Genomic DNA, 72089 nt, shown 5'->3' with positions numbered 1-72089 from the left:
CAGAGGACAAAATTAAAAAAATCTGATAATAGTCCTTATACGAGGGTATTTCGGAAAGTAAAGATACACCGTACGGCAGAGGAACAGAAGAGTTTTGGCGAGCAAGTTGGCAACACTGGTGTTAACCTTGAACCGTTAGCTTTCTCCTCGCAGCCGATTGGCAGTTGAACGTTGCTTCTGGTTGGAGTAGGTCGTGTTTAAAATGGCTGCGCCGATTCAGAATCCCGCCAAATGTGAAGTGAGCTCCGTCATACATTTTCTTCATGCAAAACGTCAGCGACCAGCGGATATTCACAAAGAAATTGTTTCTGTTTATGGGAACATTATGAATCGACAAAATGTAACGAAATGGTGTCGTCATTTCTCTGAAGGTAGGACTGATGTTCATGAGGAACAAAGAACAGGACGGCCATCTGTGATCTCTGATGCCCTTCTTCGGAGAACGGAGGAAGCAATTCGTACAAATAGACGTCTCACATTGAAAGAATTCCTTCAGATCGTACCGGACGTGTCAATGACAACTCTTTATGACGTTGTGACTGTCAAGTTAGGGTACAGGAAATTGTGTGCGCGCTGGGTTCCAAAACTGTTAACGGAAGAACACAAAACGAAGAGGATGGGCTTTGCATTCGACTTCCTCACACGCAATGCTGAAGCAGGTGATGAGTTCCTTGATCACACTGTGACAGGTGACGAGACGTGGATTTATCACCATACACCTGAATCCAAGCAACAATCAATGCAATGGCGCCATTCGAATTCACCAAAAGCCAAGAAATGCAAAACGTCGATTTCAGCGAAGAAAATCATGGCTTCTGTTTTTTGGGACAGACAAGGCATTCCTCTGTTGGAATTTATGCCTCATGGAACGACAATTAATGCTGCTGCATATTGTCAGACTTTGAAACGTCTTCAAAGGGCAGTTCAAAACGAACGCAGGGGAATGCTGACAAGTGGAGTCCGCTTGCTTCATGACAACGCTCTGCCTCACACAGCGCTCATAACCAAAGCACTATTCAAACAATTCAAATGGGACGTATTGGACCTTTCGCCATACAACCCGGACCTTGCGCCCACCGACTTCCATGTCTTCCGTTACCTGAAGTCACATCTTGGAGGAAAATCATTTCACGACGATGAAGAGATCAAAGATGAAGTTGAAATGTAGTTCTGACTACAGGTGGTAACCTTCTATGACTGTGGGATACAAAAGCTTGTGCACAGACTTAACAAATGTTTGGATAACGGGGGTGATTATGTCGAAAAATATCAAATAATCCAGCTAATAAGATGTAACTGACGTGTTCTAAAAGAATGTCCTATTTAAGGACTGCGAGACATTGTATCTTTACTTTTCAAAATGCCCTCGTATTAATGGCAGGTACTGTTCAACAGGTTGCACAAGCTTTGAAAACTTGCGAACCGAAGCTGTTCCAGAGGAAGTTCGTTGGGTCTAAGAGAGCACATCCAGAAGATACGCCCCCACTGCCATCCAGGCACGACACTGGCCTGCTGTTTTGTGCACAAGGACCTCCGCTCGTGCTCTCATGTGATGCTACATAGTGATGGCATCAAACCGGCTCTCCGACCGCCCAACAGCAGTCCACACCAGGTTGTGGAGACCGCACATTGGACATTCTCCCGAACGGGAAATGTACCACTGTCACTATCGACAGAGTCAGGCTGGCTGGCCTACATTTTCCACAAGCCGCCCCCAGCGAACAGACAACTACTGCCTCACTCACTGCCTGTTCCATCGCTGACCCGAGCAACAGAAACGACTCGGTCACCCGCACCAACTATGACAGCAGCTCCTACAACACAACCCGGTGCACAGAGTAGCTGTTTTTCTAAAGGCATGGCAGAGTCACAGGACCTTATTCATTTACACTGCAGATAAAGTGGTGGTGACACTCACGTGATCTGAACACGCAACCTTCTGATCTGGAGTCAGAGTCTCTCTCGCGTCGGCAGCGTCTCTACACTGGACTATGTGACACACACAAACACACACACACACACACACACACACACACACACACAGCCGGCCGAAGAGGCCGTGCGGTTAAAGGCGCTGCAGTCTGGAACCGCAAGACCGCTACGGTCGCAGGTTCGAATCCTGCCTCGGGCATGGATGTTTGTGATGTCCTTAGGTTAGTTAGGTTTAACTAGTTCTAAGTTCTAGGGGACTAATAACCTCAGCAGTTGAGTCCCATAGTGCTCAGAGCCATTTGAACCATTTTTGAACACACACACACGGTAGGCGCCGAGGGGCTGATGTAGCGACCCGCAGGTGCCTACCGTGTGTGTGTGTGTGTGTGTGTGAGAGAGAGAGAGAGAGAGAGAGATAGAGAGAGAGTACTCGAGTGTCACACAGTCCGGTGTAGAGACGCTGCCATTGCGAGAGAGACTCACGTTGGCACCACCACTTTAGCTGCAGTGTAAATGAATTAGGTCCTGCAACATGCCGTTAGTAAAACAGCTACACTGTGCGGCAAAAGATTACCGTTCTCCCATCAGCCGACAGCTCATCTGCCGACAGCAGTTTGGCGAGCAGTGTAGCTGTTTTATTGATAAAAAATCAGTATCATTACTTTGCTCAAACACCGTGCATGAAATTCGAAAAATATTTCATTCACTCTCGACCATTACTTCTCATCTACCGTTTCTCATTTTCCACCAGTGTATTAGTATTGGACATCGACTGGAGCATGATACACTACGCAGTCCAGACGTTGCCGGGGATAGGTTGGTACAGCAGAAACGCTTACGTCGCACAACACCTCTCAGAAATGGAAGGCTGTGGAGAAGCATTAGAATTCACTAATAATCGAATAGCTTTCACAATATCTCCGCTGGCAATTTATATGAAATCATTTCTTCTGAATGTTTGTGAAAAGAAGGTGGGCTGCAGAAAGCAATTTCTTTATTCTCTCGTCAGAACGCGACAAATAACCTTCCATTGTATTTTTTCGGCCTTCGCGATCTGAGAAGCCTTTTCAGTGCTCATCTGTAAATGAGGCCTGCGTAATTGCGGGGGAAGGTGCGGTGAAAAGGCGAGGCAGGCGAAAGGGTCGGCGTATATAAGAGGGCGCGAGGCAGTGGCGACCCACACGACGACAGCTCTGCAACCAGGCCGCTGTTTCGCCTTCTGTTGCAACCGGCTCCCCAATAAAAAAGGTGAGCTATCTGCATGTTTACACAGCGCTTTCAATGTGTACAATGAAATGATTTCATCATTTTTCATGTAGTGTGCCACAGTGCGCCAAGTGTGCCAACATTCAGACATAGAAGGCGTCCCAAACGTTTGGTCAAAATTGTAGTGACGGCAGATGATTATGAAGGTGACGATGTTGAACCTAGGACGTACAATAACACGGTTATCGGCGCTCTTACTGGATACCAACATACACTTCTCGCAGACTGAACGGTATCTGTTCCCACAGGCGAAATTGTTGCGATGATTCCCAAGGAACACAAGTTACCAGTTTTCTTCATGCATTAAAATCTGCCAGCCACCTGGAAAAAGTCCTTATGACACACACTAAACTATGAATCCTAAAACATTCAGCTCACTGTTTCCACGGTGGGCAGTTAATTAGCATCTGCACTCACAATGGCGTATTTTTTAATTGAAGAATGCTGTAGTAATTCTGACTTAAGTTGCTACTCAATGGAAGAATCAGCTGAATAAAACTGCTAAAACTGCCTGTTATATGTGGACGGCTGATCACAAGCGCCAAGCCGACTCGGAACTCATTGACTTCCTCTCCGCGACACTTTAGGTGGGAGTCCCGATATTTAAAAACGATTTAGGAATGCGTGATACACTGTTGCCTTTATCGCTAAGGTGGTGGACATACATCCAAGGAAACTGAGGGTTGCTCTTGTGTAAGCATACAAAAGTGGCCGGCCGCTGTGGCCGAGCGGTTCTAGGCACTTAAGTCCGGAACCGCGCTGCTGCTACGCTCGCAGGTTCGAATCCTGCCTCGGACATGGATGTGTTTGGTGTCCTTAGGTTAGTTAGGTTTCAGTAGTTCTATCCAAGTCTAGAGGACTGATGACCTCAGATGTTAAGCCCCTTAGTGCTTAAAGCCATTTGAACCATACAAAAGTGGACGACAGTTCTAAGCCACGTCCGGCCATCCTAATTTAGATCTTCCATGATTTCCCTAAATCGCTTCAGGGAAAAGTCGGGATGGTCCCTTCGAAAGGGCACGGCCGACTTCCTCTCCCATCCTTTCCTGATCCACTGGAACCGATGACCTATCTGTTTGGTCCGCTCCCCCAAATTAACAAACAAACCAACCAATCACCGAATACAAAAATGGTTATTCCACAACCTTCGCGTACTGCTGTATGATCCGGACGAAGAGGAAACAGTATGTCAGTGTACAGGGTCCCCTTCTTAACCTAGTGATCATTTACGTTATATCATAGGCGTGATGTTCACCACGCCTGGACACTTAATTTGACTCGCTGAAGTTTGTTTAACCGTTTCCAACCACTCATCTCCCCACAGGGGCGTGATCCTTTTGTCCGACAATGAGATGACACCGTGGCACACTGAAACACAGTGCCTCCTCTGTACACTTCTTTGACTACTTTGTCAGCTGCATGGTTCCCCATATCCCGACGTGTCCCAGTACCTGGCGGAATGGCACGGCTTTGCCTTGGTTTTTATGTCTACTGTAAGTCCTCTTGGTCAATATCAATAATTTTTCTGCTCGCTACATTTGTTGTGAGGGGCACTGAGAGAGTCAGAGCATATGAGGAACTTCCTAAAAACTGACTTTTTGGGAAACATTCAACATCTTGTGGTTGGGACTGACGGTAGTAACCGTTACTGTATTGTATCTTTTGTTTTTGAATTAACATGAAGGATCACACTTTAGTAAGTACTTGTTTGTGTGCGGTCAAATGTGTCTTAAAATGGGATACCAATAAAATTATGTTCTTTATAAAACTTGGTATTAGGGTTTTGGAAGAATAAATCTACCCGCTTACCGTAGATAACACAAGCACTTCATTGACCAGCAATGATAACCAAGAACTCTAGAAGCCCTCTGCGAACCATGTGTGTGCAAAAGCAAGAAGGAGACATACTGAACATTTTTTCTGCATTTATGACTTGAAAGCTTCACAAAACGTACTTCCAGTAGTAAGTAAACATCAAGAATTTTCGAAAATCCGTTAATGTAGACTTTTTCCTGTTTTGGTGCGTGGAATTCCCCCTCCAAAATTAATAGACGTATTTCTGATGTAACCTACATACAGTGTAAGAAAGTACTACTGCTAGAGACAAACTGATAGACATATAAAAGCAATCGCTCTACTTCTGCCTCGAACGATAATGTCAACCACTTCCACCATAATCTATGTTAAGCCAAAGAAATTACCAAAATTATTACTCCTCCACCCTTTGCACAAATGTGATACGTAATTTTTAGCTAATATCTGTCATCAAATTGCTACTCACCATATAGAGCAGATGCTAAGTCGCAACGATCTTTTCTTTTCATAATAGTGCCGTTATTCCATTCTGGATTTTCCATTGTTTGATTTTACACGATACTTATTCTGACGTAGGAGTATGACCCAAGATATTACGGCAGCCTGTTTAATAGAGTATTGGTCCGAATTTGGTATGCAGTACAGCAGTGATTCTGCCTGGCATGGATTTGACAAGTATATTTTTGGAGGTATGAGGCACCAGACGTCTACGTACAGGTCACGGAATTCCCATAATTTAAAGGCTGGTGGATCGTGGGCGCAAAGCTGGCCGTGCATTAGCACCGTTGATGTGTTCCATCGGATTCATAGCAGGCGAATTTGGTAACTAAGACATCAACGTGAGTCTGCTATAACGCTCATCAAACTACTGTGGTACAATTATGATTTTGTGTCACAGAAATTTGACTTACTAGAAGACGCCAACGCCGTTCGGCAGGACACCAAGCATGAAGGGATGTAGGTGGTGTGCCAGAAAGTTCGCCTACTCCACAGCACGATGGTAGCCCAGAAATGCCCCCAACAGTGTGCGTGCACGGCGCACTGCATGTTTCAAGCAACTGCTCGCCGGGATGAGGGCGTATACGGACACGACCACCGACCTGGTGTGACAGGGAACGTGGTTCATCCTACCAGGAGACTGTTTCCTCTAATCCACGATCTAATCTCAATAATCCCATGCCTATTGCAGTCGTAATTGACGATGCCGCTGGGTCAACATGGGATCACGTAGGGGTCGTCTGTTGCAAAGCCCCATTTTCAACAACGTGCTTCCTCCAAAACACTTGTGCCTTCACCAACACTGTACTCTGTCGTTAGATCTAGCACAGGTCACCACCTGTTCTGCTTTACACAGTGAATGAGCCACTGACCTTCACATTCTGTAATGAGGCGTGGACGTCCAACTCCTAGTCACCTTCTTGTTGTTCACCATCCTTCAATCACTTTCCACAGATGTTCAGGAACGTAGCATGCGAACAGCCGACCATATTCGCCGTATCAGAGATGCTCCTTTTCAGGAACCAGGCAATAACAATCTGATCTTCGTCAAAATCCCTTGTTGTTGTTGTTGTTGTGGTCTTTAGTCCTGAGACTGGTTTGATGCAGCTCTCCCTGTGCAAGTTTCTTCATCTCCCAGTACTTACTGCAACCTACATCTTTCTGAATCTGCTTAGTGTATTCATGTCTTGGTCTCCCTCTACGATTTTTACCCTCCACACTGCCCTCCAATACTAAATTGGTGATCCCTTGATGCCTCAGAACATGTCCTACCGACCGATCCCTTCTTCTAGTCAAGGTGTGCCACAAATTTCTCTTCTCCCTAATTCTATTCAATACCTCCTCATTAGTTATGTGATCTACCCATCTAATCTTCACCATTCTTCTGTAGCACCACATTTTGAAAGCTCCTATTCTCTTCTTGTCCAAACTATTTATTGCTACGTTTCACTTCAATACATGGCTACACTCCATACAAATACTTTCAGAAACGACTTCCTGAAATTCAAATCTATACTCGATGTTAACAAATTTCTCTTCTTCAGAAACACTTTCCTTGCTATTGCCAGTCTACATTTTATATCCTCTATACTTTCACCATCATCAGTTATTTTGCTCCCCAAATAGCAAAACTCATCTACTACTTTAAGTGTCTCATTTCCTAATCTAATTCCCTCAGCATCACCCGATTTAATTCGACTACATTCCATTATCCTCGTTTTGCTTTTGTTGATGTTCATCTTATATCCTCCTTTCAAGACACTGTCCATTACGTTCAGCTACTCTTCCAGGTTCTTTGCTGCCTGTGACAGAATTACAATGTCATCGGCGAACCTCAAAGTTTTTATTTCTTCTCCATGGATCTTAATTCCTACTCCGAATTTTTGTTTTGTTTCCTTTACTGCTTGCTCGACATACAGATTGAATGACATCGCGGATAGGCTACAACTTTGTCTCAGTCCCTTCCCAACCACCGCTTCCCTTTCATACCCCTCGACTCTTGTAACTGCCATCTGGCTTCTGTACAAATTTTAAATAGCCCTTCGTTCCCTGTATTTTACCCCTGCCACCTTCAGAATTTGAAAGAGAGTATTCCAGTCAACATTGTCAAAAGCTTTTTCTAAGTCTACAAATGCTAGAAACATTAATTTATCTTCTAAGATAAGTCGTAGGGTCAGTATTGCCTCACATGTTCCAACATTTCTATGGGATCCAAACTGATCTTCCCCGAGCTCGGCTTCTACCAGCTTTTCTATTCGTCTGTAAAGAATTCGTGTTAGTATTTTGCAGCCGTGACTTATTAAACTGATAGTTCGGTAATTTTCACATCTGTCAACAACTGCTTTCTTTAGGATTGGAATTATTATATTCTTCTTGAAGTCTGAGGGTATTTCGCGTGTCTCATACATCTTACTCACCAGATGGTAGAGTTTTGTCAGGGCTGTCTCTCCCAAGGCCATCAGTAGTTCTAATGGAATGTCGTCTATTCCCGGGGCCTTGTTTCGGCTTAGGTCTTTCAGTGCTCTGTCAAACTCTTCACACAGTATCATATCTCCCATTTCGTCTTCATCTGCATCATCTTCCATTTCCATAATATTGTCCTCAAGTACATCACCCTTGTACAGACCCCTGATATACTCCTTTCCACCTTGCTGCTTTCTCTTCTTTGCTTAGAACTGGGTTTCCATCTGAGCTCTTGATATTCATACAAGTGGTTCTCTTTTCTCCAAAAATTCTCTTTAATTGTCCTGTAGGCAGTATCTATCTTACCCATAGTGAGATATGCCTCTACATCCTCACTTTTGTCCTCTAGCCATCCCTGCTTAGCCATTTTGTACTTCCTTATGTGAGTGAATTCCTAAATTATGTCCCTTATCGCTGTCGGAATGGTTCCCCATTCGTCTTCGCCTGCAAAGCCAGCTGGAGGCAGTCAATATCGCGGCCGACAGTGATCGCGATGGTTTGTCTTATCAGTATATCTTGTTACAGTTCAGCACAAGTGCTCGTAAGTGGACTCGTGGAACCAGCAGCTGTCCCTGTTAATCATCAGGGTTGTCACTTGATCTCCCTGATGCGATACATAAAGTCTTTGCTGTTAACAAAAAGTATCGAATTCCTCGATGTCATCTGCCATGGGCTGTTTTCAAAGAGGCACATTATGTACAATTTTATCCCTGTTCCTTATGATTTCAATTTGTTCTGACCTGCAGTACGCACCGACCGCACTGGTATCCAGAAGCACAGCGTAATTCTTGAAATAAACATTGAACTAAATGATTGCATGCATCAAAAACATATGAGCATAATATGTTTATCTGGATGACCATTTTCTTCACTATTTCCTCCTAATAGTAAAATTTGCAGTGAACACAAGACGTAAATAAATAAAAATTGATGAATAGCAGGGAAAAGCCAAATGACGGAAAACAAATTTCTACTTTTACTGGAGTACTGCGTCCGCCGCCCTGTCTATAATCTGTTCTGCATATTCCAATCCCACTTTCTTTCAAAGCAGTTATCCTCTACCGCTCGTTTCATTACTGCATTAGGTCACAGTGGGAGCATTAGTACATCTTCCAAAAAATTGTTCCATCTGGTTCTGAAAGTTTCCAAGAAGTTCCGCCCGATTACAGAACAAGCATATTTCAGTCTTCCATTTTCCATTTCCTCACTCTTTCCTGTACTGCACTGCCCTCCGCATATACAGTATAAACCCCTTAATTAATTTTACATTCGAGGTAAAAACAGTGACGTTTGGTTTCTTGAATTGTGTGTGTTCTTTCTCGTTGCTATTACTCTATTTGAGCGATTGTGACAGGATAGGAAAAAAGCTAAATACGAAATTTTCCTACTAATTTGTGGCAAGTCCAGTCGAAGAAAAGAACTAATGGCAGTGACAAACTGACAAGAGGTAATAGTAAAGCAGCATCGAATAAACAGAGGCTAAAAATAAATTAAAATGACGCATTCATTCTCTCTCAACACATTTGACCACACACGCTATGTGTCTGATATAGAGTAATCGTAGTCGTCTTAATAATAGTAACTTCATTAATTCTGCTGTCCAACTTTACCGCAGTGCGCCAAACGATGGTGGAAATTATTAATTTATATATTGTGGTAGAAAATTAAGGTGTATAAATGGAAGAATTGCGAGCCATAGGCATGCCAGAATTATTATAGTCCGCTGCTCAGTTACACAACACAATGATCCGATGCATGTTAGCATCAAGCAAGGTTAGGACTGCGATACAACGATAAGGCACACACTCATTTTGAAAATCAATTAAAATTCTGTTTCATTTTTCGTGACTCTAAATGAGGTTGCAGTTATATACGTGACGTGATCAGGGCGTTTCTGGAAAGGTGGCAGCGCTGCAGCATAGGGATGGGCAAATTCCTAAAAACATTGATATTTATTATATCGATATTCATGAAATATGTCGATGTTACTGGGATGAAATATCGATATTTCGGTCAACATTTTCAGTATTTACAGGAATTAAATAAAACTGACCAAAGTCACAGAAATGATTAACAAACTTTAAAAATTGACACAGATTATCAGCGAAAATAGTCTTCATGTCATTGTTTTCATCACTGAGAAACCTCGGACCTCCGTTCAAATATACTGTTTAATCTTGCCATGAGACAGCCATCCTACTTCAGTATGAAGAAGCAAACTTTTAAATTTACCTCCAAAACATTCATCCATACATTCAAACAATGCTGTAAATAGCTGTGAATTTAGAGCCCATCCTTAGCTTGTGACATTTATGAGCTTTATAGAACCTATCAAAACAATACTAAGAGTTTTGCACATAATCTTAGAATTCAATGCTTCTCGGTGTATTATAAAGCCAAATATTCTAAATGATGGACCCATTGTCAGAATTTCGTATTTATTCAGATACAAATCCAAATGAACAAGCTTTACATCAATGAAAAGAAGAAGTTTCGAAGTTTTTTCATAATGTTTGATATCAATTTAACAGTTTGTAATAATTTATAATTAATTAGTTTTTAATAATTATTTAATAATTTGAAATGTGATAACTGTTATAAATGTTCAATGTGGCCACCGTTGGCTGCACAGCAAACATTGACGCGGTACCCAGACTTGTCCCACACACAAGAAAGTGTATCTGCTGTTACTGAGTGTACGGCAGCAGCTGGCAGAGTGGTTGGTATAGGCAGTACATAAACAGCTTCCTTTGCATAATCCCATAAGAAATAGTTGCAGTGAGTGAGGTCAGGAAATCCCAGTGGCCAGAAGTGCAGACCAGATCCTCAAGTCCCCTGCTACCGATCGAGCGCTGAGGAAGGGAGTCATTCAAAACGCCTCATATATCACGGTGTCAATGGGGCGGAGCTCCATCCTGTTGAAAAATGAATTCCTGGGAAACTTCCATAACTTGAGAGAACAGCCACTGTTACAACATGTCCAGATACGTGATTCTCGTTACAGTTCTTTCCGCAAAGAAAAAGGGTCCATAAACCTTTGAATGGCTCAGAACACTTTGATCTTTGGTGAGTCTCTTTCGTGCTGCAATGGTGAATGTGGATTTTCCAAACCCCATATGCAAACGTTGTGTCTGTTGACTTTCCCACTAAGGTGTAAAGTCACTTCATCGCTAAAAACTGCACGCTGTAGAAATGCGTGATCCTCCATCTTTGCTAGCACATAACCACAAAATGAGAGACGCTTCCATTTGTCATTGGGGTTGAGAGCCTGCACGAGATGTAATCGGTATGGCTTGTACAGCAAACGCAGTCTCAGAACTTCCCATACAGTTGATTTGAGTATTCCAAGTTGTTTCTTGAATCTGTCGGACATCATCCTCTGACACACACGGTCGACCTGTGCTTTTTCCTTTGCACACACTCTCAGTCTGTTTAAATTGCTTAAACCAACGGCTAATGCTTCTGCGAGTTGGTAGTTGAATACCGAATTTGGTACGAAATACCTGCTGCTCTGCAATTTGCGACTCACTTGTTGCGAACTCAAGAACGCAGAAAACGTTTTGCTCCACAATCGCTATCTCACTCACAACTGACACTGAAATGGAGTGACGACTCCATCACCGCGCGAATTCTACCGGCCGCTTCTGAAACTATAACGCCCGCCCGCCGCCGCCGCCGCCCGCCAAAAACTTTGAAACTTCCTCTTTTCATTGGTACAAAGCTTCTTCATTTTGGATTTGTACTTGAATACATACGATTTGGAAAATGGGTCCATCATTTAGAACAACCCTGTACAGCGGGTCTTTTGACAACCAGGTGCAATATTCCTCACTTTTGCTGTCACGCCTGTTACATTGCCCCGGCCCCGTGTGTACAGATATATCTACTCGACTATTCTGCAAATCACACGTAAGTCCCAGGCAGAGGCAACACTTTTTTGCCACAGAATACCTACTTTTAACCAATAAAGGTAGATTATATTGAAATTATTTTCTGTTGTAGTATCTGGCTCAAGCGGTTTGCAAAACAAAAATTCTTCTCTTATGTCTTCATTATAGTAAAAGCTTACCAAAACTGCGCCATGTTTGTGACATATATACTCTCATCTGTTTGAAGAGCGAAATAGTGCACTCTTGCAGTTGTAACAACATTTCTTCAGTTCTCCTTTTTACCGTATTGTTGGATAACGGATTTTTTTTTGGCCGCCTTTTTGCCAAAAACTGCTTGGACCATGTCTCTAGCTGTGCGATTAAGAGAGACTCACCAACTGCGTGAGGTTTTCCTTCTTATGCCAGTCTAAACATACCAGGTGTGAGGCTTTTATCAAATTAGTATCAGTGTTAATAAAATTTACCATGCATTTGGATTCTTTTTTACAAAACGCAATTTTCTTTGAAAAAAGTCAAAAGGTTTTAAAAAGTCTATGACTTTTTAATAAAGAAGACTTCATGCTTTGATTTGAAAGCGATTATACACATACAACACACTGGGGAATTGGGTTATCACTGGTTTCTGTACCGGCCTTTACTGAAAAGCCCAACTGCAATTAGCTTACATCATACTTGCGGTTAGGTGTTGGTACTGCATCCTTGGAGGTACAAGGAGCTTCCGGGCTTCAAAATCGCTCCATAGCCAACGTAAAACACGTATATGTCACACAAGTAAGTTTAAGTCTACACTTCAATTAGACAAGAATCAGCTCGTCGTAATACGCACACTCTAGACTAAAGCTTTCTTTCGTATCGCGACGCAATTTAATGTAACGTCCAAGAAGCGGCAATAGCAACAATAAAACGTTCACTGCGTAATGACTATTGCAGCACACCGCATAAGATGGTAGCAGTTGGGAAGAGGTACGAAAACTTTCGAATAACCACCGACAAGACACGATCAGAATATCACCAACGTCAAAACAAGTCGAATCATTCCCGGCCAAGACAACTACGACTAATGAAAGGAGGGGTGGGGAGGCTACAGTCCGGAACAGGCATTCTGCATAAATACATTTTCTTTAACGTTATACAGATGCTACTTTTATCAATCGCTTTCCGTATCATCACTTTACTTTAAAAATTAAGTAACGTAAGAGACTAATTTTACTTATATCAGTATATGGTTTGTATATGAACTGTCCTTGCGTATCACCGGCGATGTTATGTATCACCGTCTGGGAACTCCTGCTCAAGGCTGTATCTTATCACGAGGACTCGGACAAAGAACTTTCCTTAGTCTATCTTTTCTTAATTTGCCTGGCATGTTCTTTGTCCCACCACACTTTCAGTTATTTGACAATCACGATTATTTCTTCAAATAATTTAAGAATAAATTTTTCCAAGAAATTTTTAACGTTAATGCTCAATAAAAAGGTCAGTGTTTACAAATTCAAGAAATTAACCTTTTGAACTGCTTGGCAAATTGCAATTATGTGCCTGACTTACTGAATGTAACATGGAACTTCGTCTTCTAAAGGTACAAATGTTACTTAGTATGTGTTCATAACTCACGTCACTGTCCGTCACAAAGGTTCACACTATCAATATCTCTCATCAACGTGTGCACTCAAACGCAAATATCCACATTGTGCTAACTACGATTACATGGCACATGTTGCGACATAAGTAGATAGGCGATGGTAAAGCTACTGGTTCATACCTTTTCCGGTGAATAGATTGTTCCTATCTTACATGCGAATTTCGCTTCATAAAAAGCTTCCAAAGGACCTGACAGGAGGTCCGTTATGGTAATCAAAATTGACAATTCAATAGTGAAACTTCTTCCTCTCTATTACAGATTACACGGACCTTATCGACACAAGAAGCAGTTAAGAGCATCGGAATAATACTAGGCAACGACGCTTCGGCTAATATTGCGTTGTTAACGAGCGCTCCCTGGAATCTACATAACTGCTCGTACACTACACATCAACGACAATAACTGTAGACTACACTATACTGCGTTACTGATCGTCTGATACAGCCGTTCTATAAATATTACTGTTTAGAACAATTAAAGAAATAGGAAACCGCACATCATTGTGTAAGGACATTATTACATGGAGTTTTGAAGGCTCTGTTCAAAAACAAAAATGTGTATAAACAGATATGACAATATCTTACACATTACATGACGGAATGCCCGCATCTCGTGGTCGTGCGGTAGCGTTCTCGCTTCCCAAGCCCGGGTTCCCGGGTTCGATTCCCGGCGGGGTCAGGGATTTTCTCTGCCTCGTGATGGCTGGGTGTTGTGTGCTGTCCTTAGGTTAGTTAGGTTTAAGTAGTTCTAATTTCTAGGGGACTTATGACCACAGCAGTTGAGTCCCATAGTGCTCAGAGTCATTTGAACCATTTTTGAACATGACGGAATGGTTTTCTTTATTAGAAATAGATGTACTTAGGAGCTTTTACAGAGAGATGTTCGGAAATCTGTGTAAGAAATGTGTTAGACAAAACATTAAATACTGATAATAATTACCCTTGTTAGAAAGCGTAGCATGGAATAGGATTGCAGTAGCTATGGTCATTGGGAAGGGAAATATATTCGTGTACTGTCTGATACCAATTTTTTATAACACACTACTTGACAAAGTGTATCAGCAATGCAGCCCGTATACTGTCACATCACCGCTGACAAAGCTGGACTGTATACTCGTATATCTAGGACCTATCGTACATAGAGGTGTGTGTCCCGTAACTCGGCACGTGATTACTACCCACGAGGTAACAGCAACCGTCGCTGTTGCGCACCGCGTTAGTATTTGAGACAACTACACACATCAAAAAAAGTTTTGCGTCACCTCGATTCCGAGAGTTCTGGGACCTGTACAGGAAACTGGAACAGAGATCAGCATAAACATCACTTCGACCCTTTTTACTGCTCATGAAAGCCACACATTGCATGCTGTACCACCATACAGCGAGACCTTCAGAGATGGTGATCCAGATTGCTGTACACACCCATACCTCTAATACCTAGTAGCACGCCCTCTTGCAGTTATGCATGCCTGTATTTGTTGTGGCGCACTATCCACAAGTTCATCAAGGCACTGTCGCTCCAGATTGTTCCACTGCTCAACGGCGATTCGGCGGAGATCCCTCAGAGTGGCTGGTGGGTTACGTCGTCCGCCGGCCGCGGTGGTCTAGCGGTTCTAGGCGCTCAGTCAGGAACCGCGCGACTGCTACGGTCGCAGGTTCGAATCCTGCCTCGGGCATGGATGTGTGTGATGTCCTTAGGTTAGTTAGGTTTAAGTAGTTCTAAGTTCTAGGGGACTTATGACCACAGCTGTTGAGTCCCATAGTGCTCAGAGCCATTTGAACCATTTTTACGTCGTCCATAAACAGCCCTTTTCAATCTATCCCAGGCTTGTTCGATAGGGTTCATGCCTGGAGAACAAGCTGGCCACTCTACTCGAGCGATGTCGTTATCCTGAAGGAAGTCATTCACAAGATGTGCACGATGGGGGCGCAAATTGTCGTCCATGAAGACGAATGCATCGCCAATATGCTGCCGATATGGTTGCACTGTCGATTGGAGGATGGCATTCACGTATTGTACAGCCATCACGGCGCTTTCCATGACCACCAGCAGCGTAGTCGGCCCCACATAACGCCACCCCAAAACAGCAGGGGACCTCCATCTTGCTGTACTCGCTGGGCAGTGTGTCTAAGACGTTCAGCCTGACCGGGTTGCCTCCAAACACGTCTTCGACGATTTTCCGGTTGAAGGCATATGCGGCACTCTTCGGTGAAGAGAACGTTATGCCAATCCTGAACGGTCCATTCGGCATGTTGTTGGGCCCATCTGTACCGCACTGCATGGCGTCGTGGTTGCAAAGATGGACCTCGCCATGGACGTCGGTAGTGGTTGTACATCATGCAGCCTATTGCGCACAGTTTGAGTCGTAACACGATGTCCTGTGACTGCACGAAAAGTCATGGTGGCGTTGCTGTTAGGGTTCCTCCGAGCAATAATCTGTAGGTAGCGGTCACCCGCTGCAGTAGTAGCCCTTGGGTGGCCTAAGCGAGGCATGCCATGGGAGTTCCTGCCTCTCTGTATCTCTTCCATGTCCGAACAACATTGCTTTGGTTCACTCCGAGATGCCCAGACACATCCTTGTTGAGAGCCCTTCCTGGCACAAAGTAACAATGCGGACACGATTTAACTGCGGTATTGACCGTCTAGGCATGGTTGAACTACAACACGAGCCGTGTACCTCCTTTCTGGTGGAATGACTGGAACGGATCAGCTGTCGGACCCCCACCGTCTAATAGACGCTGCTCGTGCACCGTTGTTTACATCTTTGGACGGGTTTAGTGACAGCTCTGAACAGTCAAAGGGACTGTGTCAATGATACAATATCCACAGTCAATGTCTGTCATCAGGAGTTCTGGGAACCGGGGTGATGAAAAACTTTTATTGATGTGTGTATAATGCTTCAAAGCTGCCAGTTTAAATAGACTTACGCCTTCGATAACATGTGACAAAATTTACGACTTTATTTGGTATCATTTCACTAACTTACTGGTTTCCCGCCTGGCCCCAGACATAGCCTAGCGTTCACAGCTTACATTGGGCAAGGGACTAGTGTGACGTCAGAAGTTCATTGCGGGGACCGCATGCCCAGTTGGCCCCAGAATGCCTTGAGCAGAGTGCTTACACACCACTCTATGACCAGGAATAAACACAGATGACAAAACAAACACTCGCTGTAGTGAAACTGTGATCCCCGTTTAGTTATCTACCGCCACCTCAAGGAATATCTAAGAGTCTGTCAGAAACCCTTGCCAGCTGTAGTGTCGCGGAACAGTAAAGAGTTGGAAACGTGCAATATTGTCAAAGTTTCGTTGCCTATGCCGAAAGCCAGAGGCAGTAGGTTAGCCAAGAGGTAGGAGGATTGCACATATATCGGAATGTGTCGTCACACAACAGGCGAGAGAGAATTGCTTAGCACGCGGGTTTGTGTTAGATGGAGACTTTCGTAGAGTGCAAGACAGAGGTATAGCGTCAGCTGTACTGCATTTCACAACTTCGCGTAAATCTTCCGTAACAACACGTAACTCTGTCGCAAGAACACCTAAGGGGCGAGTACGACAGATGAATCAGCAGTATAAGTGGAACGAATGCATTCGTTACAAACGAGCATGACGTCAGGACGTCGCTCGTGCTTCCTTTAAATACGCCAGCTTTGATAGCAACAAAGCACTCGCAGTTAGACTTGCAGTTAGATGTGGACTGGGTCGCTGCGTAGCGCTCAGCTCGGTGATCGACATGTTAATCTTTATTAAGGAGATGTTGCAGTAAGGGCAGCCCATCCAGCAGCAGACGTGAGGGGACAGTAACAGCTCTGGTCCTCTCTGTTGCCGCTGTAAATCATCAACCCAGGATTAGCAGACTCGCTCGTCGCCAATGCTGACCACATCAGTGAGCCGTCGTCGAGATCGTGCAGGGCCCAGGCCCTGTGCATCCGCCGTCACAACCGGGTGAGCCAACGATGCTGGGGGACTGCAGCCCGTTCCGCCCGTCCACCGTGGACGAGCCACCAGGAGGAACAGGGAAGAAGACTGGGTGGGATAGAGTACACTCCACACTACGAGAACGCTCCTCATGCCAACAGCACCGGGACTCCAACCCGGAGCCTCCTACGTGAAGAGGCTTGCTGTCCGCAGCTGAGCCGGCCGGCCAGCTGACCGCCACCAGCCAGGCGCGGCCGAAGTACGAAGTAAGGACATTCCTTCACTACGTCACAGCACGTGGTGCTGCGCTAGCAAGACTGTGCGGCCCGGAGCTGGTGTCATCGCTACGAGTCAGCAAGGACTCAGGAAGGTCGTTGATATCACCAAGGCACATTGTACTCGGCAGGAATAAAGGTGTTATGAATTAATAATGTTTCTTTGGCGTTTCTCACGCGTCCACAGTCATTTCCTAGCATCCTGACGACTGGAGAGGTCACCGCTCGGCCATCCAGTCCACCGTAGGCGACCGGGACCACCGGGGCGCCTAAACACCTGTTAAATACGATCGTATACACTGATTATTATCCAGTGCAGTGGAAACCATCCGAAGTCCTACTCTTTCTAAAACCTGATAAACCACCCTAACAGAACTCGTCCTATCGAACTGTCAGCCTCTCATCATTTTTTAGCAAAATCATTGAAACCACCTTTACTCAACGAATCCATTGGTACCGTACAACACATCTACCCATCCGCAACATCAAATGTTTTGCTTTCGTCCCAACTATTCCATCTGCTACGGTCGCAGGTACGAATCCTACCTTGGGCATGGATGTGTGTGATGTCCTTAGGTTAGTTAGGTTTAAGTCGTTCTAAGTTCTAGGGGACTGATGACCTCAGATGTTAAGTCCCATAGTGCTCAGAGCCATTTGAACCATTTGAACTATTCCATCGATGACCAACTTCTTCACCTTATTCATCTTATCTCCCTTCAATTAAATAAACGAAGATCCACCACATTCTTGTCCCTTGGCACCCAAAAAGTCTTTGATCAGGCATAACATTTAGGACCGCTCTTGAAGCTACAAACCTATGCACCCCTAGTTAACTACATTCACTTTATAGCGTTCTTTCTTCACCACCGCACTACATACATTGCAATCAACCACACCTGCTCCAACAGTTTTTATCCATCTCAAGGTGTGCCTCAAGGCTCTGTCCGACCCCTGCTCCTTTACACCCTACACACTGCAGACATTCCTAAATCACCATCACCCATCTACTTCCTGCACTTTGCCGACATCTTTCAGCTCCCATTTGCCTCCCACGAACGCCACTTGAATTTCATTGTCAAGTGTTGCAATAGGCCATGCAACACTTTTACAGCATCAGCAGCGAAACTGGTGAACTGTAGTCGACAGGAAGAAAGCAAAGGAATGCCGGTGGAACTACCTTGAGAGAATTTCTACCGAAGAATTTGCCCATCCATCAGTACCATCCATGTAAGCTCCTGAATGACAAGGAAATTAATGTTGTTGAAGATGCAGCTGCTCTGAAGGAGATGAAGAGATGAGATGAAGATAGGGAAAGCCACTGGCCCCGATTTCCGCCCAGCAGACTTATGGTGTTCTCAACAGTGGAATGCGGCAAGTTAGCTAACGGATCTTTTCAATCAGATCATCAAAGAAGGTGGAATACCAGAAGATTGGCAACGGCGCATCACTGTAACAATCTTCAAAAAGAATGGAAGTCCTACAGAGTGTTCTAATTACAGCCCGATCAGACCACTGAGCCACGCGATGAAGATCCTTGAAAGTATTCTCGACAAATGGATACGCGAAATAGCTCAAATCACTAGGAACCAAGCCGGGCCAGATTGGTAAAAAATTATGGCATAACTGACACAATCCATTCTGCGTGGCTGCTGGTTGAAAGATACCGCAAAAAAGAACAAGCCACTGCACCTTGATATTGTAGACCTTGAAAAGGCTTTCAATCAGGTACCACATGATCTAATCTGGTTAGCACCTCGAGACCATGGCATTCCGGAGTACCTTGTCAACTGGATACAGCTTCTGTATATAGAATCGGAAAGCTATGTCCAAGTGGCAGCAGGAGCGTCAAATGACTGTAGCATCACAGTAGGAGTCCAACAAGGCTCGGCCTCATCGCAGTTGCTGTTTATTCTTGTGATGGACACTGTCACATCAGATCTGCACATGCCACCACCATGGACGCTTCTCTATGTCAATGATGTCAAGTTGGCTGCAGAGAACAAGTTTGATCTCCAGCACCAAACACAAGAGTGGAATGACCGACTTTTGCGATATAGCCTACGGCTTAACGAAAAGGAAAAACTGAGTGCATAACATCAGATCCGCGAGGAGTTGGGACCATCAGCGTTGACGGAGAAGATCAGTTACGAGCAGAAAAATCTAAGTATGTCGGTTCTAGAATCCCTAGCGATGGCCATATTACAGACGAGGTCAACGCAAGGACGCAGGTAGCCTGGGCGAAGTAGCGAGCGACAACGTGCGTCACCTTCAAGGATATAGACCGCAGGTACAGATTTTTAGTAGGTTTAGTAATTTTAATCTGTTTCCTACTTTGTGTTGGATGATAAGGAGGTGTGCATTCAGTGTTAGTTCTTGTCAAGGGTTTATTCTAAATATTTTACTCTGTTTGAGTGGTTTTTCTTCACATAATCATGGAGAGGTGGACGCCTGAACGACAGAACGCCCAGAGTGCGGCCAAAGATAGTAGATGGGCTTATTTGTGGATTTGCTTGAAGCTGCGACGTATTACAACACTTTTTCTTCTCTTTTTATTTAGTATTAAGGATCGTCTGAAGTCAAAGATCTAGTGGACTATCATTCGTCCTGTTGCTCCCTATGGCACCGAGTGTTGGCCAGCTACAAAAGAGGCAGAACAAAAGAGGCGATTGGGGGTCATGGAGACTAAGATGCTTAGATGGACAGGTGACGTCGCTCAACTGGATCACGTCTCAAATGACAGTATCAGAGAGTGTTTCGGGCTCGTACCGATCTAGAAGAAAATGCGAGAAAGCCGTCTGCGATGGTTTGGGTATGTGCTGCGTGCAAAGGAACATACTAAGACAGAGTACATAGTAGGAGTCAATGGCAAGAGACCCAAGGGACAACCTAGGCAACGATGGGCCGACGATCTACATGACGACCTTAAGGCTGTAAATCTTCATACAGAAATGACCCACGATCGAACAAAATAGAGACAGCGAATGCACTCAGCGGACCCTGCCGCTAGGTGGAACAAATTCTAAAGAAAGTGAAGAAGAAAAAGTGTTGTCGTACGTCGAAACTTCAAGAAAATCCACAGAAAAGCCCATCTACTATCTTTGGTCATATCTCTTGGCTTTTCTGTCGCTCAGGTTTCCATCTCTTCATGGATGTGTGAACGAGATACCTGTAACAGAGTAAAGCATTTAGAATAAACCTTTGATGGGAAACTAACATTGAATGCAAACCTCCTTACCATCCATCACAAAGCCCGAAACAGATTAAAATTACTAAAACTACTAACAAGCTGTACCTGGGGTCTACATCCTCCTACCATTGCACTCAACCATAAATCCTTCACCCCCTCCCTCCCTTTCCCTCCCTAATCCTATGACAACATTTGCCTTAATCTCCGACTCCTGGAAAGACATGCAGTCCGCCTCGTCTTCCACGTCTGCCTGCCTTTCCCACCTCGCATCCTGCACAAAGACATCCACTTCCCATACCTTCTTCTCTTCTTGGAGCACCTCCGGACCAAAACCATTACTTGCTAAACTCAGTCCCAGGACCCTGCATCCTTTCCACAAATCACCATCCAGGTATCCTGCTGCGCCACAATAATTATATCCTCCCCTCCACGCAACCTCATGCCTTATTAATCCGCTCCCGCCGGAACTTCCACTAACTCCCACTATCGAACAATGGAATCCGTCATCGTACTCATCATTCCACCTCCATCATGAACGTGGTCACTTTTATGTACCACCAGCGACACCGTTATGCAATAGCAGCGTTCATATTATCACCAGTGATTATATTTGAACTGTGATATAAAAGTATCTAAAAATTATAAAAATTGTCTACCAGCGTTTTTAAAACCGCCATTTATCTTAATATATTTTTTGTTTCTAAATCTAAATCTACTTGGATACTCTGCAAATCACATTTAAGGGCCTGGCAGACGGTTCATCGAACTACCTTCAAAATTCTCTATTATGTATTCCAATCTCGTATAGCACGCGGGATGAACGAACACCTATACCTTTCGGCACAAGCTCTAATTTCCCTTATTTTATCATGGCGATCTTTTCGCCCTATGTAGGTCGGCGTCAACAAAATATTTTCACATTCGGAGTAGAAAGATGGTGACTGGAATTTCGTAAGAAGATCCCTCCGTAACGTAGAATGCCTTTGTTTTAATTATGTCCATCCCAAATCCTGTATCATTTCAGTGACACTCTCTCCACCATTTCACGATAGTAAAAACGTGCTGCCCTTCTCTGAACTTTTTCGATGTACTCTGTCAATCCTATCTGTTAAGGATCCCACATTGCGCAGCAGTATTCTAAAAGAGGACGGGAAAGCGTAGTGTAGGCAGTCTCCTTAGTAGATCTGTCACATTTCCTAAGAGTTCTGCCAATAAAACGCAGTATTTGGTTAGCCTTCCCCACAACATTTTATATATGTTTCTTCCAATTTAAGTTGTTCGTAATTGTAATTCCTAGGTATTTAGTTGAATTTACAGACTTTAGATTTGACTGATTTATCGTGTAACTTAAGTTTAACGGATTCCTTTTGGCATTCATGTGGATGACCTCACACTTTTCGTTATTTAGGGTCAATTGCCAATTTACGTACCGTACATATATCTTTTCTAAATCGTTTTGCAATTTGTTTTGATCTTCTGATGACTTTACTAGTCGATAAACGACAGCGTCGTCTGCAAACAACCTAAAAAGGCTGCTCAGATTGTCTCCCAAACTGTTTATATAGATAAGGAACAGCAAAGGGCCTATAACACTACCTTGTGGAACGCCAGAAATCTCCTCTGTACTTCTGTTTTATTCGATGACTTTCCGTCAGTTACTACGAACTGTGACCTCTTTGACAGGAAATCACGAATCTAGTCACACAACTCAGACGATATTCCATAAGCACGCAATTTAACTGCAAGCCGCTTGTGTGGGAAAGAGTCAAAAGCCTTCCGGAAATCCAGAAATACGGAATCAATTTGAAATCCCTTGTCGATAGCACACAACATTTCGTGCTATTAAAGAGGTAGTTGTGTTTCACTTGAACGATGTCTTCTAAATCCGTGTTGACTGTGTGTCAATAGATCGTTTTCTTCGGGGTAATTAATAATGGTCGAACACAATATATGTTCCAAAATACTGCTGCATATCGACGTTAATGGTGTGGGCCTGTAATTTAGTGGATTACTGCTACTACCTTTCTTGAATAGTGGTGAGACCTGTGCGACTTTCCAGTGTTTAGGTATGGATCTTTTGTCTAGCGAACGGTTGTAAATGATTGTTAAGTATGGAGCTATTGTATCAGAGTACTCTGAAAGGAACCTAATTGGTATACAATTTGGACCAGGACACTTGCTTTTAGTAAGTGATTAAAGTTGCTTCGCTACTCCGAGGATATCTACTTCTACGTTACTCATGTTCTTGATTCTGGAAACTGTCCTTGATTCGAATTCTGGAATATTTACTTCGTCTTCGTTTGTTAAGGCGTTTCGGATGGCTGTGTTTAGTAACTCTACTTTGGCAGCACTGTATTCGATAGTATCTCCATTGCTATCGCAGAGAGAAGGCATTGATCGTGTCTTGCCGATAGCATACTTCACATACGACCAGAATTTCTTTGAATTTTCTGCCAGATTTCGAGACAAAGTTTCGTTGTGGAAACTGTTATAGGCATTTCGCTTTGAAGTCCGCGCTAAATTTCGAGCTTCTGTAAAAGATCGCCAATCTTGGAGATTTTGCGTCTGTTTAAATTTGGCATGTTTTTTTCGTTGTTTCTGCAACAGTGTTGTGATCCGTTTTGTGTACCAAGGAGGATCAGCTCCGTCGTTTGTTAATTTATTTGGTATAAATCTCTCAATTGCTGCCGATATTATTTATTTGAATTCAAGCCATATCTGGTCTCCATTCACATTGTTAATTTGAAAGGAGTGGAGATTGTCTCTCAGGAAGGCGTCCAGTGAATTTTTATCTGTTATTTTGAATAGGCATATTTTTCGTTTATTTTTGGAGTATTTGGGGGTTACAATATTTAATCTCTCTACGACAACCCTGTGTTCACTAATCTCTGTATCCATTTTGATGCTTGTTATTAACTCAGGATTATTTGTTGCTAAGAGGTCAAGTGAGTTTTCACAATCGTTTACTATTCGCGCGGGCTCATGAACTAACTGCTCGAAACAATTTTCAGAGAATGCTTTCATCACAGTTTCGGATGATGTTTTATGCGTACCTCCGCAATTAAATATCTACTTTCGCTAGCATATCGAGGGCAAATTAAAGTCACCACCAACTATAAGCGCATGAGTCGGATATGTGTTTGAAATCAAACTCAAGTTTTTTTTAACCTTTCAGCAATTGTATCATCTGAATTGGGAGGTCGGTAATAGGATCCAATTATTATTTTATTTCGGTTTCCAAGACTGACCACTACCTATAATAATCCACAGGAAGTATCTAACAACAACAAACACGCCACCTCCACCCGGAATACGGTTAGGTTCTTCGCAAAAATTTCCGCTGGGCATATCTCCGGCTTTAGCTAGCTTTCAGTGCCTATAAAGATTTGAGCATCAGTGCTTTCTATTAGCACTTGGAGCTCTGGCACTTTCCCAACACAGCTGCGACAATTTACAATTGTTATAACTATGGTTCCTGTATCTATGTTCTTTCTGTGTTCGGCCTGGACCCTTTTTGACTGAAGCCCTTTTCGTTTTCCCGAGACCCTCTAACCTAAAAAACCGCCCAGTCCACGCCACACAGCCCTTGCTGCCCGTGTAGCCGCCTCTTGCGTGTAGTGGATTCCTGACCTATTCAGCGGAACCCGAAACCCAACCACCCTTTATTTTAAAACTTTTATTAAGTGTGTACAATCTATGGGTGAAGAGTGCTTTTATCCGGTTGCAGACCGCCCCTCTTTGGGGAATTCGAATAACAAAAAAGGAAAAAAATGTGGAATCATTATAGCTACAGTATGGGTCGGAAATGGGGAAATCCGCTGTTATTCTTGCCTCTGACAAAAGACAAAGTGCCTGGGAAAGAGCATATCAGAAACGTCAGATCTGGTCGGCTGTTCAGCATGATACTGTAGTGAGCATTTATGGAGAGTGGTTGAAGACTGCGAGCAGGTACAAGGTGCTGTGTGTCGAAACCAAAAACTGTGTAGGTTGGAGGTTTTACCCCTCTCTAAAGCTGGGTATGTGGTGATCCATGGCAGATCTGATGACAGAGTTCAATTCTAGTGACGGCACAAGAGTTTCAGAGCTCACCGTTCAGTGCACATTGTCGAGCATGGGACTCCAGAGTAGTTCCCAACTTGCCCCAATGACGCCGTCAGTTACGATTGCAGTGGACATAGGAACATCTAAATTGGAGTGTTGATCAATGGAAACGTGTCGGATGGTCGAATGAATCATGTTTCTTCTTACACCAGGCGAGTGGCTGCTCCATGTACACAGGTTTGTGGGGAAGTATTTTGTTATGGAGGACATTCATTAAGTAGCTCATCCACCTGGGCAATCATTGGACCAATGGCAGTAATCGAAGGCGCCATAACAGCTGTGGACTACGTGAACTTTATTGCAGCCCACTTACACTCTTAATGCATGGTGACCTTTCCAACAGCGTTGGCATCATTTATCAGGACAAAAGTCCGTGACACCTATTCAGAATCATGATACAGTGGGCATTATAGTGAACTCATGTTGATCTCATGGTCACCAAGTTCGCCTGATCTGTACGCGATGGATTACGTGTGGGACACTATTGGATATCAGCTCCACGCGACCTGCGCCTACACATTTGTTGTGCTACCTACCTGTAGAAATCTACCATGGACAAGTCGAAGCCATACCATGCAAAATCAGTGCTGTATTGCGTTCCGATGGTTGACCAACACGGTACTAAGCAGGTGGTCATAATGTTTTGTTTCATCAGTGTACGATTCGTGACACATTTTATAGCAACGACCACAGGCAAATTCGGTGCTTTACACTGGACGGCTATTTCTAGACAAAAACAAAATATCGCGTGTATACCAACTACTCCGTATACATAAGTACAGTCTAAGACAAAAAGAAGCCGACGCACTGCTAAGGAATTACCCGAAAGTGACGGAAATCGTTAGATGTCATGTAAATGTAGAGAGAAACGATTACAGTTTCAGAAAAATTGGATGACTTATTCAGGAGACAGAGCTTCACAAGTTGAGCAAGTCAATAACTCATTGGTTCACCTCTGGCCATTATGCAAGCAGTTATTCGGCTTGCCATTGGCTGGTAGAGTTATTGGACGTTCTCCTGAGCTTTCTGGGGCGTCTCCAGACACTTCCTTGGCCTGTAATCTCATTGACTGGAGAAGAATTGGCATCAGTGATGAGTCCCTCTTTGAACTAAGCCCCGATGACAAGCGAAGTGTATCGAGACGCTCCAGACACTGTGGGATACCAACCTAACCGTCGCCCGCTATACAGCCATGATGGTCTGGGGTGCCATTTCTTTTCATAGCAGGACGACTTTCGTTGACATCCGTGGCACCCTTACAGCACAGAGGTACGTCGACGATTTCTACGCCATGTTCTGTTGCCATTCATGGCAAGCCATCCTGAGCTTAAATTTCAGCAAGATAATGACAGCCCATACACGGCGAGAGTTTTTAATGTTTGTCTTCGTGCTTGCAAACAATACCTTGGCTAGCAAGATCGCCGGATTCCTCTCAAATTGAGAACGATTGCAGTATTATGGGCAGGACCCTTCACCAGCTCGGGATTTTGACGATCTAACGAGCCAACTGAACCAAATTTGGCAAAATATCCCCCAGGAGGCTATCCAACAACTATATCAATCAATGCCAAGCCGAATGACTGCTTTCACATGAGCCACAAATGGCCCAACGCGTTATTGACTTTCTGAATTTGTAGAGCTCTTTCTCTTGAATAAATCATCAAACTTTTCTGAATTTGTAATCATTTATTTGTCTGCAAACGTACATCACAGATGCTGGTCTCCGCCCCATTTGGAAAATTCCTTCAAGGTGTTTCTTTTTTTGTTTTAGAGTGTATTGCTGTTGTCTAGACGAGGCAGTACACTTAAAATATTTGACATGCAAGAAACAGAGAATAGGCTCGCACAGACTAATCAGTTGGGATTAGCAGGACTATTAGTTTAATTGATGACGATGCTGTTGTCTAATAGGAAGTGTCACCGTTAGGCAATCCAAATGAAATGCAGAAAGACTTTAGTTGAAATCTCCATTTGAGAATGACAGCTTTCTTCAGCTGTAGATAAATTTAAGATAATGGGTGTAACAAGGAGAGGAAATAAAAAGAAATCCAGATACAAGGTTAGTGATGGACATCTAGATCACCCCTGTTTAGGGCCAATGTAAAGGAACGGTATGAAACGGGACGACCACGTAAAATCAGTATAGAGAAGGTGAGCAGAAGACTTGGTAATGTTGGAAGTGTTCTGGGAAGGTGTGGGGCATCTCTGAAGGAAATCGCGTACGAGACGCTATTGCGACCAGTTCCGAAGTATTGCATCAGTATTCAGAGTCCTTATCAATTAGGCTTGACAGCAGAAATCGAAGAAATGTAGAGAAGCGCTGCTAGGATTGAAACAGTTCGGTGTATACCGTTTGAAAGTGTAACAGAAATGCCCAGGTAACATAAGTAGGACTCTCTGGAAGAAAGACGAGTAGTTATCACGAAGCCAGTTGAGGACTTTGCTACCATTATTCTGCCACCAATGTATATCTCGCTTAGGGATCTCGATAATAAGAAAGATTAGGACATGAATAAAGCCAAATAAAAAGTCGATAATCCTGCTGTGATATACACTGCCCAATCACATTAATGTGACCAAGTGTCAAAAACTTGAATTACCCCTTTTGCATTGCGGACCACGGCGAGACGTGCAGGAAGAAAGTCGGTGAGGTTATGGAAGGCACCGACTGGGACGTGAAGCCATACCAACTCCAGTTTCGTGGCCAGAAGCGCTAAGTTTGTCTGCTGATAGTCTACGGCGCGAACAGTCCGATCGAGGTGGTCCCACAGATCCTTCATTGGGTTTAACGGGGAGTCTGGTGATCAGGGGAGTGGGATGAACTCATCCCGGTGCTCTTCGAATCACGCACGTGCCATGTGAGCTCTGTGACGTATTGCATGTCCTACTGGTAGAAGCAATCGAGGAAAAACAAACTGTATGTAATGGTGGACATGGTCCCCAGGGATGGATGCATACTTACGTTGATCAATTTGCCTTCCATAACGACGAGATCACCCAGGGACTGCCACGAAAGCATTCCCCAAACCAAAATGCTCCCTCCTCCGGCCTGGACCCTTCCAACTATTGTTACAGGGTGTTTACTTTCAGACGTTTCATGCTGTACACGTCAATGGCCATCTGTCCGATGGAGCATGAAACGTGATTCTTCTGAAAAGGTCACCTGTCACCATTCAATGGACTTCCAGTAGCGGTGTTGGCGTGCAAATTGCGGTCTTCGTCGAGGATGGACAGCAGTTAGTATGGGTGCAAGAACCAGGCGCCTGCTGCAGAGGCCTATGCGCAGCAGCGTTCTATGAACGGCCGTTGAGGAGGCACTGTTGCTAAGATCTTGGTTCATTTAGTTCTAGACGGTTAGTTTCTCAACAGTTGGTCGTCTAAACGGCCGAACACATCTCCGAAGTCGTCGCTCGCCCGTGTCATTTATTGCCACAGTTGCCAGCCTTAGCGCCATTTTGCCATGTATGGAAAACAGGCGGCATGCGAATAGTTTACGAACTTAGCCATTTCGGAAATGCTTCCACCATTGGCCCGAAAGCCATTGATCACGCCATTTTCGATGTCGGATAAATCGCTCCTTTCCGCATTACGACAACGACTGCACTGTTTCCCGCGTCCAGACAGAATTTATACATCCTCTACTGCTAATGAACCATGAACCCATGGGGACCTTGCCGTTGGTGGGGAGGCTTGTGTGCCTCAGCCATACCGATGGCCGTACCGTAGGTGCAACCACAAAGGAGGGGTATCTGTTGAGAGGCCAGACAAACGTGTGGTTCCTGAAGAGGGGCAGCAGCCTTTTCAGTAGTTGCAGAGGCAACAGTCTGGATGATTGACTGATCTGGCCTTGTAACATTAACCAAAACGGCCTTGCTGTGCTGGTACTGCGAACGGCTGAAAGCAAGGGGAAACTACGGTCGTAATTTTTCCCGAGGGCATGCAGCTTTACTGAATGGATAAATGATGATGGCGACCTCTTGGGTAAAATTTTCCGGAGGTAAAATAGTCCCCCATTCGGATCTCCGGGCGGGGACTACTCAGGAGAACGTCGTTATCAGGAGAATGAAAACTGGCGTTCTATGGGTCGGAGCGTGGAATGTCGGATCCCTTAATCGGTCAGGTAGGTTAGAAAATTTAAAAAGGGAAATGGATAGGTTAAAGTTAGGTAAGTGGGAATTAGTGAAGTTCGGTGGCAGGATGAACAAGACTTCTGGTCAGGTGAATACAGGGTTATAAACACAAAGTCAAATAGGGGTAATGCAGGAGTAGGTTTAATAATGAATAAAAAAGTAGGAATGTGGGTAAGCTACTACAAGCAGCATAGGGAACGCATTGTTGTAGCCAAGATAAATACGAAGTCCAAGCCTACCACAGTAGTACAAGTTTATATGCCAACTAGATCCGCAGATGACGAAGAGATTGATGAAATGTATGATGAGATAAAAGAAATTATTCAGATAGTGAAGGGAGACGAAAATTTAATAGTCATGGGTGACTGGAACTCGATATTAGAAAAAGGAAGCGAAGGAAACGTAGTAGGTGAATGGGGTTAAGGAATGAAAGAGGAAGCCGCCTGGTAAAATTTTGCACAGAGCATAACTTAATCATAGCTAAGACTTGGTTTAAGAATCATAAAAGAAGGTTGTATACATGGAAGAAGCCTGGAGATACTGGAAGGTGTCAGATAGGTTACATAAGGTAAGCCAGAAATTTAGGAACCAGGTTTTAAATTGTAAGAAATTTCCAGGGGCAGATGTGGTCTCTGACCACAATCTATTGGTTATGAACTGTAGATTAAAACTGAAGAAACTGCAAAAAGGTGGGAATTTAAGGAGATGGGACCTGGATGAACTGACTAAACCAGAGGTTGTAGAGTTTCAGGGAGAGCATTAGGGAACGATTGACAAGAGTGGGGGAAAGAAATACCGTACAAGAAGAATGGGTAGCTTTGAGAGATGAAATAGTGAAAGCAGCAGAGGATCAAGTAGTTAAAAAGACGAGGGCTAATAGAAATCCTTATGTACCAGAAGAGATATTGAATTTAATTGATCAAAGGAGAAAATACAAAAATGCAGTAAATGAAGCAGGCAAAAAGGAATACAGACGTCTCAAAAATGAGATCGACAGGAAGGGCAAAATGGCTAAGCAGGGATGGCTAGAGGACAGATGTAAGGATGTATAGGCTTATCTAACTAGGGGAAAAGATAGATACTGCCTACAGGAAAATTAAAGAGACCTTTGGAGAATAGAGAACCACTTGTATGAATATCAAGAGCTCAGATGGAAACCCAGTTCTAAGCAAAGAAGGGAAAGCAGAAAGTTGGAAGGAGTATATAGAGGGTCTATAGAAGGGCGATGTACTTGAGAACAATATTATGGAAATGGAAGAGGACGTAGATGAAGATGAAATGGGAGATATGATACTGCGCGAAGAGTCTGACAGAGCACTGAAAGACCTGAATCGAAACAAGGGCCCGGGAGTAGACAACATTCCATTAGAACTACTGACGGCCTTGGGAGTGCCGGTCCTGACAGAACTCTACCATCTGGTGAACAAGATGTATGAGACAGGTGAAATACCCTCAGTTCCCGTTCCCATTCTTTTTCCGAAAGGTGATTTGTCATCCGTACTTGAACCTAAAGGTAATTATGCAAATCAGTTAAAGATGTGAGGGTTTGTGTTTATATTAGACGAAATTAATGACGATAGTGTCTACCACACCTGGTGGTAAACTCAATACGTATGTTGTTTAGCCGTTGCGGATGTTGGTGGAAGTGTGGTCAAAGCAAATGTTGCTCCCGCGGCCTGCATTGCAAGCGTCTTGTTGTCGATATCTGACGCTGTTTAGGTTGTTTACAACACCACAGCCGCACAAAGCTAAAAGGAAACGTTCTCCAGCTGCTGTGATATCCGAGTGTGTAGCATTCGGTTTGTTGAAGACGTAAACTATTTTCCTTAAACAAACGTCTTCTTTGAGCTTCTTGAACGATCTCATTTTGTCTTTTCTGAACTGAGCAGAAGCCGTGACGCATACAGCTGCTGCGTGGAAAAAAAGAAGGTTGTTCCGAAGATCTCGAAGGGTCGCAATGTGGTTCAAAAAATGGCTCTGAGCACTATGGGACTCAACTTGTGAGGTCATTAGTCCCCTAGAACTTAGAACTAGTTAAATCTAACTAACCTAAGGATATCACACACATCCATGCCCGAGGCAGGATTCGAACCTGCGACAGTAGCAGTCTCGCGGTTCCAGACTGCAGCGCCTAGAACCGCACGGCCACTTTGGCCGGCGGTCGCAATGTGCTCTTCACTGTTGAAAACCCAGCATTCGGCGTTTTTATTTCCTGGTAATTCCCGGGTTGGGAGTAGTTGCTATTAGGACGAGACGGTCTGTGTCTTCGCCTACTATCACTGTCGTCTCAAATTACTGGCATTATGCATAGCAGTCTTCACCTGCACAATATCCGCGTCTTCGGGAGCTTGAATTACCTCGATCACAGTTCGTGTCAGATGTCTCGATAATAGAGCGATGAAGTGCACTTCGTTTTTAACGTTAGCCAAAACGGCTTCTTGAAGTGATATTGATGGTGTAGCATCGTCAATTACAGCCTCTGCCGACGCTCTGCTCACTTTGCTTTTGGTGTGTTCTTTTGGCACTTGGAGAGCTCTAGACGTCGAAGACAACAGTGACGTCCCGATTGAAATGATTGTTGACGTATAGGAGACAGAGTTGGCTCTAATTTGCTGGCGGGACGACGTCACCCGATGGAGCAGGAAACCGCAATGTAAACACTGCACTGAATGGAAAGTCAGTTTTGGATGGGTCCATTTCTTCAGTAACGTCGACCATGAAACTAGGTAATAGCTTTAGTACAGTGGTCGTCAAACTGCAGCCCGCTGGCCAGATGTTGCCCCAACCAAATATCCGTGCGGCTCGCGGATCTCAATAGTTTTTTCTAATACATATGCATCAAGCAACTAACAGCCGTATCCAAAAGACACAACTAACATTAAGAGTTTCTTAAGTGTGTATGTCTCCTGCTCAGTAAGAAAAAGAAATATAAGAATCAGTGATGTTTTAACATGTGAGCAGTTTTAATTGACGTTGGTGAATTCGACCGTGAACTAAGAAAGTTGGCAGCTTACCTCAGGAGGAGAGGGATCGACTGCTCAACCACTCCGGCGTTAGAGGACGTGAGAGAGGGAATGTTTCATTGTCTGTGTTCCATTACTGACAACTGTCGGCCGAGAGTGAGTCGTGCTGATCAGCTGCTATGGTAAAAATTATGACACAGACGTAATGGATTCGTGAATGCACGTTGTACTGGGTGAAGGAAATTCGCCTACTCGGACTTCGCAGCACGATTCCTTATATACTAGCAGTACAAGAATGTCTGTCACAGAATTTCATCGTGCCCATATTTACGGCATAAGACGCTAAAGATTGGGAATCTGGTAACACTGTAATCACATGTATGGTAACTACGTCTGTCAGGATGAAGCAGTAGTGCTGTGCAGCTGGTGTAGCAGACAGTGCTTTGGCTAAGTATGCAGAAGGTCGAGGGTTCGATCCTCGATGCAGGCAGATTTGTTATAATTTGCTGAATGTAGTCTGCATCGTACGGTATCTGGTGTCTTAATCGTCATAGAGCGATTACAGTGGGTCTTCTACAAAACGTTAGCACTTACGTACCTGCACTACAAACACAGATATGGAACTGCAATCGTTTTCATTGGTCAGCTTTTAAAGAAACCTTTTGCAACTTGTTGTTGTTGTTGTCTTCAGTCCTGAGACTGGTTTGATGCAGCTCTCCATGCTACTCTATCCTGTGCAAGCTTCTTCATCTCCCAGTACCTACTGCAACCTACATCCTTCTGAATCTGCTTAGTGTATTGATCTCTTGGTCTCCCTCTACGATTTTTACCTTCCACGCTGCCCTCCAATGCTAAATTTGTGATTCCTTGATGCCTCAAAACATGTCTACCAACCGATCCCTTCTTCTAGTCAAGTTGTGCCACAAACTTCTCTTCTCCCCAATCCTATTCAATACCTCCTCATTAGTTACGTGATCTACCCACCTTATCTTCAGCATTCTTCTGTAGCACCACATTTCGAAAGCTTCTATTCTCTTCTTGTCCAAACTGGTTATCGTCCATGTTTCACTTCCATACATGGCTACACTCCATACAAATACTTTCAGAAACGACTTCCTGACACTTAAATCTATACTCGATGTTAACAAATTTCTCTTCTTCAGAAACGATTTCCTAGCCATTGCTAGTGTACATTTTATATCCTCTCTACTTCGACCATCATCAGTTATTTTACTCCCTAAATAGCAAAACTCCTTTACTACTTTAAGTGTCTCATTTCCTAATCTAATTCCCTCAGCATCACCCGATTTAATTTGACTACATTCCATTATCCTCGTTTTGCTTTTGTTGATGTTCATCATATATCCTCCTTTCAAGACACTGTCCATTCCGTTCAACTGCTCTTCCAAGTCCTTTGCTGTCTCTGACAGAATTACAATGTCATCGGCGAACCTCAAAGTTTTTACTTCTTCTCCATGAATTTTAATACCTACTCCGAATTTTTCTTTTGTTTCCTTTACTGCTTGCTCAATATACAGATTGAATAACATCGGGGAGAGGCTACAACCCTGTCTCACTCCTTTCCCAACCACTGCTTCCCTTTCATGCCCCTCGACTCTCATAACTGCCACCTGCTTTCTGTACAAATTGTAAATAGCCTTTCGCTCCCTGTATTTTACCCCTGCCACCTTCAGAATTTGAAAGAGAGTATTCCAGTTAACGTTGTCAAAAGCTTTCTCTAAGTCTACAAATGCTAGAAACATAGGTTTGGCTTTCCTTAATCTTTCTTGTAAGATAAGTCGTAGGGTCAGTGTTGCCTCACATGTTCCAACATTTCTACGAAATCGAAACTGATCTTCCCCGAGGTCGGCTTCTATCAGTTTTTCCATTCGTCTGTAAGAATTCGTGTTAGTATTTTGCAGCCGAGGCTTATTAAACTGATAGTTCGGTAATTATCACATCTGTCAGCACCTGCTTTCTTTGGGACTGGAATTATTAAATTCTTCTTGAAGTCTGTGGGTATTCCGCCTGTCTCATACATCTTGCTCACCAGATGGTAGAGTTTTGTCATGACTGGCTCTCCCAAGGCCATCAGTAGTTCTAATGGAATGTTGTCTACTCCCGGGGCCTTGTTTCGACTCAGGTCTTTCAGTGCTCTGTCAAACTCTTCACGCAGTATCTTATCTCCCATTTCATCTTCATCTACATCCTCTTCCATTTCCATAATATTGTCCTCAAGTACATCGCCCTTGTATAAACCCTCTATATACTCCTTCCACCTTTCTGCCTTCCCTTCTTTGCTTAGAACTGGATTTCCATCTGAGCTCTTGACATTCATGCAAGTGGTTCTCTTTTCGCCAAAGGCCTCTTTAATTTTCCTGTAGGCAGTATCTATCTTACCCCTAGTAGGACAAGCCTCTACATCCTTACATTTGTCCTCTAGCCATCCCTGCTTAGCCATTTTGCACTTCCTGTCGATCTCATTTTTGAGACGTTTGTATTCCTTTTTGCCTGCTTCATTTACTGGATTTTTATATTTTCTCCTTTCATCAATTAAATTCAATATTTCTTCTGTTACCCAAGGATTTCTATTAGCCCTCGTCTTTTTACCTGCTTGATCCTCTGCTGCCTTCACTACTACATCCCTCAGAGCTACCCATTCTTCTTCTACTGTATTTCTTTCCCCCATTCCTGTCAATTGTTCCCTTATGCTCTCCCTGAAACTCTCTACAACCTCTGGATCTTTCAGTTTATCCAGGTCCCATCTCCTTAAATTCCCACCTTTTTGCAGTTTCTTCAGTTTCAATCTGCAGTTCATAACCAATATATTGTGGTCAGAATCCACATCTGTCCCTGGAAATGTCTTACAATTTAAAACCTGGTTCCTAAATCTCTGTCTTACCATTATATAATCTATCTGATACCTTTTAGTATCTCCAGGATTCTTCCAGGTATACAACCTTCTTTTGTGATTCTTGAACCAAGTGTTAGCTATGATTAAGTTATGCTCTGTGCAAAATTCTACAAGGCGGCTTCCTCTTTCATTTCTTCCCCCCAATCCATATTCACCTACTATGTTTCCTTCTCTCCCTTTTCCTACTGACGAATTCCAGTCACCCATGACTATTAAATTTTCGTCTCCCTTCGCTACCTGAATAATTTCTTTTATCTCATCATACATTTCATCAATTTCTTCATCATCTGCAGAGCTAGTTGGCATATAAACTTGTACTACTGTAGTAGGCATGGGCTTTGTGTCTATCTTGGCCACAATAATGCGTTCACTATGCGTTTGTAGTAGCTAACCCGCACTCCTATTTTTTTATTCATTATTAAACCCACTCCTGCATTACCCCTATTTGATTTTGTATTTATAACCCTGTAACCACCTAATCAAAAGTCTTGTTCCTCCTGCCACCGAACTTCACTAATTCCCACTATATCTAACTTTAACCTATCCATTTCCCTTTTTAAATTTTCTAACCTACCTGCCCGATTAAGGGATCTGACATTCCACGCTCCGATCCGTAGAACGCCAGTTATCTTTCTCCTGATAACGACGTCCTCTTGAGTAGTCCCCGCCCGGAGATCCGAATGGGGGACTATTTTACCTCCGGAATATTTTACCCAAGAGGACGCCATCATCATTTAATCATACAGTAAAGCTGCATGTCCTCGAGACAAATTACGGCTGTAGTTTCCCCTTGCTTTCAGCCGTTCGCAGTACCAGCACAGCAAGGCCATTTTGGTTAATGTTACGAGGCCAGATCAGTCAATCATCCAGACTGTTGCCGCCCGCATCTCGTGGTCGTGCGGTAGCGTTCTCGCTTCCCACGCCCGGGTTCCCGGGTTCGATTCCCGGCGGGGTCAGGGATTTTCTCTGCCTCGTGATGGCTGGGTGTTGTGTGCTGTCCTTAGGTTAGTTAGGTTTAAGTAGTTCTAAGTTCTAGGGGACTGATGACCATAGATGTTAAGTCCCATAGTGCTCAGAGCCATTTTTAGTCAGACTGTTGCCCCTGCAACTACTGAAAAGGCTGCTGCCCCTCTTCAGGAACCATATGTTTGTCTGGCCTCTCAACAGATACCCCTCCGTTGTGGTTGCACCTACGGTACGGCCATCTGTATCGCTGAGGCACGCAAGCCTCCCCACCAACGGCAAGGTCCATGGTTCATGGGGGGCTTTTGCAACTTGTGGACGCAAATTGTTTCGCATCACCGAATCTACTAGATCCCAAAATCGTTTTCTGTGTACCCTCCCCCAATGGTCGCACCGATTAGTACCAACATATTTTTCATACCACTTTCAGGTCCATTACATTCCGTTAGAGCCTTATGTCACCAGTACGGCTAGCAACGTGCTTTGCAAATACACTGGTGTTCAAAATTAAAGCAACAAACTGCTGTTCCACGTCCCGTGTCTAATTCACGATATAATCGTACAAACTGTCAACAGATATCGTTACGATCGTGTTCTCACCGAAGGTGGCATTCCGATCAATGAACAACCAATGCGGCAATGACATCAGGGCACCTATCAACCGGGGTAGTGGTTGAAGGGTAGGTCCACATCCACGACTGCTGTGTGCACAGTCACAGACGGTGCAGTATGGCACAGAGAAGACGCCTACCAGACTCTCTGCTGTGGAGGGCCATAGGAAGACTGATGACCTCAGAAGTTAAGTCGCATAGTGCTCAGAGCCATAGGAAGAATGGAAGCAGGAGCGTCGCAAACTGATGTGGCCTGTTGGCTTAACGTGAATCGTTGGCAGGGCCGATCACGCATGACTTCAGAAAGAGTGGACCGTTATTTGGCTGTAAGGGCATGACGGTACAGCCTTAGTACTGTACAGCAACTGTCATCCAGTCTCGTAGCAGCCACTTGATATGTTGTATCGAGGCAAACGGTGTACAGACGGCTTCAGCAGAGTGGTCTTTATTGTTGGAGACCTGCTGTCTGCTGTGTCTTCACAGAAGGGAAGGTCTGGAGTGGAGTCGTCAACGTGCCACCTGGACGGTCGAACGGTGGGCCAATCTTCTTTCCACAGATGGGTGCAGATTTGGTCTGGAGAGCGATTTTCGACCGATTCGCATCTGGAGGGTACGTGGAACACGATTTCGGGACCCAAACACTGTGGAAAGAGACCGATATCGAGGAGGTTTCCAAATGGAGTGAGCAGGGATTATGTTGGCCACAGAACACCTCTTCACGAAATTGTACAGGTGCATCAGTAAGATTAAACTGCTGTCAGATACCGTGAGGAGATCTTGGGATCTCATGCGCATTTATTGCATGGTGCTGTGGGGCCAGACTTCGTACTGATGGACGATAATGCTCGACCTCATAGAGCAAGAGGGTGGTTGATGTTCTTTTGGAAACACAAGATACTGCTCTCCCGACTTGAATCACATAGACTATAGAGCATGTCTGCGATGCACTACGGAGACGGGCTGCACAACGTCAGCATCCACCAACCACTCTCCAAGACCTGTGAGCAGCTCTGCAGGAAGAATGGCCATTATTGCTTCAACGTGAGATTTATGACCTCATTCACAGCATGTCCCGTCGTTGTTAGGCCTGTATTGGTGCCAGAGGTGGTCACACCCCATACTGAGCACATTAACCAGTCGTCAGAATGTGTGTGCAAATCCGTTAAGTTGAAAAAATTTTTTTTTGTCTATCGTTATGCATGTTGCAGTTGATCACGTTCTGTGTTCTTTACATCGTTTCTACTTTAATGCCATATCTTTAAACTGTTTTGTGTCGAAATAAAAGCAACCTTGCAAAATTTCCGTTTTTGCATTAATTTTGGACACAGTGTAATTTCCAACTCGCTTACCGTTTCTATATATTATCATCATGGAACCACTAATTACGTCCTTTAGCACTGAGTCTGGTAAGTGCATGCTGTTTAATAAGTATCTCCAGGCGTTACCGTTGGAGGAGGGTACACAGAGAACAGGTTTAGAATCTAGTAGATGCAGTGTTATGAAGCAAAACGCGTCCACGACATGCAAAAGGCTTCTTTAAAAACTGACCAATGAAAACGATTGTAGTTTCATATCTGTTTTCGTAATGTGTTAGTACAAATGTTTTGTAGAAGACCCAGTGTAATCGCTGTATGACTATTAAGACAGCAGATACCGCACCACGCAGGCTACATTTAGCAAATAAAAACAAATTTGCCTCCATCCAGAATCGAACTCTCGGCCTTCTGCATGCATAACCAAAATGCTATCCGCTGCACCAACTGCACAGCAGCAACATTTTACGCTGGCAGATGTAGTTACCGTACATGTGATTACAGTGATACCAGATCACCAATCTTTAACCTCCATTTACCGCCCGAAACATGCGCAGGACGAGATTTTGTGACAGACATTTTTGTGCTGCTAATATGTGACGATAAGAAGTCCGAGTACTCGAATTTTTCTTCAACCTGTATAGACGGTCTCTTCAAGTGCGCCACATATTAATAGCAAGGAATACGAAATTAAATTAACGCTGTTGTAATACAACGCAGTGACTAGCAGAAAAATGACACTCGAAACATTCAGTAAACACACGTGATCGTGTGATCGTGTCTCCTGTTGTATAACACATTCAACCATAAGCACAATTACTGTTATTGGTCAATTAATCATCTTCCCACACAGTCCATCGTCAGGTTTTACAGTGTCACATATTCATCGTCGCTGAGGGTGGCAACAGTATGAAACAGAGAATAATCGATGCAAAGTGTTCCTAATGGCGCCGACATTTAACGATGAGTACTCGGGAACCGGCTGCTAATGCACCGCGCATTTACCGCAGCTAATCATAACATTCTAATTTATGTAGTTTACCATTTAATAATAAGATCGGTATATAAGCAGCCTGAGGTTCCGCTCCACAATGTCAGGGTTGGCTCTTGAGCAAAAACATTTGACGACCGCTGCTTTATTCCTTTCCTACATATTTATCTTTCAGCTCGACACATTTTCCCAATGTTACATGATTTGATGGAGACCTTGCTTGCAGAAGCCTGCAGCTTGGCTGTCCAGCATCGAAAATTGACTGGTCGTCATTCTAGAAATAACTGCCACACAAAGGTTTTATCATCCAAGGAAAGAGAAAGAAGTCACTGGATGCTGTGTGCCTAATATGTGGGGGAATCAAGTTTAATAACTCAAAGAAGCAGCATGTGTGATTGCCTCCTGTGCAGAATAAGCTGTGGCGTTGTCGTGGAGCAGAAACACCCCCTTCGATACCTTTCTGCAACGTTACATCTTGACAGCTTCCCGAGACCGTTCAGCGGAATTTATGAACAGGTGTGACCAGATATGAAACTTCCTGGCAGATTGAAACTGTGTGCCGGACAGAGACTCGAACTCGGGACCATTGCCTTTCGCGGGCAAGTGCTCTACCATCTGAGCTACCCAAGCACGACTCACGCCCCGTCTTCACAGCTTTACTTCTGCCAGGTCTGCGCCAACTGCCACTGTGTCACAGGATGGTGTATTGTTGCCATACACTTCCATCAGCTCAGCGAGATATGAATTATGTGTCACTTGGAAGTCAGATTCGGAAGCTGGAGATATCTGGAGAGATTGAATAAGAGTCTCTGACTGTTCTTTCCACCAACCTGTCATCTTCTAGTTGTGTCCCCAGCGCAGAAGACAGCTCGTTGGTCGTGGGGGCTTCTTCGGTGGAGGCTGCTACGCTGACAGTTCGAACCTGTTATTGTGAATTTTGCAGGATGCCACTTGCCCAGGTTAGTTTCTGTATCTACAGAGGGCAAGATCTGTAGTACTGACAATGACGGTAGGCGACACTTCTCATTAATGTATCCTGTTTGGTTATTATTCAAATATTCAAATATTTGCACTATCTTTTACAACACTCGACGTAGCTTTCTTAATTGTATGGTAACTTATCTATCCTACTTCCGAAATATGATAAACATATGCGGCGCTCCAGTATGCACTAGAATATTGAGTAGTACAAATTCACAACTAAGTTACGACCGATGTAGAGTACATGTCCGCCTCTGAAGAACACCCGAAACAAAGTGGCTATTACATATTCACATCTAAGTAACGCAAGATACTGAGATACGTTTCCGACATTCCTGAGCGCCGAAAGGGAGTGACTGGCGCAGCCAACGTACTTCGTGTCCCAGGCGCATCAAAGTGACCCGAAGGTGTCCGAAGCACTTCGGTTGCAATATCGTTACTCTTGTGTTTCTCAATGTTGTTGTTGTTGTTGTGGTCTTCAGTCCTGAGACTGGTTTGATGCAGCTCTCCATGCTACTCTATCCTGTGCAAGCTTCTACATCTCCCAGTACCTACTGCAACCTACATCCTTCTGAATCTGCTTAGTGTATTCATCTCTTTGTCTCCCTCTACGATTTTTGCCCTCCACGCTGCCCTCCAATACTAAATTGGTGATCCCTTGATGCCTCAGAACATGTCCTACCAACCGATCCCTTCTTCTAGTCAAGTTGTGCCACAAACTTCTCTTCTCCCCAATCCTATTCAATACTTCCTCATTAGTTATGTGATCTACCCATCTAATCTTCAGCATTCTTCTGTTTCTCAAAACAAGTGAAATTTAATAAACAAAAACAGTAGACACGTAGAGTAACCATGAGAGATGGTAATACTAAAAACTGGGTTAATTACAATGAAAGGTATATAAATAATTAATAAGAGAAGTTCGGCGTTTTGGCACCTAGCACCCGAACGTGCTGACCAATCAGAAGCAAGTTCAGCACAATTGGCGGACACACCCACGGGACTGGTACATACTGTACCATCTGTCGCTTGTACCTCACTCCACTTTTTGTACCATACACTACTTCACGTGTATCAAGCTGCATCAAGGTGAAGTTCTAGCCAAATAAAATACTGACGGCCACAGCCAGGAATATCACAAAGGACTGTCGCAGCATTGTTTCTACGGACGCTGGTTATTGCTGAAATAACCGGTTTTCGGTGGTATTGTTTTTTTTTCAATCTCAGCCTAACCCGACTGTTAAAACCGTTCAAAATAACCGGTTAAGAAACAAAAGATTTTCGGTTTTTTTATTCCCATTATTTCCTGTAATAAACTGAACAAAGATTGAAAAATTTCGACTCTCTCAGTTTCAAGATACATAGAATCAAAATGTTAAATTAAATAGGCAAACATAAAAAAAATTAGTGCGTCCACTGTTCGCTTCTTATCTCGAAAGTGCTAAGTGGGTGAGTACTAGGCAAAATCACCAGTATTCTCCTACTGGTTCTAATTTTTTGAAAGCCTGCTCAAAAATCATATTGTAGTCGAGGATAATACCACTGTTTGGGCGTTATGAATTGTCAATGCTGAAGGGTGGACTCTTTTTTCTGTTAATTTGTCCATTTTGAAGGACTACAAGCAGATAAAGGCATATTGTGTAGTCACAGGCAACACATCATCTACTTTTTATTTTCATTGAAAATTGTGAATGAAATGTTAAGCTTTAAGTTTTCATCTTGTATAAGGTCGCAAGTTTGTTGTGACTCGTCCCATATTTGTCTTTTAAAGCAAATGAAGCGTTGTGCTTCACTGATACCGCACATGGTAAAATGTTTTCAGTCTACGAATGGTACTACTCCTTAATATATCTGTTGTCCAATGACGACAGCGAGAAACTATCGTATAGACGAAATGGGGCAACTCGTGCACACTGGATAGCATATGCACCATCTAATAGGCCACACAACATGGTCTCATCAATGATGTACCGACTTTTATGCCATGTGTTTGTCGCTCGTTGCCGTCAGCATTGTTATTAAAATAGCACTGATCACTTTTCCTATTTTCTATAATAATGTGATATATTAAAACACTGGAAGTTTTACGAATATAATTACTCGTTCTTCAAAAAAAGGTTTATTTAAAAATCAAAAATTTTAGCACTGCTGCTATGACTAAATGATATTTTGGTTTTTTACCACGTTGTTAGTAGAAAATAAAACTACACCTGTTCCACCTGTTACAACCAAGACCACGGAAATACCGAAAAATACCGTTATCATGAACATCAACAAAAGCAAAACGAGGATAATGGAATGTAGCTGAATTAAATCGGGTGACGCTGAGGGTATTAGATTAGGGTGAGCAAAATAACTGATGATGGTCGAAGTAGAGAGGACATAGAATGTAGACTGGCAATGGCAAGGAAAGCGCTTCTGAAGAAGAGAAATTTGTTAACATCGAGTATAGATTTAAGTGTCAGGAAATCGTTTCTGAAAGTATGGAGTGTAGCCATGTATGGAAGTGAAACATGGACGATGAATAGTTTAAACAAAAGGAGAATAGAAGCTTTCGAAATGTGGTGCTACAGAAGAATGCTGAAGATTAGATGGGTAGATCACATTACTAATGAGGATGTATTGAATAGAACCGGGGAGAAGAGAAATTTGTGGCGCAACTTGACTAGAAGAAGGGATCGGTTGGTAGTACATATTCTGAGACATCAAGGGATCACAAATTTGATATTGGAGGGCAGCGTGGAGGGTAAAAATCGTAGAGGGAGACCAAGAGATGAATACACTAAATAGATGCAGAAGGATGGTTCAAATGGTTCAAATGGCTCTGAGCACTATGGGACTTAACTGCTGTGGTCATCAGTCCCCTAGAGCTTAGAACTACTTAAACCTAACCAACCTAAGGACATCACACACATCCATGCCCGAGACAGGATTCGAACATGCGACCGTAGCGGTCGTGCGGTTCCAGACTGTAGCGCCTAGAACCGCTCGGCCACTCCGGCCGGTATGCAGAAGGATGTAGGTTGCAGTAGGCTCTGGGAGATGAAGAAGCTTGCAGAGGATAGAGTAGCATGGAGAGCAGCATCAAACTAGTCTCTGGACTGAAGACCACAACAACAACCGGTTATTCAGAACTAAAATACCGGTAGCGGTTTTAACTGATCGGTTTTTCCCATCGCTAAATGTTTCCATTGAAAAACAGAAAATATATTTCTTCACCATACTCCGCTTTATCAACAGGCTGCACTATTTTGTTTTGGATCTTTTAGCGCCGTGGTACCATAGTTTGATGCAGGGATTCCATAGTGTAGCAGGACTGCAGACGTGTACTCGCAAACAAACAAAATATTGCTTATGTAACTTTATGTTTTCGTAAAAACGGCTTGTGTTGCAGTGTGAGCCGGCAGCCTGACGTACTGTGTTGACGTGTGACGCTGGTTGCGTGCCGCAGGATGCGAGGCGCGGGCGTGCTGGCGGTGCTGTTGGTGGCGCTGGTGGCGGCGGGGTGCTGCGCGCTGTGCTCTGCGCAGCTGACGTTCACGCCCAGCTGGGGGAAGCGCGCCCCTCCAGAGGCCGCGCCCGCCTACCCCTCCGCCGAGCCCTTCCTCTACCTCTACAAACTCATACAGGTCAGCCGCTCAACCCTAACTCACTGCTCTGATGGAAACTACAGGGTCGCGCGGGATTAGCCGAGCGGTCTTAGGCGCTGCAGTCATGGACTGTGTGGCTGGTCCCGGCGGAGGTTCGAGTCCTCCCTCGGGCATGGGTGTGGGTGTTTGTCCTTAGGATAATTTAGGTTAAGTAGTGTGTAAGCTTAGGGACTGATGACCTTAGCAGTTAAGTCCCGTAAGATTTCACACACATTTTTGGAAACTACAGGGGGTGGACAAAAACTATGAAAACATCACGAGATATGTGTGCTTGAACATAGGCTGGCCAAGCTTGCAGGTTGCACTGTTTTATTTGACCACGAACGGCGCCTTGCAATGTTCTCAGTATAAGTGTCAGTTGTGGTCAGAATAGTGTTCTGTACAGTTGTGACTGTTATGTCAGAGCTCAGTGCACTCGAACGTCGGCAGATTGTAGGAGGTAAGGTCCGCCATTTATGCAAAACACCGTTTTTTCCAAGTTCCCAACTGGCGGACCTTACCTCCTACAATTTTAACTGCAAACACGGTGAACACAAGGAGCTGCAAATCCAAATGATGAATGTCGGCAAATTGTTTGGTGCTCGTATGGCTGATACCTCCGTAACCAAGGTAGCCGAAGAGTTTGTTGCTTCAAAAGTCACCATAAAGAAGATTTAACCCGTATACAGAGAAAGTGGAAAAACATCCTCCCTAAGTCACAATGTGGACGACAGTGTGTACTGAGTAATCGTGATGGATGGTCATTGGAGAGGACTGTGACGATAAATAAGGGGACAACAGCTGCAAAACTCACTGTAGAACTGAATGTTGCACTCATGAACTGTCAGCCCAACTTTGTATCGGCCATACTAGGTTGGTCCATGAATTTCTACCCCGCAATGCGCCACTCCCCCCCCTCCCCTTTCGTAGTGCGTACCAAACCCCCCCCCCCCCCCCCCCCCCTTGAACTCACCATGTTCAATAATTTGCTGGACTACCTTCGCCTTTTGGCCCTTTGAACTAAATATTCCCTCTCACCTTTCTTGTCCTGGGTGTTAGCGGACGATCCTCGGTTTTCTTCGTTTAAGTGGTTTGTCCTCACAGGTTTAGGTCCATGAATTTCCCTGTGGAATTGTGGTCCCTCAATTAGCGTTGGCGTTGGTTATGGAGGCCTTTGCCTTGCCTCCCCGCCAGCCACGTTTCCCCTCCCGTTTTCCCTATGCTTCGTCTGCCTTTGTTGCCGTTTTGTTTCCCCTTTTCCAGTGTCTTCTTCCCTTCGTATTGTTCCTGTTCTGTCACGATCATGGTATGGTGTGGGGATCGGAACAGGTCGGTGGCAATGCTGGTGCCTCAATGTGTGTGGCGTTTCTGGGGCACCCACGCTATTACCATTTCCTCCTACCTCCCTCTCATTCTTTCATCTTCCTGTTATCCTAACTTTTCTTTTAGCTCTTTTTTGTTTGCCCGCTTTCCTTTCCCTTGACTGGACTGTGCTGTTTGTGTGTATTCTCCCTTGGTTTCTGCCGTTTTAGATCACGGGACCGATGACCTTGCTGTTTGGTCCCCTCCCTCAATCAACCAAACAACCATCCGTCACGCCAAAATAACACTGAGGGAACTCCATAATCATGGAATTATGTGTTGTTGTTGTTGTGGTCTTCAGTCCAGAGACTGTTTCATTCAACTCTCCATGCTACTCTATCCTGTGCAAGGTTCTTCATCTCCCAGTACCTACTGCAACCTACATCCTTCTGAATCTGTTTAGTGTATTCATCTCTTGGTCTCCCTCTACGACCTTTACCCTCCACACTGCCCTCCAATACTACATTGATGATCCCTTGATGCCTGAGAATATGTCCTACCAACCGATCCCTTCTTCTAGTCAAGTTGTGCCACAAATTTCTCTTCTCCCCAATTATGTTCAATACCTCCTCATTAGTTACGTGATCTACCCATCTAATCTTCAGCATTCTTCTGTAGCACTACATTTCGAAAGCTTCTATTCTCTTACTGTCCAAACTATTTATCGTCCATGTTTCACTTCCATACATGGGCACACTCCAAACAAATACTTTCAGAAACGACTTCCTGACACTTAAATCTATACTCGATATTAACAAATTTCTCTTCTTGAGAAACGCTTTCCTTGCCATTGCCAGTCTACATTTTATATCCTCTCTACTTCGACCATCATCAGTTACTTTGCTCCTCAAATAGCAAAATTCCTTTACTACTTTAAGTGTCTTATTTCCTAATCTAATTCCCTCAGCATCACCCGACTTAATTCGACTACATCCCATTATCCTCGTTTTGTTTTTGTTGATGTTCATCTTATATCCTCCTTTTAAGACACTGTCCATTGCGTTCAGCTGCTCTTCCACATCCTTTGCTGTCTCTGACAGAATTACAATGTCATCGGCGAACCTCAAAGCTTTTATTCCTTCTCCATGGATTTTAATACCTACTCCGAATTTTTCTTTCGTTTCCGTTACTACTTGCTCAATATACAGATTGAATAAACAATACAAATACATTGACAACCCATCTAACATTTAAAAATAATATTGTGGGATTTTCCTAACTTAGGGCTGCATGAAAATACGTTGAGCGTTATTGCACATGCGAGGCACCTACCAATTTTCTGATTTTTTTTCGTCTTTATTGTTGTTTCAACCTCTTCACTCCATTTGGACGGGGTGGTGGGTTGTCATCAGTAGAAACATCCTGTTATTCAGCCAAAATGATTAAAAAATCATAAAACCGAAAGAATATAATTAGCAGGTAAAACATTTGCTTTTTTTAAAAATTAATAAAAATTTTTCATTAGTGGTATTAAATAAAATTAAACTTTTGCCTCTCTTCATTGTTAATTAAAATCAAAAACTAAAAGGAAACTATTAATAATGAAGAATAATGTGGAGGATAGTGGAGGGATGCAATTTTCATTTTCGGTCGGTTAGTAGTTACAGTCTATGGTGGCTGTTGGGTGGTTAGCAGTTGGGATTTGTCTTTGTTGTCAGTCGAGCATTAGTATGAAGTATTTTAGTGTGTTTGTTACCAGGACAGGATCAGACCAATACCTGATTACAGTAGAACTCATTTAGTGAACAAAGTTTTCTTTTCCTTTGCCTATCTCCGATGTCTTTATTACTTCTGTCAGCCTGCATAATCTTCCTTTCTAGACAGGAGAATCCTCTCACGTCTTCCATTACTATGCTGTTACTACTTTCCTGTTAAGCGGGTTCAAAAATGGTTCAAATGGCTCTGAGCACTATGGGACTTAACTGCTGTGGTCATCAGTCCCCTAGAACTTAGAACTACTTAAACCTAACTAACCTAAGGACATCACACACATCCATGACCGAGGCAGGATTCGAACCTGCGACCGTCGCGGTCACGCGGTTCCAGACTGTAGCGCCTAGAACCGCACGGCCACTCCGGCCGGCTGTTAAGCGGGTCATTTCTCCCCTTTTTTTTGCAGCATCTCTGAATATGGAAGTTAATGGGAATATAAAAAAAGGGAGGAAGGTTTATCTGTTTAGCAAGAGTAATAGAAGGCAGATTTCAGACCACCTAACAGATCAAAACGAAAATTTCTGTTCCGACACTGACAATGTTGAGTGTTTATGGAAAAAGTTCAAGGCAATCGTAAAATGCGTTTTAGGCAGGTACGTGCCGAGTAAAACTGTGATGGACGGGAAAAACCCACCGTGGTTCAACAACAAAGTTAGGAAACTACTTCGAAAGCAAAGAGAGCTTCACTGCAAGTTTAAACGCAGCCAAAACCTCTCAGACAAACAGAAGCTAAACGATGTCAAAGTTAGCGTAAGGAGGGCTATGCGTGAAGCGTTCAGTGAATTCGAAAGTAAAATTCTATGTACCGACTTTACAGAAAATCCTAGGAAGTTCTGGTCTTACGTTAAATCAGTAAGTGGCTCGAAACAGCATATCCAGACACTCCGGGATGATGATGGCATTGAAACAGAGGATGACACGCGTAAAGCTGAAATACTAAACACCTTTTTCCAAAGCTGTTTCACAGAGGAAGACCGCACTGCAGTTCCTTCTCTAAATCCTCGCACAAACGAAAAAATGGCTGACATCGAAATAAGTGTCCAAGGAATAGAAAAGCAACTGGAATCACTCAACAGAGGAAAGTCCACTGGACCTGACGGGATACCAATTCGATTCTACACAGAGTACGCGAAAGAACTTGCCCCCCTTCTAACAGCCGTGTACCGCAAGTCTCTAGAGGAGCGGAAGGTTCCAAATGATTGGAAAGGAGCACAGGTAGTCCCAGTCTTCAAGAAGGGTCGTTGAGCAGATGAGCAAAACTATAGACCTATATCTCTGACGTCGATCTGTTGTAGAATTTTAGAACATGTTTTTTGCTCGAGTATCATGACGTTTTTGGAAACCCAGAATCTACTATGTAGGAATCAACATGGATTCTGGAAACAGCGGTCGTATGAGACCCAGCTCGTTTTATTTGTTCATGAGACCCAGAAAATATTAGATACAGGCTCCCAGGTAGATGCTATTTTTCTTGACTTCAAGAAGGCGTTCGATACAGTTCCGCACTGTCGCCTGATAAACAAAGTAAGAGCCTACGGAATATCAGACCAGCTGTGTGGCTGGATTGAAGAATTTTTAGCAAACAGAACACAGAATGTTGTTATCAATGGAGAGACGTCTACAGTCGTTAAAGTAACCTCTGGCGTGCCACAGGGGAGAGTTATGGGACCATTACTTTTCACAATATATATAAATGACCTCGTAGATAGTGTCGGAAGTTCCATGCGGCTTTTCGCGGATGATGCTGTAGTATACAGAGAAGTTGCAGCATTAGAAAATTGTAGGGAAATGCAGGAAGATCTGCAGCGGATAGGCACATGGTGCAGGGAGTGGCAACTGACCATTAACATAGACAAATGTAATGTATTGCGAATACATAGAAAGAAGGATCCTTTATTCTATGAGTACATGATAGCGGAACAAACACTGGTAGTAGTTACTTCTGTAAAATATCTGGAAGTATGCGTGCAGAACAATTTGAAGTGGAATGATCATATAAAATTAATTGTTGGTAAGGTGGGTACCAGGTTGAGATTCATTGGGAGAGTCCTTAGAAAATGTAGTCCATCAACAAAGGAGGTGGCTTACAAAACACTCGTTCGACCTATACTTGAGTATTGCTCATCAGTGTGGGATCCGTACCAGATCGGGTTGACGGAAGAGATAGAGAAGATCCAAAGAAGAGCGGCGCGTTTCGTCACAGGGTTATTTGGTAACCGTGATAGCGTTACGGAGATGTTTAGCAAACTGAAGTGGCAGACTGCAAGAGAGGCCCTCTGCATCGCGGTGTAACTTGCTCACCATGTTTCGAGAGGGTGCGTTTCTGGATTATATTGCTTCCCCCTACTTATACCTCCCGAGGAGATCACGAATGTAAAATTAGAGAGATTCGAGCGCGCACGGAGGCTTTCAGACAGTCGTTGTTCTCGTGAACCATACGCGGCTGGAACAAAAAAGGGAGGTAATGACAGTGGCACGTAAAGTGCCCTCCGCCTCACACCGTTGGGTGGCTTGCGGAGTATAAATGTAGATGTAGATGTAGAACTTCAACACTCCACTTTGCTTTCTTTTTTCTTAAGTCACGTTTTGTGTTACACACTGTAAAGTACACCTTAACACTGTGTGGAAGTATATTAGTCCAAGATTATTGCACATCAGTGTGTACTACTGCTACAGCAATGTTTGTAAGTAGCAGTTAAAAGGAAAACTTTATAACGAAAATACATCTTTTACTTAGCTTGGAGTTAGCGTCAGTGTCCACGTTTCTTGTTTCGAGGATAACCTTCATAAAAATTTATAACGGTCCAGGTTTGTTTTTTCCGACGCACTGAACTGTAACGCTTTAATTTTGACATATTCACTTTTTATTTTCTTATCCTTACATCCAGTAAACACATCATTAAAATTTTTCATATGAAATGAAGTCACATATTTCGTAATAAAAACTTAGTGCGTAAAAAGTCTTTGTTATATCACAACCAAATTAAAGAGTCTGCAGTGTACAGCATATGTGAACGGACTAGATAAGCAATTGGTAGTGGCTTAGACGGCAATTTCCTGTATATAGCAAACAAATAGTGTTCTCGAAGCTTCCAGAACTAAAATGAATGATTCAAAATAAAAGTTACACACATTTTCGCTTTTAAAGGTAAGTATAAATCGATATTAGTTACTGTCTTTCACACACGAAAATATTTTCAGATAATTATGAGGATAAAAGATATTTCCTAGACTGATACGTAAATAAGTTTTTTTTTCAGAAATGGAGATGCTAAGTTGTGTCATAAAATCAGCTCAATGTATGTTGTTAAATTAATCAAAACTTAAGTTACGTTTTTCATAAACGACAATATTTCGACTTTAAAAAATATAGTTGAAAACAAAGTCGTAGTTTAGATTTTGTTATGGCATTTATAGGAGCATTAATTTTCGTAGCATAACCTAGGACGAAGGCCTATTTAAATACCGATATACAAAATCAGCTAACTATATGTACAGAAGACTATAAAACATTGTGTAAATATTCAGAAACTTGACTCGTATACTATACATCACAAAATAAGCACCTCCATGACCGAAATCTAAAAAAAATCTAAAAAGTTACATAAGATCTTGGATTATCATAACACGCTGTCCCTAGCTTTCAACAGTTCTCCTAAGCCTTGCCTACACCCACTCACGAGGGTCATGTCGCCTGCGAACTGCAACAGTCGTATGTGTTCCCCTTGCACTTTTATTACTCTTCAGCAATTTTCTTTCACTTTCTTCACTGCTCCTTGGACGTTCAAAAGCCTGTGGCACATTTATAAGAGTATATATGAAGTCTTCACGGGTTGTCAGCCAAGTAGCGTCGTCGTCTCGTAGCAACGTTTCAATGGAATGCGTCTCCATCATCCTCGCCTGAAGATGATGGAGACGCATTCCATCGAAACGTAGCTACGAGACGACGACGCTACTCGGCTGACAACCCGTGAAGACTTCATATATCAAATTCGCCGAGAAAGTCTGCACTCACATATAACATTTATAAGAGGTATCAATGATGATCTATCATATTCTATACGATCAGAAGTTTCTGCACATCTGTTAGTGGTCACTGATACAGCGTCCATGACGATTTGAACTCTGATAGGGTTTCAGTGAGGTGTCTGAATGTCTGCAGAGTTATGGCAACCCATTCTTGCTCAAGAGCCGAAGCCAGAGGAGGTCTGGATTGATGTCGACTTTCTAACTCACCCCAGCGGTGTTCCATTGGGTTAAGGTCGGCAATTTTTCCAGACCAGTCCTATTTCAGAAATGTTATTGTCAACAAACCACTGTCTCACACATGCTGCTTTATGACGGGGTGCGTCGTCATGCTGATACAAGCAATCATAGTCTCCGAACTGGTCCTCTACTCTATGCAGTACTATACAATGGTGTAAAATGTATTCGTATTATTCCGAACTCTCTGCAGACAGTTACTGTTCTAGCTGGACTGCAGTGGCATTTTGAAAATCGCGAGTGATTCCTTCCGCTGATTTCATGAGATTCTTCACAACTGACCTCCGCATTGCTCGACGATGCCTGTCCTCCTGTACAGGAAGTCTGTCTTGTTTTGGTTAAGCTGTGGTTGTTCCTTCTTATTTCTGCTTCACAAACACATCGACTTGGGGAACTTAGAGAGATTAAAATGATCCTGATGGATTTGTTACTCAGGTGACATCCTATGACTAGTCCACTTTTCAAGTCATTGAGCTCTCCTGATCTACCCATTCTGTTTGTCTACTTGACGATACTCCCTGCTTCCTTTTATACTAGCGGGACCGTCTCTTGTGATATCTTTAAGTCCCATAGTGCTTAGAGCCATTTGAACCATCTTGTGAAACCTTTTAGTCAGTTCTGCATTACACAGAGGCATCTGGGATAATTTTGATCAAAGGCATTTGATTTCTTCTTTTAATGGTGCAGTATAGTAAAGAGCAATTTAAAGTGACAAAGAATGGAAATGAAAGTGAAGCTAATTCCTGTTCACAAAGTGAAACACAAGAAAATAACCAAAAGGCTTCTGTATAAAATGTGAAAAACAGTTGTATCTTACCATTGCCTCGAATATTATTTTATCAGAAGCTAAAGTTGTTTTCGAATGTGTATAATGGCCAGTTAAAACAGAGCTAAACCCTTCACTCAGCAAAGACTCTTTCCCTCTGAGGCATTTTCTGTCGTTAGGAAACAGAAAATAATTGTTTAAATGAAAGTAAACTTTTAATATAACACGTTTTTAAATCGGACTAAAAAGTATAAAATAATTTATCCTAGCCGTGTACAGATACCTAACCCCACACAGACACATCTGAAAGTTTGTGACTGTGAATCTTTGGCAGCTATGAAAATATTTGTGAGATCTATAAAGAAAAAGGTGGGGCACGTGCAACAAATAATAGGAAGTGAACTATTCATACATCAATTGCATACTGCACACACACCACGTGTTTTGCTTTACATGTTAAGAGTACTTTCACAACTATAAGTGTTGGGGAGTTATGAATTTGTAGGGGGCTATGTTCCAAATCTATAGTTTCTAGCACATTGAAAAGTTAGTTTAAAATCGATATAAAATTGCTGCTGAACAGACAGACAACAAAATGACGTAACAAAAACATGTTAAAATGCAGTAACTTTGACAACAAGGTCCGTCATTGCAATCTTATATGGCTACATCTTCTCTACCGCAAGGATTCTAATTTTATATATATAGACTAAAGAGGCGAGTGAAAAGTTGTACCAAGGCCGGGAATCGAACCCAGGTCTTCTGCTTACTAGGCCACCTTGGCACAGTGGTTCACAAACTACACGAATTATCCTGGCATGCCACCCTCGTCCATCCAAATTCCCCCATACACACGAACAGAATTGGCAAGGCTCTCCATCTTCTGAAACAGAACATCAGTATCGAATGTAAATGGGGGATCCAGCCTGATACCCAAAGGCAGGTACCTAGAGAAATGATATGACACTATTTCAGAGACTTTATTGGTCTCAAACAGATATTATTTTATGTATATAAACTGAAGTGGCAAGTGAAAATTTGTACCAAGGCTGGGAATCGAACTCGGGTCTCCTGCTTATTAGGCAGGTGCGTTAGCTACTAACCCACTTTGGCACAGCCGTTCAGCCCTCTGCACGGATTGCCCTGAAATGCCTCCCTCCTCGATCCAAATTCTCACTGCCGTCACTGTCTACTTTAAATTACCCCTAACACACGAACAGAATTGCCGAGGCTTTCCATGTTCTGGGCAGTAGTGGGAATTTGGATCGAGGAGGTAGGCATTCCAGGGTAATCCGTGCAGAGGGGTGAATGGCTGTGCCAAGGTGGCTTAGTGGCTAACGCACCTGTCTAGTAAGCACGAGACCCGGGTTCGATTTCCGATTTTCGTGCACATTTTCGCTCTCCGCTTCAGTCTATATACATAAAAACATATCTGTATGAGACCAGTAAAGTATCTGAAATTGAGCCATTTCATTTGGATTCTAATTGCTTGAATAACTACATGATGGAGATGCCATTTTAAACTCGACAAGCTGGGGTGAGAGATGTTCATTTTGCTTGACAAATATGTTTGCAGTCTCTATATTTTTGCAAATTTAGAGCCTACTCACGTGGTCAGCAAGGCAAGTGAGTAGCGAGGACGATTCCTCCTCCTAGTGCCGCACGTGTGGTTAGTGGAAATGGGTTTTGCTGTGATCTGGAAAGTGTGGAGTACCATGGAAGTAACTGAACTTTTAGCACTGCTCTGCCAAATATTCTTTCACGATTAGAGCAGGCGAAGAGCCTCTTTCCCATGTTGGAGCGTACCATCACGATTAATGAAGAAAATATACTGTGGGGATGTGCAGTGTTTCAGTGCGGTGGTACCAAATGTATTGTAAGTAATCGTTTTTGTAATGACGAGAGAAGGAATTGAGGGAGTGCCAAAGAAACATACGCCAGATCATCTGTATCTACACACTGTAAACGACTGTGTAGTGCATGAAGGAGAACAGTTCCTATTGTACCGAATATTAAAGTTCTTCCTGTTGAATTTGCATGTCGGGTGGGTGATGAATGCTTGCTAAAATACCTCCGTGTGCGCTGAAATTAGTTCACTCTCCTCTTTGCGATCAATGTGCGAGTGAGTCGTAGAGGATTGTGGCGTGTTCCTAGATTCCTCAACTGACAACGATTCTTGACTTTCGACAAGTGGGCTTTCGCGGGGTAGTTAGTATCTATCTTCATGTGTCTGTCGTTTGAGGGTTTACAGCATCTCATTGACGCCCTCCGGTGGGTAAAAAAAAGAATCTGTGACCGTTTGTGCGGTCTTTCATTGTATTTGTTGCATTTCTCTGCATACTCGAATTTGCCATCACACACACTTGAGTAATATGCTAGTGTTATGCAAGTTGTCACCTGAATTTTCCCATTATCCTACCAACGAAACGAAGCCTATCACATGCTTTACCTTCGACTGAATCTATGTGACCATTTCATTTAACAACCTTACAGACTAGTAGACGCAGGTATTGGTATGAGTTGACTGAGTTCAGTACTGAGTCATTGGTATTTTGGTCGAAGAGTAATACTGATATTTGAAGAAATACTTCAAAGCCAAGATCGCACTGAAATATTTATTTTGAATGGATGACCGGTTTCCACCGAATTTTGCTATCATATTCGGATCTCATCTTTTTCAAAATTATGCCACATATTTTGACACTGTTGAAAATTTAAATAGTTTAGAAATGCAAGGTGTGCTAGCAGGTAGATCAAAACCAATTAAAATGTAGAGCTCGCATTTCCGAACTATTTACATTTTCAATATTGTCAAAATATGTGGCATATTTTTGAAAAAGATGAGACCCAAAGATGACAGAAAAGTAATTGAAATCGGTCATCAAAAATGGCTCTGAGCACAATGGGACTCAACTGCTGTGGTCATTAGTCCCCTAGAACTTAGAACTACTTAAACCTAACTAACCTAAGGACATCACACACATCCATGCCCGAGGCAGGATTCGAACCTGCGACCGTAGCAGTCGCACGGTTCCGGACTGCGCGCCTAGAACCGCGAGACCACCGCGGCCGGCGAAATCGGTCATCAAGTAAAAATAAATATTTAAATGCGATCTTGGCTCTGAAGTATTTCTTCAAAATATGCAATCTGCAAATCGCCCCTGTTCAGCATGTCTGTCCTACATAAGTAGAATAATGTGTTTTCACGTTTTGTGAAATGCAAAATTTGGCATTTATGGACATTTAAAGCAAGTTACTAATTCTCACAAGATCAGATTAAATATTTGTGCAGTTTCTTTCAGATAGTATTTCATTGTACAGGGTGTATCATAATTAATAGCGAAAACTGACACTTTTTAACGTATTCGATAATATAAGCCAAAAGTTTCCAGTAATTCGGGTCTGCAAATAAGCCGTTTGCTAGATAACTGCGAAAGTGTGGAAAGGCCGGCCACTGACAGATGTATTTGAAATTTTAACTATTCGATTAAACCCTTATCTTATTGGCCTCAAATTTCAGCCGCGGCTTATGGTCGGGGAAGGTGGTAGATGCATGATTGGGTACCGGCACTGTTTTACGGTTGGTGTGAGACGCCATCTAACTTGCCACTATGGTTCAAGATGGGTAGATCGATCACGACCTGTGCCTTTGCTTCCAAGTTCACCTCACGAAAGTTCTTTCCTGTCTGGGGTGATTTCAGAACCTGAACAGCGAATTGTAGAGTATCGTCCAGATTTACAAGACGTTCCGGGGGTGTTGAATAATTCGTAAATCACTATAAAGACGAGTGCAGTATTGCAACCAAATACGAAGTCAACACGTGGAATATCTACTTAAGAGGTACAAGTGTACAGAAAGTTTTAACGCACAACATGCTGTAGTAATAAAGTAATACTTGTTAATGTAGGCCATAGGTGATAATTGAGGATAGTTAGATGGGAACATAATCGAAAAGTTTACTCATAAAATACGTTTATTCTAACTGGAAAAATATTCCATTCTGTAGTCAGTAGCGGCTCGTAAGGACACAATCTCAACTACTCACAAATTACTTGTTCACGATCGCATGTTTAATGTAGTGCTTGGTATTGCTATTGTATATTTTAAACCACGTCAGGTTTTGCTACTAATTACGGTACATTCTGTAGATAAATGAAAATATACAAAACGACTGGCATTACAGTTAATATTGCATGCACGGTCATTAATATACAACGTCCTCAAGATTGACGATCTTTTACAGAAGCTCGAAATTTAGCATGGACTTCAGCACGAGATGCTTGTAATACACACATCAAAAAAATTTTTGCATCACGTTGGTTCCGAGAGTTCCCGAACGTGTACAGAGAATTGGAATGGAGATCAGCATAAACATCATTTCCGCTCTTTTTATTGCTCATGAAAACCACACATTGCATGTTTTACCACCATACAGCGAGGCCTTCAGAGGTGGTGGTCCAGATTTCTGTACACACCGGTACCCAGTAACACGTCCTCTTGGATTGATGTATGCCTGTATTCGTCTTGGCATACTATCCACAAGTTCATAAAGGCACTGTTGCTCCAGATTGTCCCACTCAACGGCGATTCGGGTAGATCCCTCAGAATGGTTGGTGAGTCACGTCGTCCATAAACAGCCCTTTTCAATCTATCCCAGGCATGTTTGATAGGGTTCATGTTTGGAGAACATGCTGGCCACTCTAGTCGAGCGATGTCGTTATACTCAAGGAAGTCATTCACAAGATGTGCACGATGGGGGCGCGAATTGTCGTCCATGAAGACGAATGCCCCGCCAGTATGCTGCCGATATGGTTGCACTATCGGTCGGAGGATGGCATTCAAGTATCGCAAAGCCGTTACGGCGCCTTCCACGTCCACCTGCGGCGTACGTCAGCCCCATATAATGCCATCCCAAAACAGCAGGGAACCTCCACCTTTCTGCACTCGCCGGACAGTGTGTCTAAGGCGTTTAGCCTGACTGGGTTGCCTCGCAACACGTCTCCGACGATTGTGTGGTTGAAGGCATATGCGACACTCATCGGTGAAGAGAACGTGATGCCAATCCTAAGTGGTCCTTTCGGCAAGTTGGCGGTCCCATCCGCACCGCGCTGCATGTTGCAGTGGATGCAAAGATGGACTCCGCCATGGACGTCGGGAGTGAAGTTGCGCATCATGGAGCCTATTGTGCACAGTTTGAGTCGTAACACGACGTCCTGTGGCTGTAAGAAAACCATTTATTCAATATGGTGCCGTTGCTGTCACGGTTCCTCCCAGCCAAGGTCCGTAGGTAGCTGTGATCCACTGCAGTAGTAGCCCTTGGGCAGCCTGAGCGAGGTATGTCATCGACAGTTCCTGTCTCCCTGTATCTCCTCCATGTCCGAACAACATCGCTTTGGTTCACTCAGAGACGTACGGACCGTACCTTGTCACTGTATTGGTTAGACTCTAGACCAGGGCTTCATAACATACGTGCTCGCGGAGCAAGCTGTGAGCAGCAAGGCGCGAGCACTGAGCAGCGCGAGCACGCTACCCCCACTACCGGACCAGAGCGGAGAGTGGGGAAAGTCACGTGGGGCACACAACAGCTGCCGCCAGTCAATGTAAATCCGCGGCCATCTGCAGGGATATCACTCACGAATTATTACTGCGACAAATGAAACAAATAAAGGAGAATGTACACGTGCCACATAATTTTATTAGCTTAGTGTATGCCTCTACATTCGCATTAATTTGTGAACTGTTACACAATAAAAGGTGTCACTGAAGTGTGGGATTCTCGGTAATCTTGTACTTTTTGCCCTTTACAATTGCGTCTATGTTCGGAGTAATCGTTCTTGCGCATTTTAGGCGCAGCGTGCAGTTTTAATTTCCATCAGACAATGCGATTCTCAGGCGCGTCTTGTTACATTTCACTGTAGAGAACAGTTGTTCACAAACATACGTGGAACCGAACATTGATATTATTGTAGCCGCCAGTTTGTGCAAACGAGGAAATCTATCCTGAGGGAAGTGTCTGTAGAATTCCAAAATGTTTTTCTTGTTCTGAAATTTGTCTCTGTATTATCTGTCACACTGCAGGTCAATAATTTCTTGCTGCAGCTCAGGACGAATCTCTTAAATATTCGCTGAATATGGAGAGAACAGATCAAAATCACTGTCTAGTGCTGTCAGATCTTGAAAGCGCTGATCAACTAAACTATGTGAATAACATTCACAGTCTTTGTGAACATCTTGCATGGATGATCATTTAGGAAAATGAGCTAGGTTTCCTGTTTCCAGCTGACTCACCCAAAGTGTCAATTTCATTTTAAAAGCTCGTATTCGATCTATGAAATGAGTAATTAGCAGATCTTTACCTTGTAGTAAAATGTTCAAAGCATTCAGATGGCTAGTTAAATCTGCTAATAACGCGAGATCACATTCAAACGTGCGCGCACATTTCCCCTCCCTCCCCTACCTCCCTACTCCGCGACCTTGCAGCTGCTCGCGTGCAAGTGCCTGAGCAGACGCGAGTACTCGCGCTCAAAACCGGCCAGTTGTTAAGCCCTGCTCTAGACGAATGGAAAGCAGTGGCCTGGCCAGATGAGTCCCGATTGCAGTTGGTAAGATTCGATGGTAGGGTTCGAGTACGGCGCAGTCCCCATGAAGCCATGGACCCAGGTTGTCAAAAATGCAGTATGCAAACTGGTGGGGGCTCCGTAATAGTGTGGGCTATGTTTACATGGAACGGACTGGTCCTCTGGTCCAACTGAACTGATCATTAACTGGAAATGGTTATGTTCGGCTACTCTGAGACTATTTGCAGTCATTCATGGACTTCAATTATGGATGAAATGGGCCATGTCACCAGGCCACAATTGTTCGTGATTGATTTGAAGAACATTCTGGACAACGCGAGCGAATGATCTGGCCGCGTAGATTGCCCGACGTGAATATCATTTATGGGATGTAATCGAGAGGTCAGTTCGTGCACAAAATCCTGCACCGGAAATACTTCCGCAATTATGGACTTCTATAGAGGCAGCGCGTCTCAGTATTTCTGTAGGGGACTTCCAACGTCTTCTTGAGTCCATTCCACGTCAAGCTGTAGCACTAAGCAGGGAAAAAGGGGGTCCGACGTGATATTAGGAGGTATCCCATGACCTTAGTCACCTCAGATTATTTCAATTCCTGTAAGCCGCTGAAGTCTTGATTTCTATTAATACTGCCCATCTGATAATACTTTCAGTTATAAACAGTGGTGTGGTACTAAGTCAAATGCTTCCGGAAGCCAAGAAGCAGTGCATCTATCTGACTGACTAGCTCCATGACTTTCAGGATGCCATTTGCGAAAAGCACGATTTGGGTTTAGCATGACCGATGTTTTCGGAATCTGGAGGAGATCATTCTCTTCGAGCTGCCTCTCAGACCCGGTCGCCATACGTTCTTCCAACCCACTTGGCATGAAGTTGATACTTCATCTTGCTATGAATTTTCTATCTCTGTCCCTCAGGCGTTGTAACACATACAACAGATTGTGTAAACAGGAGCAGCCGTATCACAGTCCATGCCGGCCCAATGCTAATATGTTTGTAAAAATTTTCTTCTAATTAAAGATTATCTGCACTAAACACTACCAAAATGTTGACTTGTAAACAAATATACTAGTATTTCTATGGTAATGAATAAATTGTAAACTCATTACACCAGTTATACTGAGCTCAACTGAGATCATGTAGAGCTATATTTTTTTTGTTTTAGCTAAAAAAATAATTTGGTATATTTTTAGCAGGCTTATGATTTCACATCCTAGAATCTGTTCCTTAACTACAAAGTATAAGGAAGTTTTATAAAGATGTATCTTACCTGATGGCACACAAGAGCTTGGTCTACGGCATGACAAACAGATTGAAAATTTTATATGGAAATTTTGTAGATCTAAATACTTATTTTACACACTCACAGTCTGAAAAATCCCTCTATTAATGCTGTTTCAGGCGGAAGCACAAAAAATGGCTGGATGTAGCAAGTTCCCCAATTAGTAACACAACATTCAATTGGACGACGTGGCACGAGAACTGGTCTTGATGGTAAAGCTACTTTATTCTGTACAGGTGCCACATATTAGGTGTGTGTACTATATTATGTGTTGTGAAAGCAATTAAGCAATAAAGCTCTATAATACAAAAGTGCTTTTTTTATTTCCAGAAAGATACCAGATCCATTTCCATACCAAAATATATGCTGAAATCAAATAGAGGAAAGGCAAATAGGGAAATTTGTAAATAACGTTCTTATTGTATATAGGGTTCTCGGGCGAGACGTCGGATGTTATAGTGAAAACTCCACAATATTTCATCGCGCAACTGACCGACATCTTCAGGTGCGACGAAGACACTGCTAAGGCAGGACCAGGGCCCCCTATTTATGCCAGTCTTAGGTAGTCTTAGGCAGGCAGTGCGCATGCGTGGAGGCGCCAATTCGATGGCCAATAGCGACGATATCAACCGATAGCTGGAAGGACAGTAACGCCACCTACAGGATGAAGAACCAAAGACTTCGGAGCACGCGCGGAGGCTGCCGCCGCTGCTCTGCGCTGCCATCGGCCGCCCCAGCGACCTCTGTCGGAAGCCGCAAGCAAAAATGCGCGTCCACGTAGTCGCATTGATTATCCTCCCGTTGTCAACAGAATATTTATGTTGCTGGCGAATCGTCGTCCGTCTTATGACCAATAGTACTCCTCCCTGCTCGAAGCGACTTCAATATGGCCAGTGCTGGATCCCAAGCTGTACTAAGCTGAAAGCCCGTGTCTCTGTTTACAAGATTCGTCGAGCTACGTATTTCCACTGCTTCCTTAATAACACTGTCCCAGTACGAACTCGTCGATGCGAGAATTTTTGTATGTTGATAATTCATAGAATGGCCTGCACTGAGACAATGCTTGGCCACTGCAGACTTTTTTGGTTGCTCCAGACGAGTAAAGCGTCGGTGGTCAGTGCATCTCTCTTCTACAGTGCGACAAGTTTTTCCGATGTACGACATGCCGCAGCTACAAGGAATCTCGTAAACACCGGGTCTTCTTAGGCCAAGACTGTCCTTAGATGAGCCCAAGAGAGCTCTGAGTTTTGCTGGCGGACGAAAGACACATTTAACTTTATGCCTCTTCAATAATCTTCCTATTTTTGAAGAGACACCGCCGATGTATGGCAAGATGACCATTCCCCTTTGTTCTTCGCCTTCTTCCACTTCCTCACGTTGGGTAACCCGCTTCGGTTGTAAGGCACGGCGAATCTCCCGTTAGGAGTATCCATTTTGTTGGAAAGTGGTACGCAGATGGAGTAGCTCATTGGATAAGCTGTCTGAGTCTGATATGGCTCGTGCTCTGTGGACCAACGTCCTCAGTAAGCAACGAAGTGGATCGAGTTTACGGGAAGTGTACAGGATCCGTATCCTTTCAAGGAAAAGGAAAAGGAGGAGGTGGGGTTACGGAATGAGATCGTACAGGTTCCGCGTGGGGGAGGGGAGACGGATGCGATATGCGAGGCGGAGAGCATGGCGTTCAAGGATTTGAAGGGATTTATAAAAGGTAGGGGGGGGGGGGTGGAGATCCAGGCCGGATGGGCGTAACAAAGGATAGGGCGGATGAGGGATTTATAGGTGTGGAGTATGGTGGAGGGGTCCAGACCCCACGAATGGCCGGAAAGGAGCTTGAGGAGACGGAGTCGGGAGCGTGCCTTGGCTTGGATTGTGGTCCAGGAGAGGCGGCGGTCGAGGGTGACGCCAAGGTACTTAAGGGTGGGGGTGAGGGCGATAGGACGGCCATAGATGGTGAGATAGAAATCAAGGAGGCGGAAGGAAGGTGTGGTTTTGCCTACAATGATCGCCTGGGTTTTGGAGGGATTGACCTTGAGCAACCACTGGTTGCACCAAGCGGTGAACTGGTCAAGATGGGATTGGAGAAGGTGTTGGGAACGCTGCAGGGTGGGGGCAAGGGCAAGGAAGGCGGTGTCATCGGCAAACTGGAGAAGGTGGACGGGGAGGTGACGCTGCGGCATGTCCGCCGTATACAAAAGGTACAGAAGGAGGGAGAGGACGGAGCCTTGGGGCACACCGGCGGAGGGAAAAAAGGTGTAGGAATCCATGTTATGGATGGTGACGTAGGAAGGACGGTGGGAAAGAAAGGAGCCGATCAGACGGACGTAGTTAATGGGAAGGGCGAAGGTTTGGAGCTTGAAGAGGAGACCGGAATGCCATACGCGGTCAGAAGCACGTTCGAGGTCCAGGGAGAGGAAGATTGCAGAGCGACGGGAATTAAGCTGTTCGGAAAGGAGATGTGTGAGGTGAAGGAGAAGGTCGTCAGAAGAGAAGGACGGCCGAAAGCCACACTGGGTAACGGGAAGGAGGCGGTGCTGGCGGAGATGCTGGTGGATGCGTCGGGTGAGGATAGATTCCAGGACCTTGCTGAAGACCGAGGTAAGGCTGATGGGACGGTAGGAGGAGACGGCAGACGGCGGTTTACCAGGTTTAAGGAACATCAGGATATGGGAGGTTTTCCACAGGTCGGGGTAGTAACCGGTGGACAGGACTACATTGTAGAGCCTGGCCAGGGTGGAGAGGAAAGAGGCAGGAGCTTCACGAAGGTGGCGGTAGCTGACACGATCGTGACCAGGAGCGGTGTTGCGTTATGTGCGGAGTGTAGCAATGAACTCCTGTGTAGTGATAGGGGCATTGAGTTCCGTGCGTGCAATGTTGTGCAAGTACTGGAAACCAGGTGCGAGGGGAGGGACAGAGGTGGCAGTTCGATCGCAGACATCCGGGAAGAGGGAATAATCGAACTGGGGATCATCGGGGATGGAAAAGACATCGGAGAGGTAGGAGGCAAAGTGATTGGCCTTACTAAGGGTGTCAGGGAAGGGGGTGATCATCATGGAGAAGAGGATAGTAGGGGGAAGGTTTAGTTCCGGTAAGGCGATGGAAGGCTGACCAGAACTTGGACGAGTTGATAGGTAGGGTAGCATTTAATGGGTGCATGTCTGTCGCCAGTCCCGGCGTTTCTTAGCCGCGAGCAAATTTCGAATGTGTCGCTGGAGTTGCCGGTGGCGTCATAGTGTGTCCGGGTCACGTGTGTGGAGGAAGGCACGGTAGAGACGGCGGGATTCACGGAGGAGGGGGACGGCCTGTGGGGGTAAGGTAGGACGGTGGGGGTGGATGGCGACAGTAGGGACGTGGGCCTCCACGGCCTCAGACAAGGTCTGCTGGAGAAAGGAGGCGGCATGGGTTACATCGTCAGGGTGGTGGTAGGTGAAGGGGTGGCTATCGAGCTGGGTGGAGAGGGTATCCCGGTAGGCATTCCAGTTGGCACGGGAATAGTCATGGACTTACTTTGGGGGAGGGTCATTACGAGGGTCGGGGCGGGGGCGACAACCATCTGAAACGGTGAGGTGGACAGGGAGATGGTCGCTTCCAATAGGCTCCAGGACAGACGAGTTCGTACTGGGACAGTGTTATTAAGGGAGCAGTGGAAATACGTAGCTCGACGAATCTTGTAAACAGAGACACGGGCTTTCAGCTTAGTACAGCTTGGGATCCAGCACTGGCCATATTGAAGTCGCTTCGAGCAGGGAGGAGTACTATTGGTCATAAGACGGACGACGATTCGCCAGCAACATAAATATTCTGTTGACAACGGGAGGATAATCAATGCGACTACGTGGACGCGCATTTTTGCTTGCGGCTTCCGACAGAGGTCGCTGGGGCGGCCGATGGCAGCGCAGAGCAGCGGCGGCAGCCTCCACGCGTGCGCCGAAGTCTTTGGTTCTTCATCCTGTAGGTGGCGTTACTATCCTTCCAGCTATCGGTTGATATCGTCGCTATTGGCCATCGAATTTGGCACCTCCACGCATGCGCACTTCCTGCCTAAGACTGGCATAAATAGGGGGCCCTGGTCCTGCCTTAGCCCCTCTCCTTTATCTCCCCTCTCCTTTATCACTTGTATACAGCTGATATGCCCAAGCCACCCCCACTAGTCCACCTTCTCCAGTATGCTGATGACACCGCCTTCCTGGCTCTCTATCCTATCCTTCAACGGCCTCAACGTACCCTCCAAACCCACCTTAACCAGTTCACCACTTGGTGTAACCAGTGGTTCCTCCATCTCAACCCCTCCAAAACCCAGGCAATCATCATAGGCCGCACCACTCGCTCCTTTCGCCTCCATGATTTCTACCTCACCCCTTTATGGTCGTCCTATCCAGCTCACCCCCACCCTGAAATACCTTGGCCTCACCCTCGACCGACACCTCACCTGGACCCCTCATCTCCAGACCATCCAGCAGAAAGCCCATTCCCGCCTCCGCCTTCTGAAACTCCTGTCTGGCCGGACATGGGGATTGCATCCTTCTACCATCCTCCACACCTACAAATCCCTCATCCGTCCTATCCTCTGTTATGCTAGCGTTGCCTGGATCTCCGCCCCCACCCGCTTTTACAAGGCTCTCCAAATCCTTGAACGCCATGCGCTCCGCCTTGCCTACCGTATCTGCCTTCCTTCCCCCACACGGCTCCTGTATGAACTTATCCCCTTCCCCCGCCTCCTCCTGTTCCTCCAACATCTCCGCATCCTTTACATTGTTTGCAGGCTTGATCCCCCCCACCCTCTGGTTTCCTCCTTCCTCTCCACCCCCCGCCTGTTGCCGCGCCTCTATCGCTGTATCCCTCCCTCTCTCCACCTCCACACCCTCCATCTCCTTCATCAGGGCAATTTCCAACGCCTCCCCCTCCCGGATGACGAACTTCGCCGTGACATCTACCCTTCCTTCCAACTGTAACTTGGCCTTGTTCCCCCCACTCCCCAGGGCCCCCTTTTTCCTCTTTCCTCCTTCTCCCAGAGCGGATTTTCCTCCATCCCCCCCTCCCCTGAGACCCTGCACCCAATACTTGCCTCTTTCCTTCCCACATCCCTCCCTACCTGGCCCTCTTCAGCGCGCCCTCCGTTCATCTCCCCCATCTCTTCCCCTCCCTCCCTTCTTCAGGTCTCCCTCATCTCCTAGCGCCTGGCAGATCTTCTGTATTGATCATCATCAGTGTGCCACATCAGTGTTGTGCTTAGTGCTGTTTCTCCTGTGCGTCAAGAGGTGTGATTTGAATTGTGTACTGCCTTGAGGTTCGCCGTCAGTGTTACGTTATGTGCTACGCCATCCGTCGATACCTTTATGCTCCAGTCATACTGTGCCTTGTGTTCTTTTAATCGTCGCAGTGTGTGGCTTTTTTGTGTGTGCTAATTTTAAACAGTTTTTTATCTCCATTTTACAGTCACCCCGTTTTTTGTCTATTGCCTTCCATGATGTTCCCCCTTTTTTATATCTATGTTCACCTTATTCTCTCCTTTGCTGTTTTTAAATGTCTTCTATTGTTTTGTTCTATGTCTTTCGGCTGAAGAGCAGCGCATATGCTGCTGCCAGCCCGCCCCGATGGGGAATTGAAATACAATGAAGGAAAAAAAAAAAAAAACAACCTGCCTTAGCAGTGTGTTCGTCGCACCCAAAGATGTCGGCCAGTTGCGCTGATGAAATATTGTGGAGTTTTCACTATGACATCCGACGTCTCGCCCGAGAACCATATATACAACATGTCCGTCGGGAAAGTCTCAAGCAACACAACGTTCTTATTGTTTTAGATTTTTATTAACTGGTTTCCAACAAAAGACCAACTCCAAGCATGTCCAGCTTAACATTTGGAATAGATGAGATCATCCCTATATGTACAACACCAAAAAGAATGAGATATGTGGGCAGCTTCTTAAGTTTCGAAGTAAGTGATGAGAGCGTGAGCTGAAAAAAGGAGTTTGTTTATAAACTGTTTTTGCTTCTGAAATAACTATCAGATTTAGGGATATAGGATATAGTTAGTTAGCCCGTTTTTCGTTTATCCATCCATCCACCTGGTTGTGAATAACATATCATGCTGAGGGAGGAAGTGTTCATTATTAAAAATTATATAATTAGAGACATGCTTGGTGTTCAAACACATCTGTCGTGAAAGATGTCTTATTACACTATTAGAAAATGGTACAACATTCACACAATAAATTATTCTGTGATGATATGTATTATCAACATCTATCCCATTTTGAGGACAATGGTGGAGTAAGAAGACACCAGTTGTCGAACTGTAACAACGGGTGTTCTGTAAACACGAGAGGTGCCTGTTAGGGGATGGAGCTGTCACCGGTCGGCGAGCATACAGGTAGGTTTGCTTCGTCCGTCGCCTGGGCCTGTCCAGAGCAGTGGGGAGGGGAACATGGCGGTTGGAATCAGCAGAGTTGAACGTAGCGAAGATGGCGGACTCCGAAATCTGTAGAATAGACGGTTACGACCGATAAACGTGAAACCAAGTAATAAATCATATGAACGCCATACCAGGAATACAAATACATCATGGTGATCACGACAGTGAAGTGGGAGCATTCTCATTTGAATGATAATTGTGCTACAATAATAACAGAACTTACACTGACACAAATGAATGAACACTAATAGACAACTATTTAAAAATAAAGAAACAGTAACGAACAGAGCAGTAACTGCAGTTGTAATGTTATCAAGCCTAAAGCACATTATGAACTCTCTGACACCAATTGGTATCAGTAATTTAATTCGTAAGACAACGACCTCTCACAAAATTACTTGCACGAAAATGTCATATTTCAGTTTACCTTCCATGTGACCAGAATTATTTTAAATATATCTGATATGAAACTATGTAAATCTATTTTCTACAAAATTTTTGCTAAATTTATCTAAATGAAGTTTGTCAGTCAACGTAAACAGTGTCTATATCAGCGATGTGTATAATTAGAATCTTTGCCTAAAAATGTACTCATTGAATTTTCTCGCTCAACAGGACTTGTTGTTGTAAGACAGTCTTGAGAAGATAGTTGATACAGCCAGACATATTTTGTATAGGCGTATCGAACAGTTAGAATTTTGTAGCTCATTTGAGCAGGTGAATGTCTTATTAACGCGGCAGTTCTATATTATTTCTGAAGCAGTCGTCTGAGAATTCTAAAATACAGAATCATAAAGGAACGATATATTATTGTTTTGTAGCTAAAGTGACCCAAAAAACCACACAGAATGGGAAATTCCAAATTTCTTCGTACAGCCACAATACGGAGAAGAAGACAACGAAGTCGGCATAAAATCCAACTAAGTACCATATATAAAAATTATTTAATGTGATTACGTCCACCACTAAAATTCCGCACTCTGACATACATTTGTAGCTACTTTTGGCAATGGTGGTTTGACCTTTTGTCGAAAGCGGCGTGTTACTCAGTCAGAATGTCAGATGATAGTTGAGGGAGGCAGCTATGGACTCTGGTTGTCTCACATCGCTAACTAAATTGTAGCATATTTTAATTGTAGGCAGTTACAAAACTGTGTCAGAACGCCGGTTCCTCCACACTTGCTTTCATGTTGAATGTAACATGTTGTACATATGACCTTGCCCTATTTTCCAATGCGTCATATGTATAGTTCTTAGCTCGATTTATGAGTTAATTAATTTAATATTCACTGGACCATTACCAAAGACGCAAGTCATTAGATATTGGTGCAGCTTATGCAGTTTATGTAACAATTATTAATAATACACACGAAAAGACGCTCCTTGTGAATAAACCATGTTAATTTATTTTCTTAGAAGAAATTGAAGAAATGTATGATGAAATCAAAGAAATTATTCAGATAGTGAAGGGAGACGAAAATTTAATAGTGATGGGTGACTGGAATTCGGTAGTAGGAGAAGGGAGAGAAGGAAACGTAGTAGGTGAAAATGGATTGGGGCTAAGAAATGAAAGAGGAAGCCGCCTGGTAGAATTTTGCACAGAGCACAACTTAATCATAGCTAACACTTGGTTCAAGAATCATAAAAGAAGGCTGTGTACATGGAAGAAGCCTGGAGATACTGACAGGTTTCAGATAGATTATGTAATGGTAAGACAGAGATTTAGGACCCAGGTTTTAAATTGTAAGATATTTCCAGGGGCAGATGTGGACTCTGACCACAATCTATTGGTTATGAACTGTAGAATAAAACTGAAGGAAATGCAAAAAGGTGGAATTTAAGGAGATGGGACCTGGATAAACTGAAAGACCCAGAGGTTGTAGAGAGCTTCAGGGAGAGCATTAGGGAACGATTGACAAGAATGGGGTAAAGAAATGCGGTAGAAGAAGAATGGGTGGCTTTGAGAGATGAAGTGGTGAAGGTAGCAGAGGATCAGGTAGGTAAAAAGACAAGGGCTAGTAGAAGTCCTTGGGTAACAGAAGAAATATTGAATTTAATTGATGAAAGGAGAAAATATAAAAATGCAGTAAATGAAGCAGGCAAAAAGGAATACAAACGTCTTAAAAATGAAATTGACAGGAAGTGAAAAACGGCTAAGCAGGGATGGCTAGAGGACAAATGTAAGAATGTAGAGGCTTATCTCACTAGGAGTAAGATAGATACTGCCTACAGGAAAATTAAAGAGATCTTTGGAGAAAAGAGAACCACTTGTATGAACATCAAGAGCTCAGATGGAAACCCAGTTCTAAGCAAAGAAGGGAAAGCAGAAAGGTAGAAGGAGCATATAGAGGGTCTATAAGGGTGATGTACTTGAGGACAATATTATGGAAATGGAAGAGGATGTAGATGAAAATGAAATGGGAGACATGATACTGCGTGAAGAGTTTGACAGAGCGCTGAAAGATCTGAGTGGAAACAAGGCCCCGGGAGTAGACAACATTCCATTAGAACCACTGACGGCCTTGGGAGAGCCAGTCCTGACGAAACTCTACCATCTGGTGAGCAAGATGTATGAGACAGGCGAAATACACATTGCGGTATCCTTGTTTTGCTTTTATTGATGTTCATCTTATATCTTCCTTTCATGACACCGTCCATTTCTTTCAACTACTCTTCCAGGTCCTTTGCTGTCTCTGATAGAATTACAATGTCATCGGCAAACCTAACAGTTTTTATTTCTTCTCCCTGGACTTAAATTCTTCTCAACATGGTTTCCTTTGCGGCTTGCTTAATGTACAGACTGAATAACATCAGGGATAGGCTACAACCTTGTCTTACTCCCATCTCAAACACTGCTTTCCTTTCAGCCCCCTTTACTTTTATAACTGCTATCTGGTTTCTGCACAAATTGTAAATATCCTTTCGCTCCCTGTATTTAATTCCCACTACCTTCAGAATTTTGAAGGGAATGTTCCAGTTAATAACGCTATAAACGTAGGTTTGCCTTCCCTTAACCTATTTTCTAAGAGAAGTCATAGCGTCAATATTGCCTCACGTGTTCCTATATTTTCCCGGAATGCAAACTGATCTACGCCCAGATCGGCTTCTACCATTTTTTTTCATTCTTCTGTAATGAAATGGTGTTAGTATTCTGCAACCATTTAATAAACTGGTAGTTCGGTAACATTCACACCTGTCAGCAACTGCTTTCTTTGGAATCGGAAATATTAGATTCTTTTTGAAGTCTGTGGGTATTTCGCCTGTTTCAAACATCTTCCATACCAAGTGGAAGAGTTTTGTCAAACGTGGCTTGGCTATCAGTAGTTCTTATGGAATGTCGTCTAATCCCAGGGTCTTGTTCCGTCTCAGATCTTTCATTGCTCTGTCAAATTCGGCTCCCACTATCATATCTCCCATGTCATCTTTATCTACTTCCTCTTCCATTTCTGTAATATTGCCCTCTAGTATATCTGCCCTGCAGAGATCCCCGATATACTCTTTCCACCTTTTAGCTTTCTCTTCTTTGCTTGGTGCTGGTTTTCCGTCTGAGCTCTTGATATTCATACGGTTACTTCTCTTTTCTCCAAAGGCCTCTTCCTGCAGTCGGTACCTATCTTTTCCCTAGTGATATATGCTTCTAAATTCTTACATTTGTCCTCTATCCATTCCTGCTCAGCCATTTTGCACTTCCTGTTAAACTCACTTTTGAGACGTCCGTGTTCCCTTTTGCCTGCTTCATTTACTGCATTTTTATATTTTGTCCTTTCATCAGTTTAAATCAATATTTTCTGTGATATCTAAGGATCTCTAGGAGGCCTTATCTTTTTGGCTATGTGATCCTCTGTTGTCTTCACTATTTCATATCTAAAAGCTACCCGTCCATCTTCCACTGCATTCGTTTCCACTGATCCCTTGTTGGTTGTTGCCTAATGTTTCCTCTGAAACTCTCGACAACCTCTGGTTCTTTCAACTTATCAGGGGCCCATCTTCTCAATTTTCTACCTTTTTACAATTTCTTCAGTTTTAATCTTCAGTTCATAACCAATAAATTGTGATCAGAGTCCACATCTGACCCTGGAAATGACTTACAATTCAAAATATTGTCCCGAAATCTCTGCTTACCATTATATAATCAGTCTAAACCTTCTGATGTCTCCAGGTCTCTTCCATGCATAGAATATTCTTTCATGACTCTTAAACCAAATGTTAGCGATTAGTCGGCCGCTGTGGCCGAGTGGATCTAGGCGCTTCAGTCAGGAACCGCGCGACCGCTACGGTCGCAGGTTCGAATCGTGCCTCGGGCATGGATATGTGTGATGTCCGTAGGTTAGTTAGGTTCAAGTAGTTCTAAGTTCTAGGGGACTGATGACCTCAGATGTTAAGTCCCGTACTGCTCAGAGCCATTTGAACCATTTGTTAGCGATAATTAAATTATGCTCTATGCAAAATTCCACCAGACGGCTCCGGCTTTCATTCCTTTCCCCCGTCCATATTTACCTGCTATTTTTCCTTCTCTTTTTTTTCCTGCTACCGAATACAGTTCCCCATCACATTAAATTTTCGTGTCCCTCAACTATCTGAATGAGTTTTTTTTATCTCATCATACATTTCCTCAAATTTTTCCTCATTTGCGGAGCTAGTTGGCATATAAACTTGTACTCCTGTGGAGGGTGTGGTCTTTGAGTCTATCTTGGCTTCAATAATGCGTTCACTATGCTTTTTATAGTAATTCTTCAAGCTTTCCCGGCAAGGCGTTGTCATGTTGATAAATCGGGTTTCTGCCGGTTATTCGTGGGTTTCCTGCACCATATGTCAACTGGTTGACTTGCAGTCTTCTTCAGGTGCTGTCTGATACTTATTCCAGTGTGGAACGAGTCCGGAATTTATGCGTAAGTTGTGCTAGGCGTTCCCTCTGCGGTCCGCGCAGCGTCTGGCGCTCTGTCCATGGTGTGCGCCGACCAATAGCGTTTCCTTCTAGCCGCGGCTGTTCCGAAAGCTGTGCTCGTACTTTGTGGTTATTATCCGTTGACAGTATAGCTGAATTAAGTTTGAATGGCGTCCAAGCTGTGCTAGACGTTTTATCTTCCGCTTGTCGTCATTTGAGTCCTTCTGTGAGTTAGGACGTTCTGTTACCGTGCTGTGTCGTGTTAGGCGTTCCGTCTGAAGTTCCTGCCCACCAGGAGCGGCTGCAGTGTTATTTTCAGGCCGACTGTGGTCAAATTGTCGGTCGAGACTCGGAAGAACGTTGTCAGATACTTTGTCTGTTGTCTGAGGTGCCATTTCACGTACGTCCTTTGTTACATGTACTGGGCTGTTATCTCCAATTCCATCTCTTTACTTGTGTCCCTTGGGGTCTGGATGTTGCCTACGTTGCTTCTTCAGAAGATCGAGTGCTGGGTTCCAAGCCGAGCTCAGCTGGAAACCGGTGTCCCGATTAACGAGATTCTATGCAACCTTAATCTCAATAGATTCTTTGATGACGCTGTCCCAGTATCTCGATGTTTGTGTTAAAATCTTGGCATCATTATACTTCATAGAATGATTGAGTTCCAAACAATGCTCGGCAATCGCTGACTTGGTTGCCTGTCTCAGTCTGATATGCCTTTGGTGCTCTTTGCACCTGATGTCAACGGTCCTGGTTGTCTGGCCGATGTATGCCATACCACATTCACATGGTACGTGGTAAACGCCCGGTTTCTGTAGATGCAGGTCATCCTTCACACTCCATAGCAGAGCCTTAATCATGGTGAGTGGATGGAACACGATTTTAATATTATGTTTGCGGAGAATTCTGCTAATTTTGGCAGATATCGGCCCAACATATAGCAAATGTGCTACCTTTTGAGGTTTCTTCTTGTATCTCTTCAGGAACCTCTCGTGGGGAGGTTCTAATAGATTACCGAATTCTTGTTTTCTTGTTCATTATTAAACCCACTGCTGCATTATCCCTATTTGATTTTGTATTTATAATGCTGTATTCACCTGACCAGAAGTCCTGTTCCTTCTGCCATCAAACTCCACTGATTCACAATATATCTAATTTCAACTTATCTTCTTCCCTTTTTAAATATTATAACCTACCTGCGCGACTAAGGGCTCTAACATTCCACACTCTGATCCGCAGAACGACTATTTTGTTTTGCGCTGGTAGTCCCCGCCCAGAGATCCTAATTGGGGGCTACTTTACCTTCGGAATGTTTTACCCAAAGGGTACCATCATCATTTAACCATACACTAG

The sequence above is a fragment of the Schistocerca nitens genome, chromosome 5 (genome assembly GCF_023898315.1).
Source record: "Schistocerca nitens isolate TAMUIC-IGC-003100 chromosome 5, iqSchNite1.1, whole genome shotgun sequence".
Taxonomy (NCBI): Eukaryota; Metazoa; Arthropoda; class Insecta; order Orthoptera; family Acrididae; genus Schistocerca; species Schistocerca nitens.
This window is presented reverse-complemented; position numbering follows the sequence as displayed.